Source organism: Crocuta crocuta, unplaced genomic scaffold (genome assembly GCF_008692635.1).
Source record: "Crocuta crocuta isolate KB4526 unplaced genomic scaffold, BGI_CrCroc_1.0 scaffold247, whole genome shotgun sequence".
NCBI lineage: Eukaryota > Metazoa > Chordata > Mammalia > Carnivora > Hyaenidae > Crocuta > Crocuta crocuta.
The window spans coordinates 4,946,172-5,018,260 of NW_027531910.1; positions in this window are offsets into that span (position 1 = coordinate 4,946,172).

Here is a 72,089-nt window from a genome sequence, read left to right on the forward strand (position 1 = left end):
TATTTTACTTATGTTCAATTGCTTTGAAATGAATTGATTCTAAGTCTTTATACAAAGTTTCAATATTTTGATCTAGATGCTTCAATATTCCATTGGGGGAGAAATGTTGGACTAAATCTATTAACATGATCTAACTGGAAGTCAAAGCAATGTATTAACTGTTTAATTTCTTTTAAAAAGTTCTACTTTACTTTCTGATTGTTAAGAGTAATTCACTCATTCACAAATATATTCTTTTGAAATTAGAGTATTTGAAGTCCTCTTACTATATGATATTTTTTGATATTTTTATCCATTAATAGAAACCATGATGATGGAATCAAAATATAAAAAAAGATGAAACAAAAAATGTACTTTCTAGTCTCTTTAAAATTTTTTTAAGAAACAAAGCAAATGAATAAAGAAAGAAGAGACCAACAAACACCAGACTCTCAAATACTGACAACAGACTGGTAGTTACCAGAAGGGAGGTAGGTTGGGGGATGGTAGGAAGAAAGGGGATGAAGGACACCAGGATAAGTACTGAGTAATGCACAGAATTGTTGAATCACTATATTGTACACCTAAAACTAACATAATACTGTGTGTTAATTATGCCTCAGTTAAAAAATATTTAAAATAAACTCATTCTCTCTCCAAATAATCAATTTTGAAGTGTTTTATAATTTTGATGTGTCATATTATATCCTTTAGAGCTATTTAAGCTTTTTTGCCAGTGAAATTTGCAAACAATGAACTATTTCCCCTAATGAAAATTTTAGAAAACTTTAAGCTACGTATAAACCACGACAGCAAAAGTACTTTGAGAATAATTCCTTGGATTGCATTTTCCAGGGAACGTTCTGCCTTGGGGGGTGTTTCCTAGACCAGCCATGACAGAGGAGTTTTGCCCATTAGTTCTGCTCCAATTCATATACACACAGATGGAGGGAACTGAAAATAAAGAATCGCTCATCAAAGTCTCCATCTCAGTGCTATCATTTGTTATGATAATTTCTAGAATGTATTAGCACCTAAGTAATTGATTATCTGTACATGGCCTTCAATGGTGAAAAACATATTTGGAATATGTTTATTAGTTCCAAACAACTAATTTGGAATCAGTTTGTCTTACCCAGAACCACCCTCCCCCATCCCCAAGGACAGAGACTTCAAATCTGGTGTGCAAGTAACTTCATAATAATAATAGGCAGCAGGATGGGGCAGTGGAGAGGGAGCAAAGCAAAGGAGGCACAACCAATCAAGAATGTATCACTCCATCGGACACAGTTACAGGCACTGGTGTGTATTCTCACCTGCACCTTCTGAGGAACCTTAAGAAATGCATGTATGAACCATCCACACAAAGGACAATAAAACGAAGCATCATCACACGTTTCTGACTCTCATTGATCATGACACTCTCTTGGACATCAATATTCCTATGCCCCAAGTTGTACATGAGTGGATGCCAATTGTTTTCTTCAGCCGGTCCTATGAGGCAGCAAACATCTCAGAAGCTCTAATAAGATCGAGAAGTGTGAGCATACAAGCCTACAGCAATATGCTGTTGGGTTGCACATATTAGAAACTGGTTGAAGCCTGTACCTAGTTAAACACCCCTGCAGTGGCTGAAGATGTGGCTGAGAACACTGAAGTGATATATGAGAAGGGTCTGCTACAATCCTTAAATAACTCAATTTCTTTCTTACCTTTAGCCAGGAGCCTCTTGAATCAAAGACACCAATTGCAAAAAGGATGACAGTGTGCTAGCATTTATGTCATAGTAACTACATCATTTATGCATAAAGATGTGGCAAATAATAAATCTCAATTAAGTCTAAAGGTATATATTAGTATCATATGGCTTCCATAATAATATAATTTGATGTGAATGAAAGAGAAGCTGGTACACTAAAGCATAAAGGCTGAGACATAGTGTGACACCCTCATCAAAGTTACATCCCTTCTGCCTATTCCCTATTTTGCAGACTTATTCACATTCTAATATTCTGTTTAAAATTAAAAAATCAATTAACTTGATGCTCATGTAACTGGTTTTCTATTCTCATATAACTTGTTTTTCTTCTACACATTTTGAGATGGTTGTTGCTTGTTTGTGCTAGAGTAAAAGAGCAAGAGAGAAAGAAAGAAAGTGTGCATACTTAAAAAAAAGAGAGAGAAAGAGAAGGTGAGAGAGAAAAATTGCAAGTTCTTGCTTGGGATTCTTTTTTTTTTAAGTGTTAAATGTGAAATAGCACTATGAAACACTTTACAGTCCATTCAGTTTCTTTTGGAAAATAATAGTTGGATTGAAATGAACACTTTAGAAGATATTTCATTTCTTGGCATTTAAAATCAATATCTTTCTCACTGTCATGAATATTTTTTTGGAGAAGCCTTGGCAGCTATTTTTGTTCATTGTAATTGTGGCTCTACTGTAGGTGAAGATGGAACACCTTTCTCTCATTATTAAGAGCTTAGTAGCCCCGAGCTAAAGGCTGTGATTCTTCATGTCATCACTATGGTGGCAAATAAGAATTCCCATTTAGTTTCTAGTAACCTCATTTGTCAAGAAGACTGTATTTCAAGTTCACGTAGATTTAAGGCAAACAAAAACTAGACAGGTAAATGCCTCTTTGGTCACAATTTCATTCATCAATTACAGAAGAATTAAACTAATAGGATATTAATTTTGCAGACTACTAACCTATTTCAAATTTTAATAAGATGTGTGAAGTTAATTTAATTTTCAAATTGACTCTCCATTAGTGATAGTTTCAATGTGGTGCTAATATAAAAGAGCACTTAGGTGAACTGCATTCCAAACTGGGGAGATTTTAAATAAACTCCTTAAACTTTACTGTAAACATGAAATTGAAGATATGTTACCAGAATGTTCTGCATGGCACTTGAAAAAGATATTTTTTTAAGAAAAAGCTTTGAAACTGTTCTCAAGTCTTTCTTTAAGCTTTAAATTTTAGCCTGAGTTGATCAAGAATAATAATAATTTTTTTAAAAAGTCATGTTTTGAGAAACTTTAAATCTATCTCAACCTTGAAATGATAAGCCATTCAAGTCAAATGACTAAACCCCCCAGAGGCGGAAAGGTGCACACTGGATCCCTCAGTGCCTCAAAGTCTCTTTTACTTTGTGTTTACTTTTCTGAATCTGGAACTTTTTCAGTTATTTCCCATTATTTTGCTTACCAACTAAAAATGCTGGATGTAGGCTTCACATTTAGTCTCTAATGCCATTAAAAATTCAGCAAAACCATGAACGGGCTAATGATGCAACCAACCAAGTTAACTCATGTTATCAGGACAGCTCTCACCAGATCTCCATTGTCTTGCTTTGATTCCCATTCCAATTGCAAAAACAGTAATTGCTATCCTTTGAAGATCATAAGAATTTATTTTTATTTTTTATAGAAAGAGAGAGGCAGCACATGAGTGAGCATGAGCTGGGGAGAGAGGCAGAGGGAGAGGGAGAGAAAAATCCTAAGCAGGCTCTATGCTCAGTGTGGAGCCTGATACGGGCTTGATCCCAGGATCCTGGGATCATGACCTGAGCCAAAATCAAGAGTTGGGCTCTCAATCGCCTAAGCCATCTAGGGGCCTCAAAGACTATAAGAATTTACAGACAAGCCATCATAAACATCATTTCTTTATGTCATTTCAACATACAGAAGTTTCATATTTTCTCAGAACCTCTCAGATTCAACTTCTATTACCTAACTTTACATCAATATTCAATTGATTTTCCCAAGTTTCTTATCGGTTTTTTTCATCAACCAGTTGATCTAAATTATACTTCAAACATGTGTCTATTTGTGTGAAGATATGCAATGGGCAAAAGAAAGAAAAAAATCAAAATTTTATAACTTCTCTACTATGTATTTTATTATCTATTTTAAACACTATGTTTTATTGCCCACATATCTGAGGAAATTTGCAAATATATATTCTCTTCTACCATTTTTGGATACATAAAAATTCTACAGCTAGTAAAATCTTATGTTACTTTCCAACTATTAATATTACGTTTACATAGAATCAAAAGACTAGAACCAACCACAGTAGAATTTATAGCTTAAAATCTTGTGTCTTGCAAAACACCCTTAATCTAGCTATGAATTAACATCTGTACATCATTTGCTGGCATGGAAACAATGTCCATGGTCCACTCTCAAATTTCAGCATATATAAAAGTACCTGGACCTTACTTCTGGGGTGACATCCAGCGACCACCATTTTTATTAGACACCTGGGGGATTAAACAACACTTGGGAGAACTATTATTTTCATTATATTTACATTGCACCCTATCTTCTCTGAATAAGTTTGCCTTTGTTCCATCTTTATTGGAACAGTTGGAATAATTGACAGATATGATTATATATGTTTAAAGTATATATGTGATGATTTAATATACATAAACATTGTAAAATGATTAGCAAGATCAAGTTAATTAACACATTCATCACCTCATGTAGATAATTCTTGTGTGTGTGTGTGTGTGTGTGTGTGTGTGTGTGTTAAGAATGCTTAAGATCTGCTTTCAGCAAATTTCAAGTATATATTACCATATTAACTATAGTTATTGTGTCATATATTAGATCCTCAGAACTTATTCATCTTATAACTGCAAGTTGTACCCTTTGAACTACATCTTCCCATTTCCCATTCCCCTTGTCCCTGGTAATACCACCCTGCTCTGTTTCTGTAACATCACCTTATTTTTTCAGATTGAATATATATACCGTATTTTCCTTATGCATTCATCCATCCACAGATACTTAGTTATTGGGAATTATGCTGCTAAGATCAATGTAGTGTAGATAGCTCTTTGAGATATTAATTCTATGATCCTGTTGATTCATAAGTAATAAAAATGAACAACAGGAAAATACTGCAATTAGCTTGAATATAAAATTGGATGCAGTTCCATAAACTAGAACCTTATTCATAGAGCAATTTTTTTCTTCTGGGGTTAAAGCTAGAATATGCTTATAATTTTAACATTTTGTCTTTTTTTTTCAAGTTTATTTATTTTTAAGGAGAGAGAGAGAGAGAACACAGGCAGGGGAGGGGCAGAGAGAGAAAGGGATAGAGAGAACTCCAAGCAGGCTATGCATCAGTGCAGAGTGTGATGTGGGGCTTGAACTCCTGAACCACGAGATAATGGCCAAAACTGAGTCAGATGCTTAACTGACTGAGCCGCTCAGGTGCCCCAACATTTTTTCTTTAATTATCAATTATTGTATTTCAAAACTTAAATCTACCGGCAAATCTAATGTAAATCTGGACTCCATGGATTAAAAGAACAGTATCCAGAATAATAGAAATGATAATTTCTTGCTTTCTACAAATGCTGACTTCACCTGGTACATTGCCGTCAGTTCTAGACACTGAGCTTTAAGAACAGTGACAAATTTATACACAACCAGAGAAAAGCAACAGTGAGGTTGAAGAACATCAACAGGCATAATTAGCAATTTTGGCTCTTAAATAAGCCAGCCTGATTTTGCTCTCAGAGTGGTTTTTCCATTAATAATGTGAATCAAAAATAGATGTCATGAACAATCCATTCCAATCTGGAAGTGTGGTGTTTTAACTCATTTTAACTGTTCTATAGTTTCTAAGCTTTTATCGTTGTTTTGAATTTGGTTTTCCAAGTTTCATTGATCTGAGGCAAAATCAATTATTTAACAATGAGGAATGTTTGAGGGAAACTGGGTTTTTTTAATCTTCGAGAAGAACAGGAATTCATTTATTCAACATTATATGTCAGGATTCAGAGTTATATACAACAAGCCCTCTCAGGCCAGCTCAGAGTCTCAAAAGGATATTAGGAATACCACAGAATTTCATCGGCACCAGGGAGTTGGGCTGAATGTTGCCTGAGGACAATAACCATGAGTTAGGTCTCTGTAGCATGGTCTTCTCTCCCTGCTGTTGGCAATGACTTCGACACAAAAGGCACTTGAGACCTGATGACCCAGCTCAGGACAGTTCCCCTCACCAAACTCCACACGGCTGCTGCTTGGATCACTCACTGCCTGAGAGGTCTTTAAAATACATTTGTATGTAAAGGCTGGGTCACATGACTGTGCTTAGCTGCAGAAGGGCCTGGTGAAGCGGGCACTCTGGCTTTTACTTGGTTGAGGAAGTAAGGTCATAATGTAGGATTTTCCCTAGCATTAGAAGGACAATCAGAAGTTGATAGAAAGCTGAAATGTGAAAGAGTCCTTATAAAAGTATATTTATTGAATAGTAAGTATGTGCCAGGATTTTCCCTTGACTCTGGTGTATGGAGAGAAATACTTTTATATACAGTAATTCTTAGAATAAGGCTAAAGGTTAAAAGTTACAAGGAAATAATCTCATCTCAATACCAGTACATACATGTCTAATATGTTACTTGAGTTAAAAGAAACCTCATGCTATAAAAATCTCATTAAATTTTTTAAAATTGAAAACAAAGCAGGAAAGCGACTAGAAAAATGTGGACTTAGAAATAAGTTATTTTCATTCAGAAATTTTAGTAATCAAGATGTTTAGCAATAAGTGCATTTTGCTATTGCAAGCTAAATGTAATAGTTTATAAAAATAGTAACATAAAATTTAAAGTTTCTAACTATCACTAAGCAAGTACTGAACTGTCCATGAAATCAAACTGAGAATCAATGAGCTTCTGATCATCAAAATAAATGCAGCACAATTTGTAAGCCTTTATATTAAAAGAGAAATACAAAACTAGCTAAGTGGACAGCTACTCAGAAAAAGCAGATGTTAATTCCTATTCTAATCACACAAACACTTTTTGCATATGCACAAAAACTCAATTTCAATTGCAGTTATATATAGATATAAAACAGTAAGTGTCATGTTGCAAATTATAGCCCCTCATTAACTGATCAAGCAATATAAGGAGTGACTGAGACCCAAGGTTAAAAAGTAATATAGCTAAGGATTTTTCACCACTTACTATGGGATAGTTAATGTTCTCAGTGTCTTCTCTATACTTACTCATTTACTCCTGCAAGAAAAACTCCAGAAGTATTATTGTTGTCACAACTTTATAGATGAGAATAAAAAGATAGAGAAAGGTAAAATAATTTCCTATGATAGCTAGCAATTGGCAGAACCAGAATTTGACCCAAAAACCTGGGCTCCCCAGTCCGGTCTTGTTTTCCTCACTGTGCTCTCCTGTCTCCGAGTAACAGATGACAGGATCCAGCCTTCCCCAAAAGTATGCCATGACACTTTAATAGGTCATGAGTGAATATGTCATGCGAGCCTGAGATTCTCCCCTGGGCCTTGATGACTACACACTGTCAGAGGAAAAGGAGATAAAGACTCCTTCTGTCTAACAGGGGAGTATGATTTAAAAACGGAACTAACTCACTGTGCACTCTGATAGCCACCGCACAGCTGTCAAACACAAATTGACAATATCTTTGAATTACACTAGATTCAGGAACAAGTTCTTATGGACACCTACAAGCATTTTAAGTTGTGAAGTAAAATTTCTTCACCCCCCCCCCAAGAATTTAATAAACTCTATTACACACCCAGAGGTATGTGTGAGTGCTGACTCCTTGTGAACACTTAGGGAAGGGCTGAGGACCAATGAATGCAGAGGAAATAACCCATGTAGGACGAACTTTAGAAAGTAACCCAATGCAGCAAAGACTTTCTCTCTTTCATACAGAGAGAGAGCTAGAAAGCTGGAAACCCACCTCTGCTCCCTGCACCCCTCCATGCCACAACCCTTCTCTAAGTCCCTAGAGAGTTTGGGAGGGATGAAAATCTGCTCTTGTTCTAAGATAGTGTTCTCAAAGGACAGAATACCTTACTTGAGTTCCAGGTTATACTTCTAATTAAATTTTATTCTACAATGGAATGAAGGGCCTTGAAAGGTACAGTGCTTCCTGTTTTTGAAAGAGAACTCAAGAGAATTCAAAATATACGTGACATGCTAAAGAACTTCATCCATCCAATCTCCAAAGCTCTGAAACTCTATGAATAATGGGGAAAATTTTTGTGTGCCTTGGTGTCATTTAAAGCAAATATAAAAATGTGTTTTAAACCAATGAAAAGAATTCAAATTCCAGCAAGAACTGATGATAATGCCATTCCATTCAGAAAAACTTCATACATTGTAAAGTTCTTTGTTTGACAGTCATGAAGGGCTTCAAAAAATATCTTCCTTATTAATGTTCATCATGGGTCTTAGATCCCAGTGATGGCATTGTAAAGCAGCATAAACATAACCTAAACATAACATTGCATTCCCTCTTTTAATACAAAAAAATTATAATTATTTCAACTCCAGTGTAAAGTATAAATGGTGAGTATTTCTCAAAGAAAAAGGCCTTTTGTGTGATAGAAACAACTTGTTTAGATTAAAAACAAAGCTATAAATGTGAGAGGAAATTATGTTTCTAAAAACATAACCCCTTAAACACTAATTGTGAGAGAATACAATAAAGGAAAGAAATAAATAATAAAATAATTTTAATTACTTGTTAATTAAAGTGGATTTTTGACAATGTTCATGAGAAGTAGGTGTCCTGCAGATACTTAACCCAAAAAAATGCTGTCAAGAAGCTTTTTATTTGGGGGTCTAAAAGTAATCACAAACAAAAGGCAACATACACACACACACACAGAGCATCTGTAAATACATTTATCGCAAGCATATGTTCCAACCAGAGGCATTTTTGTAATGATTTTATATATATATGTAATATATATTATATGTGTGTATATTATATGTGTAATATATATAATATATTACTTGTATAAGTATATATAAAATAAATTCAGGAACTTATTTTGAGACAAAACTGAAAATGTAAATTGGAGAATGTGAATTTTTTTTGTTTATTTATCAGAGACAGTGTGAGTGGGGGAAGGACAGAGAGAAAGAATATCAAGCAGCTTTCCAGCTGACAGCTCAGAGCCTGATGTGGGGCTTGAACTCACAAAACCGCGAGATCATGATGTGAGCTGAAACCACAAATTAGATGCTTAGCCAACTGAGCCACCCAGACACCCTTAAAATGTGAAATTTTTAGTTTTCAAGATACATGTCCTTCTGTTTTTAATAATATGGTAGGCTAATCTTTAAAAGTTTTCCAATATAAAACACCTAAGTGCCCCTAGGTGGTTCAGTCAGTTAAACTTCCAACTTGATTACTGCTCAGGTCATGGTCTCATGGTTCATGGGACTGAGCCCTACATGGGGCCCCAGGCTGACAGCTTTGGAGCCTGCCTGAGATTCTCTCTCTCCCTTTTTCTCTGTCCCTCCCCTGTTCATGCACTCTCTCTCCTTCATAATGAATAAATATACTTTTAAAGTAATGAAAATAAAACACCTAAAAATGTAGAAGATGAAAAATCAGATATCCTTTGGATATTTACCAAGATTAAGCAATTTGAGTGAAATCCCTAGATCTAAAGTTAAGAAAAGAGATGAAAACCAGAACAGTAAGACGATGTTGATGCCTAGGGCTGATTAAAGATATGAGGGCCAGGAAAAAAAATTAGGAGTTGGAATTAGCACACACTGCACATGAAACTAGGACTCGTAAAATACTACACCATGTTGTAAAAGGGTGAACTTGAAAAATAGTCCAATCACAAAAGAAGGGAGCTAAAACTGACCTGTACCTTGAGGGAGTTAGGGTGGGGCTGGAAAAGAGGGACCTCCTCATAATCAAGAATTACCAGTGTAGGGTTTCAGGTTTAAATATGTACTACATGGAAGATCAGGGAAGCTCTAACCCAAGAAATTGTCTTAAAGTTGACCTGGACTGTTAGCATCCCAGGGCATGAAGCAAAAGCAAATACACATTCTCTCTGCATATACCTTCAACCCAAGGCCTGCAGTATTGCTACAAATAGTACCCACTGAAATTGAAAAATGCACAATAAAACACTTCGACGTAAATGAGTCAAAAGAAACAACAAATATCAAAAAGAGACATCTCCCAAATAAAAGGTTGGCTACAGAATATAAAATATATATTTAAATGCAAAATATTAACATACAAATATTTTCTCTGTCTAAAATATTCAATGAGGGGATCCTAGGTAGCTCAGATGGTTAAGCACCTCTTGTTTTTTGGCTCAGTTCATGATCTCATGGTTTCGTGAGTTCATGCCCTACATCAAGTTTTGTGCTGATAGTGCAAAGCTTGCTTGGGATTCTCTCTTTTTCTCTGCCCCTCCTCTACTTGTGCTGTCTCTCCCTCAAAAAAAAAAAAAAAAACCAACTTAAAAATAATAAAATAAAATATTCAAGGAAATAAAAGACAGTTTAGAAAATATGAAATAAAGTACTACCAAAATAAGAGAGGGAGCCAAATATAATACCTAACAATAAATTAAAATCAAAGAAATTATAAACTCAGTGGACAAGTTAAGTAGCAAATTACATATACATTAAATTTTAAATATGTCACTCAGATAAAAAGGGTTGGTAAATACAAAAGAGATGTTAAAAAATATTGAATATAAAATGAGAATATATAACAAATTAAGTCCCAGCAAAAAGACTAGATAGGATGAATAGAAATATGCAAAGAGATAGTGTCTGGCATAATAAACTTTTCAAACATGGGGACAGACATAACTTCTCTAATTCAAGACAGATGGCCAACAGACAAATGAAAAGATGCACAAGATCACTGATCATCAGAGAAATACAAATCAAAACTACACTGATATATTGCCTCACACACATTCTTACAAGAATGGCTAAAGTCAGCAATCCAAGAAAAAAACAACAGGTGTTGGAGAGGATGTAGAGAAAGGGGAACCTTCTTGCACTGTTTGTGGGAATGCAAACTGGTGCAGCCACTCTGGAAAACAGTATGAAGATTCCTCAAAAAGTTAAAAATAGAACCACCCTACAATCTAGCAATTGTACTACCAGGTATTTATCCAAAGAAAACAAAAATACTAATTCAAAGGGATACATGTACCCTGATGTTTACAACGATAGTGTCTACAATAGCCTAATTATGGAAGTAGTCCAAGTGTCTATTGGCTGAATGGATAAAGAAAAGGTGGTACACACACACACACACACACACACACACACACACACACACAGGAATATTACTCGGCCATAAAAAAAGAATTAAAACTTTCTATTTGCAACAACATAGACACAGCTAGAGAGTATTATGCTAAGGGAAATAAATCATTCAGATAAAGACAAATTCCATAGAATTTCACCTGTATATGGAATTTAGGAAACAAAACAAACTAGTAAAGGGAAAAGGAAGAGAGAGGGAGGCAAACCAAGAACAGACTCCTAACTATAAGAACAAACTAATGAGTGAGAGGATGGGTTAAATAGATGATGGGGCTTAAGGGGCACTTGCTGAGATGAGCATTGGGTATTGCATGAAAGTGTTGAATCATTATATTGTACACCTGAAACTAATGTCACCCTGTATGTTAAGTAACTGAAATTTAAATAAAAACTTTAAAAAAGAAGAAGAAATCTCAAGATGAATAAACTGTATATCCACACCAGATATATTATAGAGAGGCTGTAAATTTCAAACATAAAGACAAACATTAAAATCAGTCAGAGATGAAAAACGAAATAAAAAACAAAAAAAAAACAACAAAAAACTGAGAGGCTACAAAAAAAAAATAATTAGACCAACAGCAAGAGCATTCATGGAAATAAGAAAATATATAATGGTAGGGTGCTTGAATAGCTCAGTCAGTTAAGCATCTGACTCTTGATTTCAGCATTTCAGCTCAGGTCAGATTCTCATAGCTCGTAAGTTCTAGCCCCACGTCCATGCTTGGGGTTCTCTCTCTCCCTCTCTGCCCCTCCCCTGATCACTTTCTCTCTCTCAAAATAAAAAAAAGAACTTAAAAAATTAAAAGAAAAAAGAAAAAGAAAGAAGATGGAAAAAGGGGAAAAAAAGGAAAGAAAATGTACAGTGGTATCTGGACTCTTCAATGAGCTGAGAGAAAATAACTTCAGCATAGGATTGTATAGCCAGATAAACTCATCCAGGAGTAAGGCAAAAATTATATAAAATCCAACAAAACCTGAGACAGTTCACCTTTAATGCTTAGTCAGTAGAAATCTTCTAAAATGTATTTTAGATAAACAAACACAAAACAGTGGAAGAGTTGAGATACAAAAGACATTGTTATGGAACAAAGAAATTGGCAAATATGTGGGTAAGTCTGAGAATATAATTATATTAGAACAACTAATTTCAGAATTTAAAAAACTAAAAAGTTTCTAAAACACTAGAAAAATAACTACAGTAGGAGGTGATACTTTTAAATCATTTTAATATCTTTGGGTTTTTCAGGAAAGTGATAGAGACACTGACTTTATGCCTTGTTAAAGGTATGCATACTACATTTTAAAGCAGTTCACTAGAAGATGAAAAAGCAAATGTCTAACTTTCAGGTCAAATGAAGGAATATAAAGGAGTAAGAATAATAAGTACCAATCCAAGAGAGGAACCAAAAAACTAAACATAGAAAACTCAAGACAAATAGAAACTACATAATAGTATGGTTGAAAAAAATACAAATGTACCAGTAATACATGAAATATAAATGAACTATACTTGTCAGTTAAAATAAAGATTAGAATATTTCTATACAAACAACCAAATTAAAAAATGGGCAAAAGGCTTGAATGGACCTTTTTTTCTATAAGACATACAGATGGCCAGTAGGTACATGAAAAGATATTCCACATCACTAATCATCAGGGAAATGCAAATCAAAACCACAATAAGATTTCACCTCACACCGATCAGACTGGCTACTTTAAAATGACCAAAATAATGGCAAAGATGTGAAAAAAAGGTGGTGGTGGGGGGAACTCTCATACACTTTTGGTGGGAATGTAAATTGGTGCAGACATAGAAAACAGTATGGAGATTTCTCAAAAGACAAAAACAAGAACAAAACCAAAAAAACACAATCAAAACTTACCATAGAACTGCCATAGAATACAAGTCCACTTCAAGGCATTTATCCAAAGAAAACAAAAACACCAACTGAAAGAGAAATATGCACTCCCACGTTCATTGCAGAATCATTTATAACAGCCAAGATATGAAAGTGTCTACTGATATTGATGAATGGTTAAAGAAATGTGTTCTATACATAGAGTGGAATACGCTCATTCATGAAAAGAATAAAACCTCTCCAGTTGTGACATCAGGGATAGACCTAGAGGGTATTATGTTAAGTGAAATAAGTCAGGCAGAGAAAGATAAATACCATAGACTCCATTTCTATGTGGAATCTAATAAAACAAAACAAATGAACAAAAACCCAAAACAGAAATAGACTCACAGCCACAGGAAACAAAGTGTTGATCACCAGGTAGGGGATGGTTAGGGTGGCAGGCAAAATGGCGAAGAAGGATTAAGATTTACAAACTTCCAGTTATAAAATAAAACAGAGATGTAATGTACAACATAGGAAATATAGTCAATAATATTATAATAACTTTGCATGGTGCCAGACGAAAATTATTGTAATAATGTATAAAAGTACTGACTCACTATGATATACACCTGAAACTAATAGAATAGTATACATCATTACACTTCAATTAAAAAAAGAAAAGATTGGAAACATTAGAAAATCCCTGCTATGCACTGTTCACAAGAGACATATAGGAAGTAGGAAATCTAAAGTTTGAAGTAGAAGTGAAACCTGATCACATTAGTACAAGTAAGAAAAATTACAGAACAGGCTTTCATGTTCAGACATGCAAAATCAATTCTAAATGGATTGTAGATCTACTTGTGACAGATAAAAAATATGTACTCATGATCTTAGAGTAGAAAATATTTCATAAAGAAGACTTAAGAAAGCATTACCAATAAAATAAATAATATATATATTGGGTTTTAATGTAATTAAGAATTTCTGTTTATCAAGAGAGATCCTCAAAAGAGTGAAAAAGAAAGCCCAAATTAGAAGATACTTGCAATTCCTATATCCAACAAAAGACTTTCCTACAAATTGGAGCAAAAGAAAATTTGATTAAAAATGGCAAAAGATTGGGGCACCTGGGTGGCTCAGTTGGTTAAGCGTCCGACTTCTGCTCAGGTCATGATCTCACGGTTCATGAGTTTGAGCCCCACGTCAGGCTCTGTGCTGACTGTTGGTTCAGAGCCTGGAGCCTGCTTCAGATTCTGTGTCTCCCTCTCTCTCTGACCTTCCCCTGCTCACACTGTGTCTCTCTCAGAAATGAATTTTTTTTTTAATTTTTAAAAAGTTTTTAAAAAATGGCAAAAGATTTGGAAGAGTGTGTCCCCAAAGAATGTCCACACTTCAACAAACACAATTTGTCAATATCACTACTCATTTAGGGAATGGCAAGTTTAATCACAAAACTATACCTCTTGATACCCACTAGAATGGCTTGAAAAAATGTAAATTGTAAAGTGTTATTACGGGGCTCCTGGATGGCTCAGTCAGTTAAGCATCTGACTTAAGCTCAGGTCATGATCTCACAGTTCATGGGTTCAAGCCTGGCATTTGGCTCTGTGCTGACAGCTAGCTCAGAGCCTGGAGCTGGCTTTCGATCCTGTGTCTACCTCTCTCTCTGCCCCTCCCCTGCTCATGCTCTGTCTCTCTCTCACTCAAAAATAAAATAAACATTATAAAAAAGAAAAATGTTATGACAATGTGTAGCAAAAGGAGCTATCATATACTGCTGATGAGAGAATAAACTGGTATAATCATTTGAGAAAACCCTCAGTATTTACTGACCATTACACATACTCTTATTATTACCTAGTAGTTTGATTCTTAGGTATAAATCTAAGAGCAAAGCATTCATTTGTACATCAAAAGCATGTACCGATAATGTTGATGAAAGCATTATTTTAATAACATAAAGCAAGGAACAAGTTAATTCCATCAACAGTAGAACTGACAAATAAAATATGTGGGTTTACCCAGTGGAATACTATACAATACTGAAAAAGGTAGTTACTGCCACATACAACATCATGGATCAATCACACAAATATTATACTGAGTTAAAGAAGCAAAATATTTTTAAAAATATACTATATTTTCCAATTACATGTTAAAAACAACTAAAGCTCATCTGTAGTGACAAAGTAAAAATACGGATTGCCTTTAGAGAGAGTTATGGCTACGAAGAGATATGAAGCATCTGGGTGCTGACACTCTTCCATATCTTGATCTGGATAGATGTTATTAAAGTGTTTTCACTTTTCAAAGGCCTATTAATCTGTACATTTATGATATGTGCCTTTTAACGTATATTTAAAATACAATTTTAAAAATACTTATTTTACTCTCTCTTACTTTCCACCACCCTTTGATTTTCTACTGGTGTCTCCCATTGGCTGAGTCTATTGGAAAGCTAAACAAAAGGAATAAATTGATACAGTCAGTAGAGGTCCAGCCTGCCAGAGTATGGAGCAGGGCCAGGAATATATCTGAAGTGGCCAAAAAAGAATAACCAGTTCAGAGGCAGTTCCAAAAATGCAAAGTGGAGCTTTGTTTATAACAATGAAAACCTGGAAATAGAATTAATGTCCATGATCAAGTAAATGAATAAATTACATCTGAAAAAAGCATATAAAGATATATCATATACCACTGAAATCAAAGCTTTATGAATTGGAAATAATGCACAGCCAAAATATAAGCACAAGAGGGAATGTCAAAAAGAAAATATAGTATGGCATAGATTTTTACATGTTTAAAATGTATAAGACTATTGTTTATTGTTTGGGAGTACTTTCATATAGTAGTGGAAATAGACAAATACTTAGGAATAATAAATATCAAATTTAGGATAGCTATCTTTTTATGGGGAAGTGTAGAATGTGGGCATAGAGGGCCTTAAACTATATTTGGAATATTTTATGTCTAAAGCTACATTAGAGGCACATCGATGTGTTTCTGATCACTTCTTGCATCTTCATGAATATCTAAAATATTTCATAAAAAAGGCAATAAAAAATTCACCATCACAAAAGCTCCATCCTCATAATTATGGACTCAGAGCATATGCATTTTATATGGCATTATTACAATTGGGAATAAAAAAAACTTAGCCGTTCACATATGGTTAATTCTGACATCATTCAAGGAACACTGAAAGGATGTTCATGCTTGAGTTTTTTACTCCAGGTCTAGGGGCCAGTTTGGATCCCTTTTTTGTGAGCAAATATGTGCAGCTATGGAAGTTACTTGGGGATAACGGGCAGTATGAGGTTTTAAAACAGGGAAGAGCTAAAGGGTCAACACAGACATTTAACGCTCAACATTGGCCTCATTAGCCTAATACTCTCAGAAACAGAACTCACTTTAATAAATATATAGGAATATATTTAATACATATAAAAATAGATATATATCTTTCTATTGTGTGACATTTATATCTATTTATACAGATGTGAAAGATATGTACTATCAAATGACTATACTAATTAATATTCCTTGGAAGTTTTTTAATCTATTTGCTTTCTTTATGAGGGAGACTTTTAGGTCTTCTTGTTTGCTAATTATTTACACTTTAGAATTTACTTCCTTAGTTCATATCCTTGAAATAATACCTAATAGCTGTCCTTTATTTTGCAAGCATAACAAAGACTATATGTCATATAATCCCGGAGGCTTTCTGATGAGTGCTGCATAAGTTGAGGTCCATTTAACAAATATGATCTCATGCACTGTCAGCATATGTGTACTCACTATAATTAAAATGCAATAACAAGAAATGCATGGCAAATGAGTTTTAAACCTCTACCGACATATGAAATAACTTCTCCTTCCCAGGGTCAATTGAACCATATTTCTCACTTATTTTGCCCTTTATCTCCACATAGATCTATAATACTAAGGGAGAAAAAAATTTCCTTTCTCATTACAGAGCAACACTATAATAATCTGATTGCTCAAGCTAAGTACTTTAAAATATTACTATTCCTTCCGTTTATTATACTAGAGAATATCTGCAGCCTTTTTATCCAAACTGCACCATAATATTGTCAAATACAACCAATGGTGGCTAAGCGAATCATAGGATGGCAATTCTTGAGTTAATATTCTTATACAATAAGAATAATTTCAGAAATGCTACGACAATTTCTGTCAAAATGAAAGAATTCACTGTCTCATGACATGAGAATGAAAGAATTCACATGTCTCATGACCTAAAAATAAAAAGTGAAAAATTCAGGATCTAAATGTTCAGCTTCAAAATTTAAAAGGAACAGCCTAAATTTAAATATTTTTCTTTTATTAATACCAAAGAGATTGATATACTTTTTAAATAGTAGGCTATTTCCTTTCTTCTTTCTTTCTTTCTTTCTTTTTCTTTCTTTCTTTCTTTCTTTCTTTCTTTCTTTCTTTCTTTCTTTCTTTCTTTCTTTCTGAGAGACAGGGAGAGACAGAGAGAGAGAGACAGAGAGAGAAAGCACACAAGCAGAGGAAGGGGGTGGAGGGAGAGAGAAAGAGAATCCCAAGCAGGCTCCATTCTCAGCAAAGAGCCCAATGCGGGACTCAATCCCATGACCCTGGGAGCATGACCTGCGATGAAATCAAGAGTTGGACCTTAACCAATTGAGTCAGCCAGGTGTCGCCAAAGAGGTTGATATTTTGAGGTTGGCATTTGCTCAATCTAGAACACATGGATGTAAGTAGATTTTCATCCCTCCTGTTGCTATTTACCTAGCATGTACAAATAGTCCCTCCTCCATAAACACCTACTACAGCTAAAGCATTCCACCGTCTAGAATAACCCGAAGATTGAATTTATTTAGATAACACTATTTTTTTCTAGAAGTGAAAAGCACTTACACTTATATAGAGCTCCCTATAAATTTTTCATTCAAATACTTGATATCATATAGATGCATCTTTGGTTTGGATGGATAAAAGAAATAATTTCCCTTTCCTTCTTTAAAATGTTTTAACACTTTATTTATTTTTGAGAGAGACAGAGACAGAGTATGAGCAGGGGAGGGGCAGAGAGAGAGGAAAACACAGAATCCGAAGCAGGCTCCAGGCTCTGAGCTGTCAGCATAAGACCCTACCAGGTGCTCAAACTCGTGGTCCAGAAGATTATGACCTGAGCTGAAGTCAGACGCTTAACCGACAGAGCCACCCAGGGAATCTCCCATTTTGTTCCCTTAGAGAGGTAACAGGATAGCTCAAAATTTTTGTTGTTGTTATTGGATCTTATATGTTATTTACTTACACTATAAAGAAACTTCTTCTGACCTTTTAATTTTCAGTTTTATAGTCTATTTCACACATTAAAAAAAAAGAATAAAAAAATTCAGTGAATATATTCTATCAAATTGAGATCAATAGATTAGGTAAATGCCACCAATAAATAGTTTTGTAAGAATAGTTTCAAGTAAAAGGACAGAGAAAGACAGTAGTTTCTTTATTCTTCTCCCTTGTCAATTAACTATTCTTCACCTACTAGTATATTATACATTAATAATTTTAAAGAGCCTGGTACTTTTTCACACCTAGTAGGAATACAATAACTGGTTGATGAATTAAATTAAAAGGTAATGAAGCTTTCAAATTTTTCAATTTATTGTAGAAGAAATGATTAGCGACAAGGAAACAGCTTCATCTACTTGTTAAACTTTTCTCACATGTAATCATTTCTTTCTTTCTTTTGGCTTTGTAATTGAAATTTTTGAAAGGAAAAATTATGTTCTTTAATTGGAAAATTTAAAGGAAACAATTAAGTCAATTGGGAATATTTAATATTTTTTATAATCTATCATTTCTTACCTGATTGTGTCTTGTTTGTCTTTTTATGTCTTTTCTGACAAGATTCACTTAGGTACTTTGATTTTAGGATCATAGAGTGCAGTTAAGGTGTCTTATTTCTCTATGTAAACATTGTACCAGCCAATATTACATCCAATACATAGTAGTACCTTATTTAAAATGATTCACACATTTCCCCCATGTTCAAAGCACCATGCTAAAGGCATAGTGAGACATGTTCTTGCTGTTTACAAAGAATTTATAATACAATAAGAGACACAAAATTCTAATGAATTGGTACATGCTCTAATAATATTTTTTTAAATTTTTAATGTTTATTTTTGAGAGAGAAAGAGAGACAGAGCATGAACAGGGGAGAGGCAGAGAGAGAGGGAGACACAGACTCCAAAGAAGGCTCCAGACTCTGAGCTATCAGCGCAGAGCCAGATGTGGGGTGAGCTGAACTCATACGCTTAACCGACTGAGCCACCCATGTTCCTCTATTTTGAGCTGTCTTCTATGAAATCTCAAAGGGTGTTAATTAACTAAGGTAGGGTATAGAAGGCTTCCAGAGCAGGGCATATATGAGCTACATATTTTTTAATGTATTATTATTTTGTTAAACTAATTTATTTTTTTAAATTTATATCCAAGTTAGCTAGCATATAGTGCAAAAATGATTTCAGGAGTAGATTCCTTAATGCCCCTTACCCATTTAGCCCATCCCCCCTCCCACAACTCTTCAGTAACCCTCTGTTTGTACTACATGGGCTGGATCTTAAGGAACAAGTGGGAAGGAGCGATTTCATTCAAATGGTGAAGTTTCCAAAGTCCAGTCATTACAGATCACATCTTACCATATGCTAGTATCTGTGCTGATAGTTTTTTCATATTTTTCTTCATGTGACTCAAGTTTTATTAAATTTTAAATACATCTACTTAAAAATACTTAGGACTTTCATAAGTAAAACAAACAAATAAACAAAACCATATCATCTGCCACAAAGAGAAAGTGAGGTTGAAAATACATATATGCTGAAACAGATAATAATTGTCATACTTGATTTAGCTACTGTTGTTAACAAAGACACTGAGTAGTCAGGTGTCGTCCAGGTTGGCATTCCTGCTTTTAAAAGGAGTTTAAGATAAGGTACTGAGACAAAAATAGAGACTTCTCTGAAGAGATAACAAAAGGATGCTGCTATGATCTGATGTGGGTACCTCCAAAACTGGTATGGTAAAGCTCTAACCCCCTAATATGATGATATTTGAAGAACAGGGACTTCGGGAGGTAATTAGGTTTAGATGAGGTCCTGAGGGTAATGCCCTTATAATGGGACTAGTACTTTTATTAAGAAGGGACACAAGAGAGCTCGTTTCTTCTCTGTCTTTCTGCCAGGAGAGGACACACAGAGAAGGCAGCCATCTGCAAGCCAGGAAGAGTATTCTCACCCAAACCCAACTATGCTGGCACCTTGATCTTGAACTTCCAGTCTCCAGAATTATGAGAAAACACATTTCTGTTATTTGAACCATTCAGTCTATGGTACTTTGTTGTGGCAGCCCCAAAAGGACTAAGATGGATGCTAAGGCAATTGAAAAGGGAAAGATTTTCCAAGTTGTGCCATAATTTGCTTCAATGCTATGTCTATGCACGTAACTATCTACCTGCCATGTCTACTTATGATAACTAGAATGTGTCCCCCACTTTTGGAAACTCAATAAGAAAACCCATGGTGGGAAAAAAAAACCCACAAACCTATCAACCTGTCATGAAAACAGACAGAGAGATGTGAAAAACATCCCAAAGAACCACAAGTGGTCTAATGTTGCAACAAGGAGCCTTTTCAAGGTTGAATTTAAGGTCCAGTATAGACGATGCAGGAAAAATGTAGTGATATGAGTGCTGGAGAATTTTTCCTGGCTTAAATTATTTATTTTATATAACTATATTAGTTTTCCATTGCTGCATGACAAATCACCTCAAACTGAGCAGATTAAAACAATATACATCTCAGTGTCTGTGGGGCAGGAGTATGACATGAAGATGTCATTTGGGCTGCATTCTCACCTGGAAATGACACAGGAAAGGAATTTGCTCCCACGTTTACTCAGGTTGTTGAAAGAATTTGAGTTTTGGTGGCTGTAGGACTAAGGGTTTCAGCTTCTTGGATATCAGCTGGAAGCTTCTCTCAGCTTCTAGAGGCCACTTACATTCTTACAGGCCATTGTAATTATAAAGGGAAATTTAAAATACCTCCTACCCCTTGAAAATCTACAAATAGCTAAGGGCTATGTTTTGGATGGCTTTTTTTTTTTTTTTTTATTTAATTTATTTATTTCTAGGAGAGAGAGAGAGAGACAGCATGAGCAGGGGAGGGCCAGAGAGAGAGGGAGTCACAGACTGAAACAGGCTCCAGGCTCTGAGCTGGCAGTCAGCACAGAGCCCGACGCGGGGCTCGAACCCACGAACCGCGAGATCACGACCTAAGCGAAAGTCGGACGCTTAACCGACTAAGCCACCCAGGCGCCCCTGGATGGCTTTGATTGTAGCATCCACTCATACGAATTCATCATTTGAGCAATGACAGTGGGCAGAACCCCACTGTCAGCTGGGTGTAGGACAGTGAATGTATAGCAATAAGAAGGAACTGACCCTGGAGACCATTTAGAAAATAACTGTAATGATATAGGAAGGAATGATGATGAAGCATGAGCTATGCAGGGGAATGGGGGAAAAAAAAAAACAAGCAGGGTAACAGTGAGGGGCTTGGAAGGAGAAAGAAATCAAAGATGACACCGAGCCAATCAGCAATTACTTGTGGACTCGAAAAGGCAATGTACAAATAGGAAGTTTGAGAATGGAGTTTGAGTTGTGTGGATGAAATTGACAGCAAGCAATGTTGAAGAAGTGTAATTTAGGAATGAGGAAGGAGAAGGAAGTGCTAAGTCATTTTAAACATCTTATATTTTAAAAGACATACTAATGGTCATAATGTATTAATAAGGATCTGAATGAGTAAGAAAAGTGAAAAAATTGATAAAAATGATATTGCTATTATGTATCTCAAAGAGAAGGAAGATTTTGTGATATTGAAGATTTTCAGCTTCTTTCATTTTTTAATAAAATAGAATTCCTAGTCAGATCACAGACAGAGACAAATTGGTGATCAGAAATTAAGCAATAGCAGTATTTCACAAATGTGAACAGAAATTTATTAAATTGTGACATTTATCTGCTCACTACTCTGATAACATAGATCTATTCTATTTTTAATCTTGAATAATTTAAAAAATTACTCTACATTAAATATTTAACCTATTCAAAATTATCCTGTCCTAAATATATCAATTAAATGCATACATTATATGCAAGATCACTTTTATTAAACCAAATTAAATATTGAACCAAATTTAATAATTAAACTGGATTTCATATTAGATCAATTTAACACACAGTGTAAAAAGTTCAATTTGTGCAAGAATGAAAGGGTAACAGAAATAAATACTGGATAGGTTTTAAAAAAAAGAAATGACTATAAATTTAGTTAATAAAGTATCCAACATGTAAAATTTTAAGGTAATATTTATGTGGCAAATGCACATATATGTGTGCATATCACTATGCTGATGCATGTAAAGATAAAAAAAAATTGTTACCAAAGTCAACCGTTATTCTAGAGATATATGTCAAGATATTCATGACTTCCTAGATTTTTAGGGCACCACCAAAGCATATATTTTCCTCCCTTGCATATAGTCACGTAGAATTGGAAACCTTAAGTGAACTCCTGAACCCCTAAGGAGAGCTACCACGTTCGTAATAAAAGATGAGGTGAGATAGTGTCTGAACAGTTAACTAGCCTAACATTCCAAGTTTATCCATTCTTTGAAAACATATTTATTGAATCCTTGATTGTGCTGGGCATTGTTCTAGGCGCTGAGGATATAGAATTGAATAAAACAGAAAAAAATCTCTGCTCCTATTGAGTTTCATTCTAGTGGTGGTGGTGGTGGCGGTGGTGCTGGGGGAGGGGGGAGGGGGGTAAAGGGTGAAGAACTAAACAAATGAACATATAATGTGCCAGCAATAAGTAGAAGAATAAAGTAGGGCAAGAAGCATAGAGATTGACAGGGAAGGGGACGGTATTTTATTTGGGATGGTAAAGAAAGATCTATCCAGGAAGGTGATATCTGAGCATAACGTGATGAGGAAGTTAAAGGTTTCTGACCAGGAAGAAGAGCTTTTAAATCTCAAGGCTGAAAGACAGTGAGTGATTCCTCATATTTTTACCACAGACTTTCAGAGCTGCTTGCAAGCTGGCCCAAAGAGGAATTTAAATCTGAATAGTCAAAAAGTTTTAAAGATCATAAACATCCAAAAAAAGGTCTTAATCTTAGAACCTCATGCAACTGTCAATTTAGAAGTAAGTTTTTACACCCACAGATACCTAACCCCCAAAGAAATTCAATTTAAATAAAATTTAAATCAAGTCTAGACTCCAGTCACTGATATACAAGATCATTGCTATCTTCTCTTTAACTTAAAGCAAACCACAACCAGCATCACATAACCTTTCTAAAACACCATAGTACTATTTTCTGCCTTTGCAAGGAGCACACGACCAACATGATTGAAACTTCTTTGATGTTTGAAAAGCTTGCAGTATTCCGTAGTTCTCACTCTGAACATTCATTCTCACCTGGCTGCACCTACAGAAGTAAAAGGTGTAGGAAGTCACACTGAATTTATAGTAAAAGATATCAGTTGGAACTTTGTTTGGGCCCCAAACTCTAAAATAAAGCTGCTTTTTAAACAAAAATCAATTTCAATAAATCCTCTGAATTTTATTATTGGGGTCTATGATTACCCTGCTTCTAGTGAATTGACTTCATTATATAACAATTATTTGATTTTACGATATCCATTTCTTTCCATTTTGAACTTTAGAGATTAGGAAAGAAATAAAGCCAATGCAATTCAGCTTAAAAAGTAGGAAATTGGGGTGGTTCAATATTTTATACATATTCTATTTTCCACTTCATTGTCCTAGCTCTGCAAACACACACTGCCTCTATTCTCATGGAATAAGTAGAACAGGGAAAGTTAAAAATCTCTCTGTTAAGAGCTTATCATCTGTGAAACTTGCTTCCTCCAAAGATCCCTCCTTCTCATTGCTCTCACATTTACTCTAGCAAAACATCTCTATAATGTCTATTTGGCAGCTTTTTGTTTGTCCCTTACTAAAATAGTGAGGAAACAAGTTTATTCCTGTCAAATAAAAATCACTTGCCTTGTCCACTTATTGCTCTTACTCTAAGTTTCTTAAGGTCTCAGAACAAAGTATTGTCTTTTTCTTGATCTACCATACTTTAACACAGTGTCTGGTGTGCAACAGCTACCCCCAAAATTGAATGCAATTGTACTATACTGAGATACCCAGAAGCACATACTACCTCTAGCTCTTAAATCCCCTTGCTTGCTCTGACGTGATTTTGGCCAAGCTTCATTCAGTAACATTTGTCTTACTATATACCCTAGCATTCACTATTTTATCTCAACAAATAAATTTTAATGAAAGTAGTAAACCATGTCCTAAATCTAAATATACATTAGTTATTGCTCTCCAAACTGTCTTTGATTTTTTAACTTCCTTTGATTTAGCTTTCCAGGGATGAAATGCATACCTATTTATAACCTATACTCAGGCTCTCCACTATGCTCTCTTGATTAAGCTCCATTTTTAGGAAAATAAAGAGATAATTTGAATTACATTTAAGTGATTTTCCAGAATAATAATTCTTGATTCCAACTTACTCCCAAATTAAAAAATAAAAAAACAATTTCATTCAGAATTAAATTGCACTGTTCCTAATCATTGTCATGTATTTATTTTTTAAAAAATGGCTTCCATGTGTTCTTTCTTCCATTATATTCCTGTAATATGCAAGACAATATTATGCACATAAGTACTCAAACACACAAGAGAGATTTACTCGTGTGATTCTGAAGTTGAAATAATTAGCTCTCCCTTGGAGTTTTTAAAAGAACTATTAATTCCTCTATTTACTGATAGTTCCAGAATATTCTAGTACTATTTAGCAGTGACCAACATTTTTAATGCAAAAGTCTTATTTTAGAGTTTGGTATGTTCTGATTCTAACAGAAATCATTGGCTAGAAGAGAAGTGAAGCAAGTTAGGATACACATGGAGACTAGGGCTGGTCTTTGTTATTATTTTCTTCTATTTTTATGCCTTAATTTACAAGAAAGTTTGTCTCAGAACCATGATTTCCCTTAAAAATGGAAAAATGACTTTTGGAACATCGAGTAGACAGAACCCTGATTCAATAATTAGGCATTATTAAAATCATCTGCTAAGATGACTTTTAAAAGCAGGTATAATTTAATCTTCTACCTATATTCACACACCACTGTTTATGTCATGTTTCTACATCCCTTTGCATTATCCTAGATAACTTCATTCACTTAAGGAATTCGCCATGCTGAGAACAGATCTCCAGTAGCTGTTGGTCCATGAAGAATGAAAAAGTACCTAGAGCACCCCTGACCCAACTCAGCATGGATGCCAAGTGACCAGCATCTCAAAGCAGAGCTACATATGGTGACCCTCAGTCTAGGACTAAGAAATATGAATTCCTATTGCTATACATCATGGAATTTTTTTAATTATGCAGAATTATTGCAGTAATAGCAGACTAACATGGATAGTGTGTCCACATTAAGAGAACAAAAGGGGAATGTTTCCCAGAAAAAAAAAAATAGTTAATGTAGGATACAATAATATAAGGGTAGTCATTCTTTTTAATAATGAAAACTATGGCATTGTACTTTAGGTTCCACTGCCTGGTCTCTGTGAATAATCCCCCGAAAAAGAGACTAAGACCGTCTTGACTGAAATATCCATGCGAACATAAAGACATGGGTTATAGGTTTATTAATCAAAAAACACATAAGAATAATTGTGCTTCATTCCTCAGCATCAATAATTATGGTTTGTTTATAAGGCTGTTAGAAAATACAAATTAAGACGCACGCTTGCCTGGAAGAATCTTTGAAAACTTTGTCTTGTAATACAATTAATGTCTAGGAATCAAGCAGTGCCCCCATCCTAACCTAAGTATAAAATTTTGCTTTTTCAAAACTTGTATAACTTCCAAGATTATAACAACTTTCCCAATCTCCTGTGACCATTTGAGTCTTTCTTCCATACAAAACCTTGGCATACTGAGAGGAGTAAACAGAGGGAAGATTATGAAGAAAACTCAAAAGTCTACCTCTTCTTCTAGAGATTGCCTGACTGCTCTTTTGTAACTGAGAGAGAAAGGTAGATTTTTTTTTTTTTCTGAGAGAATTTGCTCTATTTGTTTCTGAAAACCGACTGCAATCATACATACAGGAAGGTCCCTGGATTCTGTGAAACAACATTATATCCTTAAAATAGATTTCCCTTTTTGCTTACAAAGTACTGAAAATATTTTTAATTGTATTCCTGCTTCTTAAAACTAATTAATGGAGAAATTACTTTCCGGGTGGGAACTGCAATTGATAAGACCTAAAATACGAAACTGGCTGATGTAACATTACATAGGAAGCATCCAGAATTGGGCCTTGTCACTCTCCTGAGTGTGAACGTACTTACTATTTAAACTATCCTCTTCAGTTTAAGGAAACAAAGTATATATGCTCTAGAAAATTTAGTAGAAAAATGACAAAATAGTAGAGTATATTTGCATTTTCTACAAAAATGGTTTCAAAGCCAGTCCTTATAAAAACTGAAATGGAATAAAAGGAGAACAGCATATATTTCTAAGAAAAAAGCTATTCTGCCACAGTCAAAGATCTAAGCACTGATGAAGTTTAAATGATATTTAACTAATGAAAAGCCTTGTCGAAACCCAGCAGTCTCCTATTCTAGGTGTGTGCCCTAAAGCCAGTGCCCTAGGGTGTGCCCTAAAGCCAGAGCAATAATTCAAAAGCAATGCAGGCATATTACCTAAAATGTATCCCCAAAGTAACAAAGTTACAAGCAAGGGCACTGCTCAAATGTAGATTATGAAGAAGTGTCTCGCACTCTGTTTCCACCAACCTATGCTCCGAAACAGGAGCCATCAATCAAAGGTCAACTTTGATATGGAGGATTCATAGACCTATTTCTAAGAACTAGGTTATTCAGATGTTGTGCAATCTTGACTGTGGGCTTGAAGACAATGACTCCACTTGCTAACCAAGATGCCACTATTAAACTTAGGATCAGCCAAGTATGGCTTGGGGATAAACCTCATGCTCACTGCATAGAATAGTGATTGATTAGAAAGCAAGGCAATGTTCACACCCTATGATTTCCAGTAACAGTGACTATATCACATAAAAAGTGCATGAAATCCTAACTCAAAGTCTTCTCAGGATTGACCTTCAGAAACATGGAAGAAAGAAAATCCTCCCAGAATTGGAGTAGCCAGCTTGACTGATGTAATTGCCACCAAATGCAGAGAGTTTGGTTACAAGCAAAACTCTTTTGATAGTCTTTGCACCACTTTTCCACGTGCAAGAGGCCAACTAAGGAAAGACAGCTTTGTACATAGCTCCAAGGGTTCAGAGTTGTAGAAAACTCCCTAAAGAGTCTGGGTGGCTCAGGCGATTAAGCATGGAACTCTTGATCTCAGCTCAGGTCTTGATCTCAGGGTCATGAGTTTACCCTGGACACCATGCTGGGCATGGATTCTACTTAAAAAAAAAAGGAAAAGAAAGGTAAGAAATACAAAGTATTATAAAGATCAGCAATAGGTGATATAGAATGGAGACAGGCAGTATACTGATAAAATTGCAATTGAAATAATATAAAAGGGCAAAGTAACTTAAGGGACTGTGTGATATGGGGAAGAGCAGAGGGCCCATAGCAGAGCCTCTGGGACTTCCATTAGCAAAGTCAAGTCAGAGCCAAAAGGAGAGATAGAAATAAAAGAGCAGGGTGAGAGTAATTACACAGCAGAACAAAGGGATAATCCTCTCACTTACAGGAGAGGCAAGCAGGGCTGGTTTGTTTCTATAGATAATTATTCCCAGTCAGTCCTAAGATCCAAATTCTTCCACTCAGGGACTTACTCTAAAAGTGAAAAACTAAAAATTTCACTAAGCCAAAACTCTCGTGATGTCTTCTTCTATTTCCTCTCTCAGGAATACACAGTTTTAAGGGAATAAATGTACCCTGAGCAAAGGGAGATGGGGAAAAAGTGGTCATACCTTGTGTAATCCTTGCTGATTGCAGAACATTGGGCCAGTTCTGTGTGTCACAGAATTACAGTGATTCTGGTAGGAAATTTTCACAGCCTCATAAGAACTTAATAGTAATCAAAGAGGTTTTCCTTCTTCTGTTAAAAAAGAAAAGGTAGGGGGCTAAGAAATCAGGGGAAATTGTTCACCTGAGTGTCAGAGGGGACCAGTTTCCCATTAGCAAGCTAGTCCTGCTGGACCAGTTCATTAACCACAAATGCTTTGTTCCTTGGCGGAATGTTTTTCAGCTCTGATGAGCTTAGCTTTGAGTGCCTCCCCGGAGGAGGGAAGACTTAGTGTTGGGAACACAGCAGGCTAAGCCTATGTGTTCTAAGGAGAGTGTACAGTTGCTAATAAAGTGTTTGGATTTTTCTTTTCTTCTTTTCAGGTGCAGAAAGCTCTGGGGACCCTGATGGGCTGCTTGAATATTTTGATCTGCCTAAATCTATGCAGTTTTGTGCATCTAAAAATAGGTCTTCAAGAGAAAGCATTACTTGATGTGTATTCAGGGGATGTAGAAGGAAAAGGAGGGCATTTTATCAAATAAGTTAAAAGTAAGTGTATCTGCAATCACCTTATGCCCCAAAGATACAGAGTCAGAGGGTCTAAAATCATTGAATGAGACCTCAATAGTCTAACCTCCCATTCATTCATAGTCAAGCTCTCAGGAGGTAGCCTCCTCTGGAATGTATATAGAATTGATAAAGGAGGGCCCACTTTGCAAGACTGCCTGTGCAGTTTTAGCCATTCCTAATTATTCCATCATCTAACCGCTCGTCTCAATTCTGCCCTCTGGGGCCCATTAATCCAAGTTTAATTCCACACCCATATGGTTCATCGAATTTTGGAAGACACCGTGTCCTCCTTCAACTTGTTTTCAGACTAAATAATCCTAGCTCTTTTGGCACTTTTTATTTGAAATGCTATACTCTATGGTTTCAAGTCTTAGAAACACACTGCTAGCATATTGTTAGGATGGTTTGGTTACAGGTGACAAATCCAATGAAACAAGTGCAGCAAAGAGGGAAATGTATTATACACTGGGGTGTTTCATGAAATCCACCAATTTTGAATTAATTATCCTCTGGATATTAAACAGTAAAGATTCCTATCTTAAAGTTTATTATTTTGAGATAGAGAGAGAGAGACAGAGAGACAGAGACAGAGAGCACATGAGCAGGGGAAGGGCAGAAGGAGAGGGAGAGAGCGAACCCCAAGCAGGCTCTGCACTGCCATCAACACGGATAGCTGGGCTTGATCTTAAGAACCATGAGTTCATGACCTGAGCCAAAACCAAGAGTCGGGTGCTTAACTGACTGAGCCACCCAGGCACCCCTAAAGACTCTTTTTAAATTAATACATAACCTCAGTAATTTCTGACCAGATTAAAGTATTTTATTGATTAACTCCTCTTTTCTAACCAGTACATGTCTACTAACGTAATGGTTCTCATTGCAGGCAGTGCAGGTAGAGAACATGTTTATAGTTAGAGGCATTCTCTCACTGACTGAGTGGACTAAAGGCATTAGTGGGTGGGGACTATGAGTGTTAAATCTCTTCCCAAGCAGATGTTCTCTATGATAAAAAAAAAAAAAAAAAAAATTCTGTCTGCACAAAATGCCCCATGGTCATTTCATAGTCAAAGTTTTAGGAAGCTATAGCACAATTTCACATGAAATTTTACCAACTCAAATTTCTCTGTATCCTAAATTTTGCGATGTAATTTTTGAATCTAAATGCAGGCTTCATATTTATTTTAATTTAATTCGCTTTTTATTGTTTATCACGTCCTCCAAACTATTATTTATTATTATTACTTTTTTAAAAACTCTGAATAAGTTAATCGGAGAGGTACTGTAAAGTAGTGCAAATATTATAGGCTGTAAATCAGACAGACATGGGTTTAAGTATTGACTCTATCAGTTTTAAGATGAAAGATGATAGACAAATTAATTCACCTCTCAAATAATGCCTCCACTAAGTGAAGATGTAATAGTTAGCTCATCAGTTGGTTATGAAAATAAAATAAGAGAACCAAGGAAAAATTTGTCCCTTGCCTAGTGGCAGTTATCATGATAATTATTACATGTTACAAGTTTGTTACAATTTGTTACAAATATTCACAAATTTGATGAAAATGCCATGTATTGACTCACCACATATAGATACAAAGGTAATCATGTACCTGTACCCTGTCCACTGGAGGCCTCCATTTAGAATGATTTTATTCCATTAATCACCATCCCCAGAAGACATCCTTAACATAAAAGGCTGTAGTTATGTTGTCAATTATTTTTAGTATCTTAAGTCATAAATTTCCCATTGTGTATGTTTCCTGAGCTTCAGTTCCATCTAAATCACCATTTGCAGTCTTAAGAGAATCCCCTTACTACAGAAGAAGCAAAATCTGTTTCAAGTAATCTAGGATTCACTATTTTTTCCAATGGAAAGCTAATTAGCAGAGTAAAGTTGTAAGTTTTTTTTAATCATTCTGTTCCAGCATACATTTTTAAATATTCACAGAAATCCTAAAATTTGGGCATAATTATAAACACTTCAAATGCAATCTTCAAATGCAATCATTTACATTCCCACATCAAAGTTTATTGACTAGGCAATTATCTGTGGATCCAAATAAATGATTAAATTCTCCCAAGCCCTAAGGCAACATAGATCATTGCTGCAGCACATGGTTCTCCTTTAGCTTAGGATCTAAATGAAATAGACATATGTTCATTTTTTTTTTTTTTGAGGAAAAAGAGACCTGTAAATGTTGCTCAGATTTAAGGAAAAATAAAACAAAAACATTTAAAGATCCAAGTGTATCTCTGTGTCCTGACTTGGCATCTTTGAATCAATGAGAGAGCTTAATTTAGAAAAGCCATATGAGCAGTAGCCTCACGACAGGTTTTCTCTACCCTCCTATGGATAAAAATGCTGGGCATGTACCAATTATCACATCTTTTAGGAATGCCCTATTTGGGTCATACAGGAATATGTGCTATTTCTCATGTCCTGAGAACACAGTATTATAGCAACGTTCCATGGAAACAAAGCTCATTAGTTTAGTTGGGGGTATGACCCAGAGCAGAGAGGAGAATATGGGAACAGGCTTTTCTGTTGCATTACATGCTGATGCACATGCATGATGTCCTCTTAAGGAGGCCCTGGAAGCAGCCTCACCCCTGCAACTAGGAAAATACATGCCCATGAGTGATAGATGCCCTCAGGTAATTCTGTCATCAGCTCCTCCCAGGATAGTGTCACTCTCATTTATATTTTGCAGGAATGCATCAAACAATATATACTGAAAAACTCCCACGTGTTTGACTCCTGGGAAGGGACAGGGCTACAAAATCTAGAGTTAAGATTGCCCACAGGTTAGTGAGAAATGAAAGATTTCAGGGTCTTCCATAATAAAAAGCATATATACTACCTCTTAGCCGCATCAGTTTATTCTTCCTGACATGTATCTTATGTTTTAAATATAGAAAAATTTGTAAAGTGCACTATGGTATTGGAGCTGAAAGGGATGTTTTAAAAGTTAACTTAGCTGTCATTCACTTCTGCCAAATCCATATTCAACTAATAATCACTGAGGGCCTATGTCTAAGTATTCTTGCTCCATTTAATTCTTCCCACACATCTACGATACAGATTGTTTTAATCTCCCCTTAATAGATAAAACAGAAAACAAAAAAACTGTTAAGGTCAGCAAAGGAAAGTACCTTCTCAAGATCACATGGTAGTATTTCTAGACAAATAATTTTGATAGTGACATACAAAATGATATTAAATATGTACATGCACACATGTTTTTATAAATGTACATGTATAAATTAAAAATATTTTCAATTGTTGCTTTAAAACAGTTTTAAAATGTTATATATATACAACCTAAAATTCTGTGTGTTTGCTTAGAACATATTGAGTAATTAGAGCAGAAGGTGGTTGCATATAACATTTTAAAAAGTTTTCAGTGTATTTTCACATGTATGGTCATATCAAGCACTAGTAAAAATAATACTAGTAGTAGCAATTATTATTATTTTTTATTTTTTAATGTTTATTTATTTTTGAGAGAAAGAGAAAGACTGGAAGAGGTGCAGAGAGAGAGGGAGATACAGAATCCGCAGCAAGCTCCAGGCTCTGAGCCATCAGCACAGAGCTGGATGGGGCTCAAACTCACAAACTGTGAGATTATGAGCTGAGGTGAAGTCAGATGCTTAACCGACTAAGCCACTCAGGTGCCCCAGTAATTACTACTTTTTATCGTCAATAATTTTGCTAGGCACTTGGGCATATATAAGTTAGTCAAACAGATTTTTTTTAAGTTAATTCATTTACATTGAAAGAGAGGGAGAGAGAGAGAATGCGAGTGTGGGAGGAGCAGAGAGAAAGGGAGAGAATCCCAAGCAGGGTCTGCACTGTCAGCAGGGAGCCTGATGCGGTGCTTGAACCCACGAACCATGACATCATGACCTTAGCTGAAACCAAGAGTCAGATGGCTAACCAACTGAGCCACCCAGATGCCCCCAAAGCTGAGTTTATTTTTACATTTGGCAGATGAGGAAACTAAGAACCCAAGAACTAAAATAACTTGGCCCAAACCATAGCGCAGGTAAGCAGCAGGACTAGCCAGGGCTCAAACCCCAATTTTCTGGCTGGAAAGCACATGTGCACTGAATATAAGTGTAAGTAGTAAATATTACAGAATTTATATCCTTGATCACCCTTCTCAGCTAGCATGAAATGTAGCAGAAATTTTTATACGCCTGAAAAATAACTAATACCACCGAAATACTGTCCAAAATGTTTCCAACTCAACAGTGGCATGGGTTCTATTAACTGTTATTTCTGCTGCCACGTAGACTTTAGTTCTGAGCTTTCTGTTCAGGACCAGGAAGAGTCATGTTCTCAGTCAGGTTAACTGTCTGCATGTGAAACCTGCCCAGACCGTGTGTTCCCACACACCACCTCTATGTAAGATTGGGAAGTAAATGCATTTTTGTTCATTGTTTGTTTTATGATGTTAAATCACAAATTATTGCACAAGCAACTGGAAGTATAACATGTCATTAGTTTAGATTTAGAAAACTTCAATATATAAATATCAGAATATAGTCACTATCTAAGGAAGCTGGGTTGTATTTACATTATATCGGCTAACAAAAACATTATGTGTTCCAGTGCTTGGAGCCATATTTGGCCTCCCCAGTTTTTTCAGTCGAATTGGATAACTCCCCAACAAGGTCAAATAACTGGTTTGATCATGGCATAATCACACCAAAATTAAAATGTTGATTAACCAAACATCTATTATATGCAAAGCCACAAGCAGTAGACTCATAATCTCCACTGAGCTATTTTCACAGACAGGTTATTTAAACGAAGATTTCAGAGGAGCAATCCAACATCAAAGAAGAAAACAAATTGAAATAACATTTCAAGAAGTACCTGGCCTCTCCTGGCACGCAAATTGAGCAGAGTAGAGTAGCTGCACTGACCATGCCTTCTGTAATCTGTGGTCGGCTTGGAACTGCATCTGTATTTTGATGGGACAAATTCAGAGGGAAGGAAGACAGAGTAAGTGCAAGCTTGGCTTTTCTTTTCTAATAACCTTTGCTCTGCTCCAGGATTTCTGACTTCTATGGGGTTGGTAGGGTTTTATATTTTACAGAGTGAGATCATTAAAAAAAATACTGTTATGCATGCAGGCAATTAAGATTAAAGTCAACTTCCCCTTCACACTCCCTAGTAATATGCTTCTGTATCCAAAAGATAAGAACTTGAGAAATGGTTCACTGGGACAGGCCAACGGCCTGGAGTCAGGGACTCCACTGCTGGCAGCAATGGCAAAGGGTTTTATAAAGGATTGCATGGCTGCCCTCCATGACATTAGCCAGAAGAAGCAGGAGGTGTATATTAAGAACACCTGATGACCTTCACTAATCTGTTATGAGTATGACACCTAAGGATTTATCTAAAATCTTGTGAACTTTTACATTTATTTGGCCTCAGATGCCTTTGTTGTGTTAGGCAGCCTTAGACAAGGCATCGAACATCCCTTGTTTCCGGCCACTCTTTTACCTGAACTGAACTTGGCAAACCCTTTCACTCCTCACAGCCTCAGCTTGTTTATCTGTAAGGAAGCAACAATAACTGCCCTGCGTATCTAATCAAACGTCCGACAGTTACCCCAAACAAGTGAGAAAATTAATTATGTAAGTCCCATGATCCCAATGGAATAGGAACATTCCACCTGCCTTCCTGAACCCAGAGGCTGGTCCTGAGACTGGCTGCAGACTACTAGGAAGAGATTATTGGTATTTAAATTCGAAGTTCTCCCTACACTGTCCTTCTTGCAGGTCAGTGAGCAAAACAAGAGCAGCCTCATATTTGTTCTTTGAATACACAATTCTTCCTTTATTTCACCAAAGGAAGTACCCTATCATCCTCGCCTGTCATTTCTAAAATCAAAACTAATTCGTTGAAAAGCAATATCTAAGGTACGCTGTTCACAGGCTGCTCTTCCGATGACAAGTAAGTTTGACATTATTTTATATATCTATATATACCGCAGTTTTCTTAAAACAGAACTCAATGTATTTTTTTTAATATTCACGAACTGTTCCACCTCCCCTGTGTTTATTTACCTCTGAACAAATTCCAGCATTTGGGTAAACAATAACTGCTTCTTCCAGAAACCATGTCATTTTTCTACACAGAGGAAATAAGACCTTTACTGTAAAAAAGAACTCCAAGGAAGGCACAAATCAGCATGTGAGAAAGAAGAATAAAGAGTTGCAAAAGTATCACCCTCAAAGAAGGATGAGCGATTTGATCAAATTCCAAAAGATTCACAGTGACTGAAGCCATTAAACAAATTTTCCAAAGTTCAAATATATTGAACCATTCAGTGTGTCTTTGCCTTCTTCAAAGCAGTCCCCAATTTGTAATTTTCTATCAGTTATCTACACTTTACCATTTCTGACATGCACCGACCTTTCCATATTAATATGTTCTTTACTAGATTTACAATTTTGCTAATACAGCTGTCAGGAGAGGGTTGTTGAAGATGCAAGGATGGGAGAGGTCAGCAGTTTTGGTAACACCCTTTTTAGTAAGAGCTTGCAGGAATTTATAAAGATGGTACAGAACTATAGCCAACTCTCCCAGATAATTTAAACTGCAATATGCAGGAAGAGACAGTGGCACATTGCACGTAACATATCCGAAGCTCAAAGAACAGATTCAGGGAAAAAGGAAAACTGACAAATTCCAGGAAAGTAAAGCCTTTTCTCCCTCAACGAGCTAGTTCATATTGAAAAAATAACTAGAAATGCCCTCTGTCCACCTGTACCTTTACCAAGACACTTACTCTTTCACAAGTACAGTACTTTGTTCCAACTGATGTACTCTTAATTTCACTGTGCTAATGATCTTTCACCTCCACTGTTACTGAAACATTTATGAAGAAAACTCAGGAAGGTAAAAGTGGTATTTTTCTAAAGCCTGCACGGTAACTAACATGTTTTAAGTTTCATGCTATTATGAATTATGATGGGCCGACAGCCCATATCTGAGACAGTGATATTCAAAACATGCTAACCGCTTTTTCTCATCTTGTAATCTTTAGCCAAGTAGCGTTTAGGGCCATCATTTTTGTTTCTTCATTCGTTTGAAGACCAAGTCACAAGAACAACCTTATTTGTTTTTAATTGTGCTGCCCAGTCTCTAAAATATCTGTAATTGTCATACATTTGAATCAAATTTATTAACAGACACATGGGTATAATAGAGAAATCACTCCAGCTGGTGAAGCCCTAAGCTAAACCCACCATAATTTGATCATTTGCAAATCATTGTCACTTGAATGTTTTCTTGGTACAGCTTAATTATGACTCAACTCAGTCCAGAGTACAATGCACTTCCTGGGAAAAGAAGAAATTGAGAGCTCTCAATACAAATAGGGTGAGCTTTGTTATTCATGTAGATCTCTCCTGCACAACCAAACATCTGCTAATAAATTTGTTTCCAGTCTCCATGATAGCTTTTACCTTCATCATTCAAACCTGGCATAAAATTTATGTCAACTGAGAATTCATGTTATTTACTCACTGCTAACTATTGCAATCTCATTAAAATTTGAGCCCATAATACCCTCTGGAAAATTAGAAATGTTTATAAAAATAAGTGCACAAATAAGAGAGAGAGACATTTTGCCTTTTTTTTCCCCAGAAGCTCTTTGACAGGTGGTCACCTTGAAATTATGCTGTGATAATACAGCCGATTTTTTAAAAATGATCTTGATATAGAAGGTAATCAAGAGCTCCTGGGAGCCACCTCTGCATTTTTCCAAGCAATCTTTTCTGCAGTTTAAATGTATTCATACAAATCTTAAATGACATATAAAGCAATTTTTCCCTTCAAACTATGTAGATCAGTCATAGCCTTATAATTAAATGTCACAGAATGGCAAATAATTATCTTACTTAAATGGTTAATATAGGAAAAATCCATCAACTATCCGTCCTGAATATGTAAACATAGTACTTGTTGCTCTATTGATATAATTAAACTTAAAAGCAGATTTTATTTATGTGGCCCCATCTGCCACTGGCAAATCACGTTTGAGGATTGGTATTTGACTAAAGGTCACAAAGTGCACATGACTTTAACTCCACTTTAACCCACCCCATTTAGATGAGTATTCAAATATAAAAACCTCAAGTCTCTACATGCCAGAAAGAGTATCAGGGTCAACTCTTTTCGCGTGAAAGATGGAGTCTCTTTATGATTAGTAAGAGCTTCCTTGCCTCGGCCTTTCTTTTTCTTCTAAATGTTTCTTACTACCTTGGCAGATTCTTGGAATTTACTCTGCTAACAGAGGCCTTGTTCACCTCTTCCAAGGGATATGGAATAAGCTAATCTTAAAGCTCACGCCTGGCACATAAACAACAACAACAACAAAATTATACAGCTTCTATCTTCCAGAATTTTACTTAGTTCTGCAAAGGCCCACTGAAAAATCCAGTAATTGTGATACAGTGTGGTACCGCTCTGTCAAATCCATCCCTCGGCATCCTCTCCCCCTTTATTATACTGGAGACCATCATTATTCAATTCTCCAGTTTAGGATTATTGCTTCAGTCCCCAAGAGCATACACTTTTAGGAAGGAATGAGGAGTTTGAGAATAGGTCTGTGAAGTTTCACTCATATCCATTTCTCCTCTGACAGGGCCTAGAGCCCTTTCACAAATTTGATGGTCAGGTCATGCCAGGGGCATCCAGTGTAAATGCAGGGCAGATATAGCAATTGGACAACAGCTCCATGGTGGAAGGGATATGGTAAAAAATTCTCATACCAGTCTGTTCCACTGGTCTTGATGCTGCTGTATCCATTGGAGCAAAGAGCAGTGAATGAAAGCCACAAGAAAACAAAAACATTACTCAGAAAAAGCAAAGACCATACTCTCCTGTTGAAGAGTTTGTACCAATCTACAGGGGAAGAGAGGTAGGAAGTTAAAACCTGAACTACATTTTTACAAACATGCATGATGTAAGTGTTACAGATATATTAAACAAGCAAGACTCCTGGGTATAAAACAATTTTTGTGGTGTGTGAGTGTGTGTTTTTTTTCTCTCGACAACTCTAAAATGTGTTTAGTGGGAAAAGCTTTTTCCCTAACCCTGGATGAAAACTCCCATGGTCTTGTAACTTTTTGAACCGATCTTGGGCAACAAAAAAGTCCCATGATTTAATCATGATGCAATAACAATGCAGTTATCCAAAATATTTAGTCTTAAAATTAACCAAAATTCCAACCTTAGTTTGAAGTTAAATCTTTTCCCTTACCCTATCTGAACCTCTACCAAGCAGTAGGTCAGGGAAGAGGGTTTTGGTCCTCTTTTCCTGCCTTATGTATCAACCCCTTTTCTCATCTTATCCATCAGGGTGACTGCTCACATTCCATCAGGTATGAATGGGGAGGAAGGAAAGGGAAACGCAGAAAAATTCTTGATGAGTATTTTGGTAAGTGGAACTTGTGCTCCCCAGACCTGGCATATATTTAACACTGACTGCATGTCGGTGGCTGATTTTATAGGTGTTTTGTTTTGTTTTGTTTTGTTTTGAGATCTCTTACCTGAAGTTCCTTTGATACAGTTAAGGCAGGCTCTTCAATTTGTCTATAGAACTCTGCAGAATTTTCTCTTTTGGCTAAGGTTTCTTTGTTCCTATAGGCAACACTCCTGGACAAGACTAAGAAAAACCCCACAGTATTTCTCTGTGTGCCTCTCTCCTACTGTGTGTTATGTGCCTGCCTGCATGCATGCATGTGTGCAACTGTGTGTGTGTGGCATGGCCCATATTGTACACAGAAATCATACATGTACTATTACTTTAAGCAAACCCAGGGAGTGAACGCCATGTTCTCTGCACAACTGTAAACTTTACCATTACTCCTGACTCAAGGACAACTAATCAGGTCACATTTCCCAAGTGGGAGTCAAACCCTGATCCACTGGGATGGCCACATTTTAGGAGATACATGTAAGTTCTAGGAATTTCTGGTAAAGTCTTCTCATGAGACTTGAGGTGAGTGGAAGTCACAGCGCAGCTCTTGCCAAACAAATACTCCTCACGTCCTTTTCCTTACTCTCCAAAATCCCAATCCTTTCATATCCTTGTTTTAGATATCTGGTTCTGTGTCAGAGTCCCTAAGACTACCTTTGGGCTCCATGATTCACTCAAAAGACCCATGGGATTCTGAAAAGTTGCTTTAATCATGGTTACAGTGTATTTCAATCAAAGGATACAAATCCAAATCAGCCAAGTAAAAGAGCATAGACAAAGACCAGGAGAAACCTAGTACAAGCCTTCAAGTGTCCTCCCCCACCCCAGTAAAGTTGCGTGGGGACACAATTCTCCCAGCAATGAAGTATGACAACACATGGGAAGTATTATCAATCAGAAAGTTCACTCAACCCTTGGCATCCAGGGATTTTACTGAGGATAAGTCACATAGGCAGGCAGCAGCAGCATTACTGACTTTAGCTACTCAGTCTTCAGCCTCAAAAGGTCAAACTGATACAGTGTGGCCCAGAGACTGAAATGAACAAACAGGCATTCACCAAAGTCATTTTGTTCACATGAACTATCTGGTCAAACAGATGCAGGATGGCCCAAAGCCAGAGGCATGCTAAGACACTCTGACCAAGTGGGACATTCTAAGAGCTCAGAGATCCCAGAGCAGGTTTGTCCTCCTGAAGACAGACTTTTATTTGTAAGTGCAGGGTTTGAATAACTCAAGCTTGAATTTAGCAACAAGGAAGTCAGAAGTAATCCTCAGAAAACTAGATATTTGGGGGATATAGAGATAGCACTAAGGTAGGCAGGTAGAGAGGCAGATAACGATTAATTATATTTAAGAAAGAACAGTGAGATAATTAAATTATAATTATTTAATAATATTTAAATGATAAATAATATTTTTTAAAATAACAACCTCTCCTTCAGTGTGACTCTAAACAAATGAATTAGACAGTAGTTAGAAAGGAAAAGGAATATCTTTTAGAGAAGAGGGAGAACAATGAAGAAAATAAGAGAGAACTGCTGAAGCAATATGCCTGAGTAGACAAGAGGAATGGATTCTAGTACCCAAGTGGAAGAGATGACCTTAGCTAGAAGTAATGACAGTTCATCTAGTGATTGATTTGGGTTCCCCTAAAGCCAGAGACAAGAATTTCATGCAGGCATTTTAGTTGTTGGAAATCCTAGGAAGCACAAGTAAGGAATTAAGAACACTGAAACAAGGAAGGTTTTTAAAAATCCAATAAAGAGTGTGCTATTAGCCCAGTTACCAATTTGAGAAAATAGAGCTCTGTCTCTCTAGGGACCTTCTAGAAATTCATGGAAAATGGACATCAAAATAGTCCCAGTGAAGGACAGAAGAGCTGGGACGTGCTATACTCTATTGGTTGAGGCTTACCCCTCTGAGAATGAACTCTTCTGTATATGTATACCATCAATTGAAGGAAGTAGTGACACAGAGGGGCTAGAAATTTTAAGCTGAGGAAGAAAGGGATATGAAGAGCAATTAAAAAGTAGCATTACTGGATAAAATTATTATAAGAAATCGGAAACAAAGGACCTACGTATGAGAGAGTGGGTGTTTGCATAAGATTATGGGCATGTCGCCGTTGCCAGTAATGAAAAGGACTAAGGTAGTTCCTTAGAATTGGAGGCTAAGGCAGGCAGGGTGGCCAGACCATTAAAGTAGAGGTCAAACTGAGAATCCAGTGTATTGAATGATTATCCATGTTAATGATGAAATCTCAAATTTCATCCAAGTCACATTGGAAAGATATGAGCCAAGAACTAAAATCCTTTTTTTTAATGTGTATTTATTTTGAGAGAGGCATAGAGGGAGACAGGCTCTGAAATGGGCTCTGTGGTGACAGCAGAGAGCCCAAAGTGGGGCTCGAACTCAAACTGTGAGATCATGACCTGAGCTAAAGTCAGACATTTAACTGACTGAACCATCCAGGTGCCCCAGGAAATAAAATCTTTAAATAAATTAAAGGAGTACCCCGGGGGTTGGTAGATGCCAATAGCGAAAAGGGTAGTATGCAATGATATACTCAAAGTCTTAAACATTGATTAGAATTACATGAGCATGGTGGTAATAGAAAACATGTTAACATTTGTAATGGTTTTATTATTGTTTTTAAATTATCTACAATAAATACCTTAATTTCCTGAATCTCAAGAAGACTGCACACCCACTTACCTTGGTCCATTTCAGAATGTGTGCAGTTCACATTGGCGATATGAGATGTTTTAAAGTTTAGTGATCCTAAGAGTAGGGAGATTTTCCAGAAGCAGCAGTAAGGACTGAAAAATATACTTTTATGACCCTTAAGCACAATGGGAAGAGGCATATAGAAGAGATCATTTGAGAAGGCTTCACAAAAGGCAGTATTCTAGGAGCCACTCAGGAAGAAGAGTTGAAGTACTAATTACTGACTGTTCCTTCAAGAGAGCACATTGGGTTATATTAGGGATTGGAAGATTTGGAAGGGTTGCACAGGACTCAGTGTCTCCAGGGGTTAGACAGGTGTTCACATGGAAGAAGACTGTGAAAAGAATGTTCAGGGAGATAGTTGAAGATTTAGGGGATTTCGCTAATTACTGACTGACTTCCAGAACATGCAGTAAGGTTGTTTCAGGAGCCAGTGAGGGAGAGTTTGGAATTACTTGAGGGACTGTCAAGACTCAATCTAGAATTAAATCTGAAAGACACGGAACTATGAAAACACGAAAGAAATCTAAAACCATTAAAAAAGTAGAATCAGTAGCTTAAAATCTGCCCACAAAACAACAGTAATAAATCAGATCCAGAAGGTTTTAGAGGTCAGGTCAGCCAATACTTTCAAGGAACAAACATCATTCCAAAGAGGCAATAAAGAAGAAAGTCCCTCCCCAAAGTCTACATGAATACTGTACCAGAAAGAAAAATGTCACAAATCTCACTTCCCAAACTAGATGGAAAAAACCCTATAATAAAATCAGTAAACTGCGTCTATCAATTATTTTTTAAATCACAAGCCAGCAGAGTTTATCAAAGGAATGCAAGAAAGGTTAATGACATGAGACTTATTCACCATGTTAATAAAGGAGAAAAATAAAAAGCTTGTAATCATCTCAATGGATGCCCAACATTTTGATAAAATTCAACATCCTTTTATGATTAAAAAATAGCAAACTAGGAATAGAATGGAAATTCTTTAATCTGAAAAAGGTTATCAAAAGCCTACAGCAACTTTTATTCTTAATGCTACATCATTACATGAATAACAAGTGTGAGGATAAGCACAACTCTTTGGATGCAATCACCAAATGATTTAGTTTTGTTTTATAATCATCTCTTGCCCGTGTACTCTTTCATGTGAGTTTTAGACTCAGTTTTTTGAATTTAGATTTTTAAAATCACATTACAAATGGAATTGCATTGAATATAATTATTTATTTAAAACTTTTATCTTTAGGGTACCTGGGTGGCTCAGTCGGTTAAGCATCTGACTCTTGGTTTCAGCTCAGGTCATGATCTCACAGTTTGTGGGTTCAAGCACCTCATGGGGCTCTGTGCTGTTAGCACAGGATTCTCTCTCTCTTTGCTTCTCCCCCACTCACTTGAGCTCACTTTGTCTCCTCTCAAATAAGTAATAAACATTTTAAAATATATTTTACAAATAAAATAAATAAAAATTGTTATCTTTACAAAATTTACCATGCCTAAATATGAATAGGAACAATCTCCACTTTTTCTAGATCTTCTGTTAGGTACTATGAAAAAGTGAGATTTAAAAAATATTTTTAATGTTTATCATTTTTGAGAGAGAGAGAGAATGTGTGTGTGTGGGTGAGTGGGCAAGGGGTAGAGAGAGAGGGAGACCCAGAAGCCGAAGAAGGTTTCAGTCTCTGAGCTGTCCAGCACAGAGCCAGACGTGGCTAGGGCTCAAACTCATGAACTGCAAGATCATGACCTGAGCCAAAGTCAGATGCTTAACCGACTGAGCCACCCAGGCACCCCTGAAAAAGTTATATTTTAAAGTTTTAAAGCAACACTTACTATATTTATTCTTATGTATGGCACTTAATTGGTTTTGTTGTTATTGTAAATGAAATGTTTTTCAAACTTCCATTTTTAATATATTGTTACTGGATAGTAAAAAAAATTGATTTTCTTTAATACTCCTTTGTTTCCAGAAAAGTTTCTACGCTCTATTAATTTAAATGGTTGTCTACAGGTTGTCTAAAATTTTTGTCTGGACAATCATAATATCTGTGTACAAGGAGGGTTTTCTTTCCTCCTTCTCAATCCATTTGGTTCTTTCTTTTCCTGATCTTACTACATACATTTGGTAAGTGTAGAGTAGAAGCTGTTCTAGTGGCCAGTCTTTTGTTGCTGTTTGTCATAGCTATTTGTCATTCTTTTAGCCTACTAGCACCCTTCCTATGAAAGGAATGGGAGACAAAGACCACCCTTAAAAATGAAAGCTAAAAATGAGAGTGTTTCCTTTTCTGGTCCTCTGCAGGACAGCAGGGTGGTCCACATGGGTTAGGTCCCTCAATTGGACGTAATGTGGGCCAACGTGGGGTGTTCTTTTTGTGGCCCTGGCAGTGATAATAATAGCTCCAAAATCAAATTTGCAGTGTAGAGGTGATAATGGAGCAGGTAGTAGGGGCTCCACTGTAACACCCAGCTCCTGGGGCATGTAGTGAACTAGAAGCATTGGCACTTAACCATTGTAGTGCTGCACTGTGGTGGCAGGTGCTGCTCCCTGTGGCCTGGCCAGTAGCCTGAGACTCAGGATGACCCAATAATTTTGTTCGTTTGGTAATAATCTTTTTAAAAAACTCATATTCACTACTAAGGAGAGCTAAGAACCCTGAATAAGAATTAAATTTTAAGGAAATGCTTTGGACATGACATGATGTTGAATACAAGTATTCATATGTTATGGAAATTCCCTTTAATTCTAAATTTGATAACAAGTTTTTTGTAAAATCACCAATGGCTGATGAGTTTTATAATTTTTTGTTTCCCTTTGAATGCCTATGTTATTTTCTCCTTCATATATTACTATGGTGAATTGAAGGAAGAGGGTTCTAATATTAAACTATCTTTGCATTTCTGGGAAAATCTTCCATGGATATGATGCTTCATTTTAGTTTGTCTTGCCTTTAAGTTTAGTTATTTAGTACATTGCAGACTCAGTTTACCGTTGATGTACTTAGAATGTTTCTAATTGATTGATAAGGGGGATTGATCTTTAACCTTTTGTCTTATCCTCATCTAGGATCAGTTTCAAAATTATATTGCCTTATAAAACTACCTGGAGACATTCTCCATTATCTCTGTTCTGTCAAATAATTCATGTAGGAAATAAAAATATATCTTTCTTATCAGTAGATTTACAACTAACCTATAAAATTATCTTTTCTTAAGACAGAATTTTCCCCAATTTCTTTGACAATGATTATATTCATTTATTCACTTTCTTTCTTTCTCTTCCTTAAGACCTTATTTTTTAGAGCAGTTTAAGTTTTGCAGCTATATTAAGAAGGTACACCGATTTCCCGTATAGCTTGCCCATCCCCTGACCTGCATAGCCTCCTCCATTATCAACATCCCCCACCAGAGTTTTGTTACAGGTGATAAACCTACACTGACACATTATTATCACCCAAAGTCCATCCAATACCTTAGACATTACAGTTCACTGTTGGTGTTGTGCATTCTATAGGTTTGGGCAAATGTATAATGGTGTGTATCTACTGTTATTGTCTCATACAGAGTATGTTTACTACCCTAAAGATCCCCTGTTCTCTACCTATTCATCCCTTGTCTCTCAACTCTTGGCAACCATTGTTGTTGCTGTTGTTTTTACTGTCTCCATAGTTTTGCCTTTTCCAAGATGCCATATAATTGGAATCATAGAGTATGTAGCCTTTCAAGATTTACTTCCTTCACTCAATAATACATCCATCTCATTCCATGGCTTTTTCACTCATTTATTTTTGCTACTGAATGATATTCCGTTGTTTGGAATTCTATAGTTTATTTATTCATTCACTTACATCACTTAGTTGCTTCAATGCTTCAGCAATTATGAATAAAGTTGCTATAAACATCTATGTGCTCGCTTTTGGGTAGGCATAAGTTTCAATTTCTTTGCGAAAATACCATGGAGTGTGATCTCTGGATCACAGGATAAATATAATTTAGTTTAATAGGAAACTTCCAAACTGCCTTCTGAAGTGGCTGTACCATTTCACATTCTCACTAGCAATGAATGGAAATCAGCATTTAATGTCAGTGTTCCAGATTTTGGCCATTCTAATAGGGGTGTAGTGATAGCCCCTTGTTTTAATTTGCATTTCCCTGATGGCATACAATATGGAGCATCTTTTCAGATGCTTATTTGCTATCTGTATATTTTCTTTGGTGAGGTGTCCTTCGGGTCTTTGGCCCATTTTTAAATCAGGTTGTTTTCTTATTGTTCAGTTTTAATTGTTCTTTGTATATGTTAGATAACAATCCCTTATCAGATGTGTCCTTTGCAAATATTTCCTCCTAGTCTGTGACTTGTCTTCTGTTCTCTGTTTTGGGGCTCATTTTCTTTTATAATTCATAAAATTTTCTAGTTGCACATAAAAGCATTCAAAGTTCTCTCTACCATTAAAAAAACACTACTATAACTTCAACATCTTGATAACATATACCACATGATTGCCTATTTTTACTACATTTCCAAAGAAATAGCTTTTGTCTTATATTCCTTTTCAAGTTTTCCTTTATATCTTTTTAAATTTATTTGTGATCTTATTTTTATTACTTTATTATATGTTTATTTTAGCTAACTGATTCATTTGCTGCTATTATTTTCATAAGTTGACACTTGATCATTAATTTACCATTTTTTCCTATAATATATTCATTCAAAATTATCTTCAGACTTTTATTCTAGGTATTGAGAAATTGGCAAACCATTAGAATGATGGTCTTCTAGCATCAATTTTCTTCTCTTTATCTTGACTTTTTTTTTTTTAAATGTTTACATTCTGCAGTTGCATTGTGATATGAACATATGTGGATTCCTTTCTACTTATTCATTTCACATTTTCTTCCTATGAGAATGCAAAATTCAAAGAAAATATTTTTTTTCTTTTGGAAACTCCTTTTTAAAAAAAAAATTTAATGTTTTATTTATTTCTGAAAGAGAGAGACAGCGTAAGCAGGGGAGGGTTAGAGAGAGAGGGAAATACTGAATCTGAAACAGGCTCCAGGCTCTGATCTAACTGTCAGCACAGAGCCCGACACGGGGCTGGAACCCACGAACAGGGAGATCATGACCTGAGCTGAAGTCTGACGCTTAACTGACTGAGCCACCTAGGCACCCGATCAAAGTTCTTTTTAAAAATATGTTGTAAAATTTTTATTTAGTCTTACATATTTTTAAAAATTGCTTCCTAGACTCTCATCTTTTTAAAACTGTTTATTCTAGGGGCACCTGGGTGGCTTAGTCAGTTAAGCGTCCGACTTTCGCTTAGGTCATGATCTCGCGGTTCGTGGGTTCGAGTCCCGCGTCGGGCTCTGTGCTGACTGCCAGCTCAGAGCCTGGAGCCTGTTTCAGTCTGTGACTCCCTCTCTCTCTGACCCTCCCCTGCTCACGCTGTCTCTCTCTCTCTCTCTCTCTCTCCTAGAAATAAAGAAAATATTTAAAAATAAATAAATAAAATAAAAATTAAAAAAAAAATAAACTGTTTATTCCATTTATTTTGAGGGAGGGAGAGAGAATCCCTAACAGGCCTCATGCTATCTGCACAAAGCCCAACATGGGACTTGACCTCACAAACTGTGAGATCATGACCTGACTCAAAATGAAGAGTCAGATGCTTAATGGACTGCATGATCCAGGCGCCCTCCAAATTTTTATCTTTTTCTACTGTGTACAGAGTAACTGTGTCAGATCTATATATTAATCCACTAATTCTTTGGCTTTCCTCAATCTACTGCAAAAACTACCCAGTGAGTTCTCAATTTCAGTAGCAATTTTTGTGTGTGCATGTGTTTGATATTTATGTTTATTTAAAATTACCATAGTGTGTGTCTGGTTGATTGTTTTGACTTGGTGTTACTCTTTGTTATTAGGGCTTCAATACTTTCTCTTAGGAATAGTTTAAAACATACTTCTTGTAATTTCTATTAGATCCTGTGCTCAACTATTTCAAGCTCCTAGAGTGAATATTCCAATTAATCATATCTTCTCACTCACATGGTGAACTATTTTCTCTTCTGTTTTGCAACTTTAGTTTTAAATTCCTGTTAAGATAGAGTTGTCTTCCTAATGTGAGAACTTCGTGAGGCCTATATTGATGAAACATTTATCTAGAAGGTTTGCTTTTATGCACCATCACAGAGTATTACTAGATCAAGACCAACTTTATTGTAATTTCTAAGCTTGTAGTTCAATGTACCTCCACATTGCCACAAAAAATTGATATTGTTTAAAAAACACGATAGGTACAATTTCAGACACATATTTCTCAGAAATTTATTATCACTTCATGCATGACAGAGAAAAGATTATTTTCTCAAGCATTCCTTGATATAATGATCCTTCCAGAAACCCTCACGAATGAAGGACCCTCGGTTTTATTGTCCAACATGCAAAGCCTTGAAGCTTCTTTTCTGTTTTTATGTGATGATGTTATGTACTCCTTGTTATGATACAGTATTCGGTATCAGAACTATGATATCTGGATAACAAAACTATGATAGCTAACTATAGTAGCTGGATAATGAAAGAGAAAGAGAAAGAAAAAGAAGGAGGGAGGAAAAGAGAAGAAAGTGAGAGAAGAAGAGAGAAGACAAAGATGTTTGAAAACTGGAAAGCAAAAGAGGCAGGTATAAAGGGCCAAGATACTGAAGAAAAGGAAAAAGCTCTGAGATAATCTTACATTCGAGGTCACTTTAAGACATTTGACATTTGAAGTGCAGGAATGTAAGGCAATATAAATGTGCAGTTTAGAACTTATGAGAGCATCACTAGATTGGAGAAACAAATATAAAATCTGGTACTACGACAATCTCTAGGGCTTGTTAAATGCACAATGCCATGGAAAAGGCAATCACAATCATACAGAAACAAATCTAATGTTTAGCTCACAATTTCCATGTAAGGTATTTGATGATTCCTAAACTATGAGTATTTAAGGCAAAGCCCTGAAAAATCAAGCAAAAAAGTAGCTGCCAAGAGACTATAAAAGAAAAGCAGAATTTTCAATAATTTCATGACAATGGAGAAACCAAAATTTGAGTTTGAGTCTGTTCAGAAGGAGTGGCCATAGTAAATATCAGAAGCTTTCAGTGGAGACTTCTGAAATGGACAAATTAAAGTGATCTGCTCACATTTTGTTTGCTTTCCAGAAGAAGACTGAACTATACAGGAAAGCACAGAACATCATCCAGAGCCTCTACAATTTTGCAAGCTTACTGTCCAGTAATCACTACGAAGCAGCCATGTATGTTAGGAAATAGAAGAAAATTACCATAAGATAAGAGGAGGGGAAAAAAAGACTTTAAAACATATCCATTGGCCATCCAGATATCTCATTTATCAGACAGCAAATTTAATGAAGGAAGATATGGAGAATTTGGCCAGAACACTAGAATCTACAAAAAATCAATCAAGGGGAAAATTAAAAACTGAAACATATTTAACTGAGATTAACGCTTAACTGGATTAATTTAATGACAGATTAGATATAGAGGAATGGAAGATTTGTAAACTAAAAGGAAAATGATGAGTAAATAATGATGTGAAGCCAACTTTGGCATTCTTTATCATTAACGCATAACATAAATCTTTAATTTGGATAATATGTTTTTAACTTTTTGAATATTTTATTTAGAGAGCATTTGGAGGTTCAACCAAAATGCCCAAGTGGATCATCCCATGAGTTAAGTCACATAGATCAGCAGATGTGGTTGAGATTAAAGGGATTTTACAACAGATGGAAACAAAGGCAGAAGGTGTGTATCAGTTATGTCCTTGGGACCAAATGTAGCAATGGAGGTTGTTGCTTATCTTATTAACTCTGCCCTTTTAAGGATCCTCAGAATTGTAATCAACAAGAATCTTAGAGAAACTGCAACAAGATAAAGTTAGTTAACGTGAGAAGTAAGTGCATCTGAATAATGCAATATTTAGACTATGGAAGTTACTATTGATGATTTTCTCCCATGCACTTGGATTCCTTTAACCAGATTGATAAGCCCAATATCTACCTTCTGTGAGTATCAATGCCAGCTGGTCATATCTGCAAATTTCTCTGGAGGCTTATTGCCTCACCAGAGATGCCTGGAAGTTACACCTACCTTCACCCATGTAAATCATAGCCAATACCTGATTGCTGTAAAGAGACACAGAAGCCTTACAAAAGCTCCACTCTCCCACCTCAAGATATATGTGAAGGGATTGATAAACTCTGTCTTTTTATTTATTCTCCAAAACTTCATACATGGTTGGTCTCATGCTGGAGTTCACCCGAAGCCCATCTTAGTTTAACTCTTTTAATTCCCTGTTCCATTTCCTCTTCTCTAAAAGTTTCTCCTTCTAAATCACTTGCTCAAGAATACCAGTTTCATAATATGTCTCTAGGGTATCCCAATTAAGATACTGGCAAAACTGGGGCACCGGGGTGGCTCAGTATATTGAGCATCTGACTTTGGCTCAGGTCATAATCTTGCAGTTCGTGAGTTCAAGCCCTGCTTCAGGATCTGCGCTGTCAGTGCAGAACCCACTTCACTTCAGATCCTCTGTCTCCCTCTCTCTTTGCCCCTCCCTTGCTTTCTCTCTCTCTCTCTCTCTCTCTTTCAAAAATAAATAAACATTAAGAAAAACTTATACTGGCAAACTGATTAGAGAAAAATAGAGATGGCAGAAACTAACAATATCATAAATAAAAAAGAGTATATTACTCAATTCTAGCAATGATTATAAAAATAGTGAGAGAATATTATGAGCATCTTTATGTCAATATATTTGAAAGCTTAGATGAGATGGACTTGTTCTTTGAAAAAACTAAGAAAACAGGTACAAGAAGAATAGAAAATATGAATACTCGTATGCCCATGAAGAAATTGAATTTTTCATTGCAAGATTTCTCACAAAGTAAGCCTCATAGCTAAATGAGGATCTCATAGTTATGAACTTCATAGGTGAACTTGTTCAAACATCTAAGGAAGATCAATACCAATCTTAGAAAAATAGTACCAGAAAACAGAAAGATGAAAATATTTTCTCATTATCAAAATGTGGTAAAGACCTAATGAGAATGTATAGTAAAAGTTTCATAAACATAAATACAAAATCCTAAACAAAATAATAACAAATTGTGGGTAGATATATATAAAACTGATAATACAGCACTAGGAAGATTATTTTCATCAGGAATGTAATGTTACTCTAAAATTTATAAGTTAATCAATGTAATGTATCCTAGTAACCAAAGGTGAAAAATTATACAACTATCCAAAAGGTACAGAAGAAGCAAAAAAAGTATTCATTATAAAATTATTAATAAACTAAAGATAGAATGTTTCTCAGTCTGATATGTCAGCTATTAAAACAACATATAAATAACAAAGACCACACTTAATGGTGAAATATTAAAAGATGTCCCTATTCTATTATGGATTAAGAGAATGAGTACTCTCACTTCTATGCAGCACTACACTGGAGGTTCTACGCAGTCCATTTAGGGATGAAAAGTAAATAAGGGCACTTGGGTGCCTCAGCTGGTTGCATCCAACTCTTGATTTTGGTTTGAGTCATGATCTCATGGTTCATGAGTTCAAGCTTTGTGTCACTCTTTGCACTAACAGCACAGAACCTGCTTAGAATTGTCTCCCTATCTCACCCCTCCCCTGCTCACTCTTTATCTCCCCTTCTGTCAAAATAAAAAAATAAACACTTAAAAAAGGAAATAAACAATTTATAAATTGCAAAAGTAGAAACAAAAACCAACATTCTCAAATTGCATGTGTATGTACAGTGTTAAATATTCACATATACACTACTAGAATTTCTAAGTGATTTTAGCAAGCACTGGATAAAACCAATATACAGATTTTGATTTCATCTATATATATTAGCTACAGACTATTAGAAAAGGAGACATTTTGGGGCGCCTGGGTGGCTTAGTCGGTTAAGCGTCCAACTTTCGCTCAGGTCATGATCTCGCGGTTCGTGGGTTCGAGCCCCGCGTCAGGCTCTGTGCTGACTGCCAGCTCAGAGCCTGGAGCCTGTTTCAGTCTGTGACTCCCTCTCTCTCTGACCCTCCCCTGCTCGCGCTGTCTCTCTCTCTCTCTCCTAGAAATAAATAAAAATTAAAAAAAAATTTAAAAAAAAAGAAGACATTTTAAAAGTTACTCTTTCTAATTAGTATACAAAAAATAAATGTTTTAATTTTTGTTGTTTTAATTATTTTAATTTTTTAAATGTTTATTTTTGAGAGAGCATGCAAGTTAGAGGGGGAGGGGCAAAGAGAGATGGAAATAGAGTCTAAAGCAGGCTCCAGGTTCTGTCTGAGCTGTCAGCACAGAACCCAACACAGGGTTGGAACTCACTAAGTGTGAGATTATGACCTGAGCCAGAGCCAGATGCTTAACCTACTGAGCCACCCAGGCACCCCATATATAAATCTTAATGTAATATATACAAAATCTTGAGACAGAAAAAAGAAAATAATAATGATAGAAATTGAGGAAGAACTAAATAAATGCTTAAAAGATCATACTTTAGAGGTACCTGGTTGGCTCAGTTGGATAAGTGTCTGACTCTTAGTTTCAGCTCACGTCATGATCTCACAGTTTGTGAAATAAAGCCCCACATCAGGCTCCATGCTGACAGCAGGGAGTCTGCTTAGGATTCTCTCTCCCCGTCTCTCTCTGCCCCTCCCCTGCTCTCTCTCTCCCTCTCAAAGTAAATAAACTTAAAAAGAGCAATAATACTTTAAAGTACTTAATATTTAACTCTGCAATAGATTTAATTCCAAATTCAATATTAAAATTCATATCTATAAAGAATTATGCTGTACAAATTACAATAGTGTGGAATTCACACAAAAGTAGATATATAGAAAGTTGTAAACTTAGAAATAAACAACTCCATAGTTGCCTGGAGTAAGGGATAATCTTTTCAATAAATAAAACAATAAATAGTTCAGGAATAATGGACTATCCACATAAATATTAAATAAATGACTATATATTATATTGACCTTTTCATCTATATCACTTTTTCTTGTTTGATCTCAGGGTCTACTTTTATCAACTGTTCTTTTCTCTTGTTTAAGGATCAAATGTCATTGCTGTTTTCATATGTCTAGTAAGTCTCTGTTGTATTTTGGACATTATGAATACTACATTCTTCAGAATCTGGATTAAGTTGTCTTCCTTTAAAGGGTGATATGTTTTGATGGACAGTTAATTGGTTAATAACTTGGCCTTCTAGAAGTTTGACTTTAAAACTTTGTTATGCTGGATCTACATCAGGGTTTCTGAACTTGGTACTGTTAATACATTAGACCAAATAACTTTTTGTTATAATGAACTGTCCTGTATATTTTAAGATGTTGATCAGTGTTCATGATTCTACCCACCTCATGCCAATAGTACTTACCTCTAATTGTGACAACCAAAAATGTCTCTATACATTGACACATGTCCCCCAATAGACAAAATTTCCCACAGTTGAGAACTATTGCTCTAGTGTAGCCCTTACCTTGAGGCTATAGTAGCTCTATTTCTAAAACACAGGCTTTTTGAAGTATCTTTGTAATGCCCTGTGTTTTTGATGCACCTCCACTGTGCTTAGCTATAACTCCAACTTCTCACAGCATTCCTCCACCTCTCTGAGAGCTCTTCTTTCCAAAACCTCATAGAATCTGTATATGTGTGGCCTAGTGTTTAGCCAAACACTCAAGAAGATGCTTCTTCTCTGCATGACTGCCTTCACTTGGGTACATTTTCTCACAAATTTCAGTCTCCTAAGCATGGTCCCTACTATATGTTTGGGCTCATCTTCTCTGTGTCACAATGTGAAAGTAACCTCCACAAAAAATACAAGGTAATTACAGAGTTCATCTTGTTTGTTTCTTACTTTCAAGAATCAGAGCTCTGAGTCATCTATTGTCTAATTTCTGAAAACTGATATTTCTTGTATTTTGTTCAGTTTTAGGGTTTATTACAGCAATATAAATCCCATATTTGATATTTCATCAGGACTAGAACCAGAAGTCTCTGATTATCATTATAGAAAAGAAAAAAATTGAATCTTGACCTCTACCATACAGCATTCATAAAAATTAATTACTAATGAATTTTAAATATAAATATAAAAGGTGGAGCACCTGGGTGGCTCAGTTGATTGAGCATCCAACTCTTGATTTTGGCTCAGGTCGTGATCCCAGGGTCATGGGATCAGTCCTCATGTTGGGCTCTGCCTTGAGTGTGGATCCTACTTGAGGTTCTCTCTCTCTTCCTCTGCCCCTCTCTGTCACTTGCACATACACTCTCTCTCTAAAATAAAAATTAAAAAAATACTTTATAAATATAAAAGATAAAATAATAATGCTAGAAGAAACATTGGAGTGGCAAAGATTTCTTAAACAAAACACAAAATTATGGCCATAAAGTTAAATTTCATAAACTTAACTTCATCAAAATTAAGAAGTAAGTGCAAACTAAAAAGTAGGAAAAGACTTCTCTCTCTCTTTCTGTGTGTACGTATATACATATGTATATATGTATGTATATATGTATATATATGTATGTATGTGTATGTATATATGCACACACATACATACATATGTATCATAAAAGACTTAATGGTAAAAAATATATACAAACATATACAAATATATGAAAAATAGAGCATACCCATTTTAAGAAGTAAACAAAATACTTAAAAAGGCATTTCATTTAAAAAAAAATCATCTGAATGGTTCATAAGCATATGGAAAGGTGCTCAATCTAATCATATATTTGGAAAAAAGGCAAATTAAAATATAATGAAATATGACCATATACCTATTAAAGTAAGTAAAATGAAAAAAAAAAAACCCACCTAATTTGAAAAGGATAATGAACAACCAGAATGCTTATATTTTATGTGGAGATACAGGATTTTAATAGTAAATTAATTGGTTCATTCATCCAAGAAAATGCTACATAGTGAGAAAAAAATCACAACTTAGATATTCAACAACATGCATAAATTTCACAAGAAAATAGGCACAATATACTTCATTGATTTAAAGTTGAAAAAACAGGCAAAATATGTATGTAATAATAAAAGAAAGTATGATTTTTGAAGTACTTGTCATGTGAAAAGAAATAAAAAGTAGAAGAGACCATGAGGAATGTGTCTGGAGTGCTGTAATACTTTACAACTTGATCTGGACAGTCTAAATATATTAGCTTCGTAAAAACTTACCAAACCTTACAGAAACAAATTATGCACTTTACAGTAAGTACCTCACACTTTAATAACAAACATAAAAGCAAATAAAGAAACAAGAACAAAGATCCACTGGTCAGATAACTTTCTACATCTTCTGGCCACCATCTCATTCATTATGTCCCTGCCTCTCAACTCCCACTTTGAAATTAACATTTAGAAATATCCCTTCATTTCTGGCTAGATAACCCATGGATTATGTATACTGTATATTACCTCGGATTTTTTAATATTTATTAGCGGAATGTTTTATCCTTGCCTAGTAGTTCATTATTTCAGAAACATACTGCTTGTGAGTATATCAATTGATTTAATCTGTCTCAAATATACTTGGCAGTTGCATCAAAAGTCTTACAAATGTTCATCTCGTTCATTTTTTTATATCTCCTTTCACGATCCCACTTCTAAGAATTTCAGACTGAGAAATTATTTGTCTAAATAAACACATCATGGAAACAAAACAAATTACAGCTAGCTACAGCCTTATTATCAAAACAAAAACAAATCCTGAAAACAGCTTAAGTGTCCAACAATGGAAGATTGGTTACATAAATTATAACATACTCTTGAAGTCAATAACTAGATAGATAGTAAAATAATGATGTTAAGCAATGTTCAGTGACGTAATTTTTTCTAATACATTGTTGCGAGGATAGAGGGCACTGGGTATCATGTATTCTATAGTTCCACTTCATAAAAAATAGAAATAAATAATGAAAGATATGCACATAATGCTGAACAGTAGTACTTCTGGGTGGTGTGCACTTGAGGAATCTCCTTATTTTTTTATGTTGCATATTTATGCTTTGTAATTTTTTTTACAATGAGTTAGATGCAAATAATCTTATAAAAAAGGGCTATGTGCTAGTGTGTTGATTTACTTCTAAGGCAATATTTTCTAAATATAAATATATTAAGAACTAGAATCCTAGGGAACCTTATGTAATATCTTAATATCATGCCTATAAAATTTGGTAAATGTGGCTTCTTCCCTCTTTTTACAGAAGAAATATGTGGAAGAATACAAGGTATTTCATAGTCCACAGTATTGTGTTAATGCAAATGAAAGTTTCTGACTATTCTTATTGTTTGCAATTTAAACACACAATTTCACTATGATTTCATGCTGTGTGTTTCCATTGTTTTAGATTTTACCATTGTTTTGAAAACCTGTAAATTAAGAATTAACTAACAATTAGTTTTGCTTAGTCTCTGCATATTAGTATATAATGTTTTCTCCTAAATTTTGTGTATGTGAGAAACATGTAAAGCATAAACCAAAGTGTATCCATTTCAGCAAAGCCATGAAATGATCAAAAGGAATGAATTAGTCAAGAGAGGTAAAAAGTAGGGTGCCTGGGTGGCTCAGTCGGTTAAGCATCTGACTTCATCTCAGGTTATGATCTCACGGTTAGTGGGTTCAAGCCCCACATTGGGCTCTGTGCTGACAACACAGAGCCTGGACCTGTTTTGGATTCTGTATCTCCCATTCTCTCTCCGACCCTCCCCTGCTCACACTGTCTCTTCCCTCTCTCAGAAATAAATAAATAAATAAATAAATAAATAAATAAATAAATAAATAAAAACATTAAAAATTTNAGAAGAAATGTACAAGGCTGGATATTTATTGAATAATTTCTTAAATTATCTTTTATGTGAAAATGCTATGAGGTTACAGTGGGAAGAAGGATAATCCTTTATATTATTTGAAGGATACATATTTTTTAAAAGTCTACTTATTTATGTACAATTATGGCTCCAGGTCCAATTATTTTAGTGAATTATATATATATGTATATATACATATAGTATATGTATATATATATATATTTTAATTCCTAAAGTACCTTTCCTTTCAAGAAATGTAAAAAACATCTGTTGCTTTAAGTCCAGTGTATGCAGCTACCTGTTCAACACAGCAGGCTTTACTGTGATAGGCCCTTGCCATCCTACCAAACTACATATAAAGCCTGCCCTGAAGACCATTCTCTATATCACAGAACTAGAAGATATTTAAAGCATCTTCCAACCCTGAGAATCTACAGCCTTTGGAAAAGTGGAATATATTTTTCATAAACATATAGATATCCCTTTTGGCCCGCATCTTGATACCAGTGTGCTGCCATATTCCATCTCCCTCTAGAAGGATGCACTGTTCGTTTTAATTTGTTTGTGTGTTCTCTACATCTGTGTTCTCCACACACTGGGCCACCCAAGGAGCAGAACAAACTAATAGCTTGCTGATGGGAATTCTTATGGAAATCCTAGCCTGGTAATAGTTTCCCTGAACTACAAGTTTCAATAAGCTTGACCATGAGCTCACAGGTGGCGCCAAAACTACAAAGATACCCATTTTTGAATACATAAATTTCATTATGTATGCACCAAAGTCACCCCACCCCTATACAACAACTTCCATATGCTTAATTTTTGATGATGCTTAAACTCTTTTTAAGTCATAATGTTGTGGACTTGTCCAAACATACAGAATTTCCAACTTCTTAGTCCCATGTTGTCATCCTAAATATAGCTATATAGAAAGAAATGAAATAAGACTGCACTAACAACATATCCAATAACCCCTTCTTACTGTTTTCAGCAGCACTGTTAAGGATATTCAAAGAAAATTAAAATATCTGGCAGCCCCTGGAAATATTAGTGAAAGGTTATTGTCAGGCCAAATTTTCAACAAACTTAAAGAGTGTTTTCTCTGAATGACTGGAATCCAGACATTGATTAGGCAATATCCTTCGAGTAGTTATCAAATTCATAAGGATAATAAAGAAGAATTTTAGTCAAGAAATCCAGAAAGCAATATTTTTCGTGTAACAAGCCCAGGTGAAAATACTCAATATCCTGAGAAAGAAATCATGATAATCCATTAGACCAGACTTTATTCAACCTCCATCCAGAATAGATAATCTCAAAAAGTGATAAATAACTGTATTTAATCTTATCTTTACTTAGAAAGCAAGAAAATGAAGGAATTTGTCATTTGTTTTCCTAACGCCTCAAACTGAGTTTGAGTTCAGTTTTAAAAGACACAGTTTAAAAGTTTATAGGTTTCCTAACAGCTTTTCTTTGGGGAGACATTCTTTCACCTAATAACAATTACTATTACATGCATATAGCAAATATTAAAGTCAGGCTAATCTCTGATTCTATAATTATGTTATATTTAATCAGATGTCCCTAAAATTTAAGAAAACTCAGGTCTTAATTCTAATTCACACCACTCCTATCTTCTGTATGTTGTGGAAGCATGTAAAGTAGTTAGTGTACGTGGACTTTTTAGCCCAGACCATCCAATTGAGTGATAGAAGTGCTCACCCCAAATACAAAAGAGCTAGAGTTAGAGGAGAGATTTACTTCATTGTGATTCATACAACACACACACAGGCATTAAAAAATTAGGAAGTATTCACAGATGACTTCCTAGGAGCAGATGTAGCACTTACATAATTCTTTCACGCACCGTGCAGCACCACAGACATTAGCCCGTAAATCTGATCGGCTTTTCAGTATTCCACGGCCTTTGTACTCCTAACAAACATACTTGACCTGGAGAAACGAGAGCGGTCCTTTTTATAGTTCACATTATTTTAACATCGTGGCAGTCAAAAGCTTCACGAGCAGGAGCTCGCACATTTTTGTGATTTATAATGTTGTCTTTGTATGTCAAGATTCCTTAGAGAAAAGCTGTGTTTAAGGGTTTATCCCCACATAGCTGGGGAAAAGAAAATAATTTGATGTTTGACACTAAATCATTTTATGCTCCCTTTTATCTGTAACTAGTGCTATTTTTTGTAGAAGATGCTATTGTTCCCAGTGTTTGGATAAAACAAATAATAACATTTTTAGTTTTTCTTTCTTTCCCCCTACCTTTTTCCCCCTATTGTCTCTTCAACACGAAAGCATTTCTATGCAGAGAACAATGGCTGAGAATTTAATGGCTTAAAAAACTCCAGACTCAACTGTTGTAGATGAGAAATTTTCCTCAGGCTACTTAGCGTCTGTGTGACTCGGTTTCTATCTTTCAATTTGGAATTATAATGCTTGGTCTTGTTTCGTTTACCAAAACATGCTATGGGCTAAATAGGGTTAAAATGTTTGGGAAATGTAGTTGCTGCATAAATCAAGATATGGTATTTTGGAATAATTATTATAGCATATCAACTTATCATTGACAGCTAATAAATCATTTAGCATGCTATAACAAAAACTACTAATTATGCTAAGTGAACAGCGTCCTGATATAATTCTGTACTTTATTCCTGGTAACTCATTTAACATGGAGAGTCTCTCTTTCTTACCACTCAGTGCTTTGCCAGCATTTTCTTTAATCTTATCAGATCTCTTTGATTTAATTGAGAAGTCATTCTAGAAGAATGTCATTTTTCTTGCATCTCTTCCACAAAGTAATATAATTAAGATTATGCAAAACAGAGAAGAGTCCCAGAGTGCCAGGCAAGAGTGAAGTCCTGTGAAATCCCAAAATTAGGAATTGCTGTAGTCAACATAAATAATTGACATTTGGATGACCTAATTAAAACAAATTACATCTCTGTAGGGGAAAGTTAGGATTTCAAACACAGGATATTCTTGAGAAATAATAGAGAAAATATCTGAGATAGTTGTGTTTTATATTCTCTATAAAAACCATGCAAAATGGGCTTTATTCTTGACAAAATAATATTCAATAGGTGGAAAAATTGTAGAACTTTGAAAATATATCAGAAACAGAAAAGTTATGACTATTGTTAAAGCAAAATAGCATAGCGGATAAGCGGTACAATTCTAGAGTCAGACAATCTCTCTGCCTCAGTTCCATTGTCTATAAAACAGGGACATTATGGGGCTTCTGTGATGATTCAATAATTTAACACATGTAAAGTATCTTGAAGAGTACCCAAAATATAGTAAGGTTTTGATAAATCTCCAGTTTGTGGTCATTTTCATTTTTATGTATTTCCAAGTACTCTAATGATAAAAAGAAAATTGGAAGAGTGTAAAACTAAAATAGACAACTTACTTTAATATGTTTTTCAGTTCACTTACTTTCAGAATTCTTAGAGAGAGAAAATTATGTTTTCTTCATATGAATATTATATTATTACAGCAAAAGTACTTTATCAATTCTTCTTCATTCACTACATCAATTTTTTGTTTACAAACTCCTTCAAATATTTGGAGGGGTGATCTCATTTGGGAAATGTTATCTGTTATTCTCTAACAGCTTTGAATGTTGCTTATTGTGTCAAATCACCTTTAATAAGGAAATAGAATTATAGTTGTTGACACCATAGGGAAAAAAGCACCTTCAAACTCTTTTTATAAGGAATTTGGCCCACTTACATTAATGGAACAATATCTACAGTGTCTTCTAACGAGGGAATGTTTTCAAAGCAAAGAACCTTCTGATGAAACTATGTTAAAATTTTCTCAAAATCCTATTTCAAATGTCCATACCAAAATCACTTTTGTGTGATATGTTACCTACAGAATGATGAATTAAAATGACTCTCTTTTGAAACCTTATCTGTGGAGTATTTTAAAAAATTTCTTTCTCTTGTTGAAACAGGTATGTTTTTTGGTAAAAATGTACCAAAGTCAACTACTCTATTGCAAAATGTAAGATGAAAAGCAGATTATCCTCAGCAAAGCAACAATCTCTACAGCATGGTGATTAAGAACAGTAATTGCAAGCCTGAGCTCAAAACCAGTGGTGATTATTAGCTGTGTTAACTTAGAAGAGTTAGGCAATGTTTCTAGTGCCTCAATTTCTACATCTGTAAAATAGGGGACATAATTGCATTTACCCAGTGAAATTTTTGTGGAGATTAATAAGATGACACATATTGAACACTGGAGACAGTTCATAGCACATAGGTGCTCAAAATTTTGCCTTGTCATTATAAGTATATGAATTTTCTGGTTAATACCAAAAGATGTTATAAATATTTTTATGGAATCACTCCAGCAATGCAACAAGTCACTAATTTTAGGGGTGTTGTCATTGAATAGCATTACCATTAACTACATTTGGAAGCACTGGCATAAAAACATTATTTTTTTAAACCTACCTACATTAACTATTTACAATAAATACATTATTAATAGAAGACTAAAGAAGGTGAGCAAGTACCCAGAACAAACAGATAATAAATATTATATCTTCAGGTCATATTTAAAGGCTAAAGTTGCTTTTTCATTGGACTGTGTTTATTGTTTTATTTTTAAAAAACAATTTTAATATTTATTTATTTTTGAGAGAGACAGAGCATGAGCAGGGGAGGGGCAAAGAGAGAGATGCAGAATTCAAAGCAGGCTCCAGGCTCTGAGCTCTCATCACAGAGCTTGCTGCGGGACTCAAACTCCTGAACTGCGAGGTCATGACCTGACCTGAAGTCTGACACTTAACCAACCAAGCCACCCAGGCGCCCCTGGACTGTGTTTATTGTTTTAAAAGTTACAGCCAAATGCATGGGGCCTGAACATAGGAAGTTTAGACTCCTGAAAGCCAAAGCCACTGTCCTATCAGAGCAGACAGCTTTAATTCTTTAGCCATTATTGAGCAACTCCCCCTAAGAACGTTGCTATACTTGTAAATAGTAATAGCTACCATTCTGTTAGCAACTATTAAACATTAAACACTATTCTAAGTGCTACAAACATTATTTATAATTCTCTAAACAATCCTCTGCAATGATGAAGAAAAATCATAAAAAGTCAGACGTAAAGAGAAAATGTAATTAATTTTTGATAATTATTTGGGTGAACTCTCACCACCTGGTTAGCATGAAAAACTAAGTAAGTGCTCAATTTAAATGTAATTTAATCTTATCATATAAACAGCTGCTGCAGGGCCTGGTTTCTATCTGGGATAAAGTTCTCAATCTTTCAGAGATCCCCTCTCCTCCTGTCTTTTCTCTTATATGAGGTACCAGAAAAGGAGTGTGTAGGGGTGACTTGACCTTGCAATTTGAGAGTGTAGAAGAATGCCATGACCTTGTGCTAGTCACTGGGTCTACCTTACTTATGATCAATTGATTTCTGAGACAATGCTTCCTGTCCATTTTGTTGACTACTGAAGCTTCGAACTCTGGCTAGGGCATGCACGGTCCTTTATTTGAGAATGAACAACACTCCTGGACTAACTTGAACTCCCTTCAGCTCTCCTGATTACAGGCTCATTGGCCTCCACTTACCCCCATGCCCCTTGGTCCACCTAACCTTACTGTAGATTGAATTTTAGGCATCTGGCAAAATCATGGGCTTTCCAACCAGCATGTACCCCTCACATGAAATGAGAGGCTGGGGAATGCCAACCAGATCCTCTCCCATCTTGATCATAATATATTACATTTTTAACTAGATTAGGTTGCCTACGATGTTACGGGTTCCTTCTAGAATTCCAAGGGAAGAACAGGGAAAGGGATCTTTCCATGAGAGATATATCCCTCAATTTGTCTAACGCATGTCCTCTCAAGCCCAAAGAAAGGAGACTAAGATTTCATTGATTTTTTCCTATCCTCTTATGGTCTCTTTCCCCTCCTTCTTCTCCTTCTTTCCATAATCCTTCAGGAATGAGAACTTCTAGTTTACCTTTCCCATATCACATACTTTTTACACTACAGAACAGCAAACATTATGGCCATTAAAAGCAGAACAGCCATTTTCTCTACACTTTGGTAGAACATTCTGACCTAGGTCTCCTCCAGGTTTGGTCAATGGGTTGGGAGTAAGTGAAGGGAAGTTGCTGCTAAAGGAATCTGGGAAATCTCTTGCTGTAAAGCCTGGGGCTCAAGCATATTGTTGTGTTCAGGGCTAAAACCCTAACCAGTCTCCTGGCTAAAATAAAATGTGTAAAAAGTAAAATTAATTTCTGAAAAATAGTGATCCCATTTTACACTTGTATTTTATGAAGCCCAGAAAACTGAGGCCCAAAACAGCTAAATAATTTGCATGGGTCAAGCCCCCACTCCAAACTGCACCCCGATGCCTCACTTGCCTTCATTAAGAAGAAGTTGACACCTTGGCTGAGCGCTTAGCTCTCTTCCTTTTTCAGAAATCTATACCCCACAGCCTTTGCACTACATATTTTCCTGTAAAACTTGGCCAACACTTCTCCTGATGATCTGAAGAACACTCGTTATGATTTTCAATAAATGTGATGTAAAATGTATTCTTAAAATCATTAGTGGCATTGTATGTCCATTGTCTCCAAGGAAGTTTGAAAGTACAATTAGACACGGAGTCAAATTAAAATTGTACCTAATGCTATAATGTCTAAGGACAAAAACTTATCCCAGGAAACATAGAAAATAACTCTTTAAAATAACTCCTGCAATTCAGGGGTGCCTGGGTGGCTCAGTAGGTTAAGTGTGTGTCTCTTGATTTTGACTCAGGTCATTATCTCCTGGTTGTGAGATCAAGTCCCACATCAGGCTCTGCGTTGACAGTGTGGAGCCTGCTTGGGATTCTCTCTCCCTACATCTCTGCCCCTCCTTCCCTCTCTCCTTTTCTCTCTCAAAATAAATAAATAAAACATTTTTAAAAATAAATAAAATAGTTCTTGCAGCTTAAATTCATTCGTTAACATACATTTACCCAGTACCCATTTTGTCCCAGTCATAGATTAGGCACTAGATTGCTGATCTGAATAAAACTAACTTCCTCATGGAGGGAAGCCTATATATGCTCCAAAAGGACCCCAATCCATGGGAAGGAGACAGATATTAACAGATTAACAAATAAATATATAGTATTTCAAGGGGTGGTAAGTGCTATGGGAAAAATAAATGGGAGCAATAGGGTATGTGTTGTATATATAGTGCCAGCAAAGACCTTTTTATAAAATGACATTTAAGCAAAGGCATGGAAAAAGCAAGAGATTAGAATGCAAGGTCTTCTAGGGTAAGACCATTTTAGCCACAGAGAATAACAAGGGCACATTCCTGAATGGAGAGTATGTTAGGTATGTTCAAGGAAGGAGGTAGGCTCCACTGTGGCTGGGCCAATGGGCACTAGAGGAAGAATACTGGCAGATGAAGGCAGAGTAATGGGAAATAGATGATGTAAGGTCATCAGACACTTCGTCTTTCATTATGTGAAAGGTGCCATGCCACCGGAAGCTTCTGAGAGGAGTGTCATCATCTAAGCTGTCAGGTGGAGACAAGACCATGGGCGAGCAGCAGTGAAAGCAGGAAATGCTCTCAGGAGACAATCACCACACCCAAGATAATAGTGATGACACCATGTGGCTAAGGCAAACCCCAACTTATTTAAGGGAGAATCATAGAGGAGAGAGAAGAACCTATTAAGAGGTATTTTGTGTGGGCAATTATTGCTTGCTAAACAAATGGATACACACTTTTTAAAAATAGGCTTGCTTTCTTCCCCTCTAGAAAATAGTTTTTATTTAATACAGTATACAGATTAAGATCTCAGGCCACCAACCCCGCTGAAGAGTTGATCACTTCCTATCTATGTCCTATATCACTTCCTATCTATGTCACCTTGGAAAAGGTATTCTGTTTTCTCTGGAACCTGGTTTTCTGATCTGCAAATCTGCCATAGTAATGAATAGAGTTTTTGAAAGGATTAAATGTGACAGTGCATATAAAGTCATATAGAAAATGTTTGATGAATTTTAGCTGTTACTGCTACTCCCTTATTTTTGGAAATTTGGAAAACTTGGCACTATAAAGAAAATGAAAATGACCACCAAAAATGCCACCCAGAACAACATCTTATGACTCTATCAATATATTAGCTTGACCTGAATGGGAACAAAGTTAATAATTTTTTTACGGCTTTCAAAGTCACGTTGGTAATAGAGTTTTTTCAATCAATTTCTGTGCATCTATTGATTAATTAATTGCATTAATTGATTAATTACTATTGATTGATTAATTACATGCAGAAACACAAAAACATATGTAGAGTAATTGGGAAGAAAGGGATAGATTTACAACAGCCAGAGACTTTTTGCCTTGCTCCAAAAGAGTAGTAAAAAAGCATATTTAAAGTGAATGGAGATGAAATGTAGACACAGCCTAGTCTAAATAAAATACAAAAATGAATTCTTCTCAAGGTGCTATTCATTCAAATAGAGGATTTGAAATTCGATCAAATGCCAATGCAAAGGCATATAATGCTTGAATGACATTAATTAGTTGAATATTGAACCCAGGAGCAAGTGAGACTCACCCACTGAATATGTACATAAGATTTTCCTATCAAGGAGAACCACAGAAAAATATCTGAACCGGCTTCCTCCTCTTATTTACATTCTGGTTCTTATTAGCATTTTCCTAAGAAAGAATCTCATGCAAATACAAGCCTACCAATTTAATAGCAAACTGGTAATAAAAGCGAGCACTTTCTTTTGTGAGTGAATGCCTTTAAAATGCATCTGAGCCATGAAAGTATTTAAGAGAATATGATTTTAACTAGACTGTGTTTTAAGATGTCAACTAAAAAGGAGGATTTCAAATATCCCCTTATATTCTTAATTCTAGAGAACTTAATAGTTTCTGGCTTAACACCACTCTGAGAAATACTAAATTCACATTTCTTAAGCTTTCACCAATTCTTTTATCAGCTTTATCTGTTTTCAACATTTTTTTAATTTTCCTGTTTATGTAATTTGGAATCATGGAATTGCATTCTATTTCATCTTTTTTCCCCAAAATGAATATTATGATTCTGACCAAGAGGGCAATCTAACAGCTTTGACAACACAAGCCTATTATGCTTTTCAAACTAAAACCATTCAAATAAATTTATCTTGGCCACTTAAATTTAACAGTGTAGAAGTGGTTTCAATATTTCTGGATATAATATTTTTTTCCTACAGTAACTATTTATTTACTTTGAAAGTTCAATGACAGTTGTTCACAATAAATTATACTATTATTGCTGCTTTCTTACAGATGTTGTGCTCTATCACTTAACAAACTCATCCTTTTTTGAGCTTCACAAATCCTTCACAGACAAGTCAGCAGAAGGCTAGCAAAGAATCAGTATAGCAGTGTGAGCAGGGAAATAAACTGGCAATTCAAAGATCATGATCTTTAATACCTTTTTGACTATTAACTTATCATCTGACCTCCTGCTAGTCACTTACCCTCGTACAGCCTCCTCTCTCAAGTTTATAAAAATGGTAATGACAACATTGTGGTTACCACCCAAAGGGATTGAGTAGGAAAAAAACTGGTACAGCGGCTATAAAATGCCTTGCAGGCCATAAAATGCGACCTAAATGCTTGATAATAATACAGTTACAGAGCCCCATGGTTTAATATAACACTAGCTTTTCTGCTAAACAAAGTACTAGCAGAAGCAACTAAGGTCAAATAGGAAAGTACACAAAGCTCTTGGTCATTATTAAAAGAATTTGTTTGTTTGAATTGATTTTATGGACTGATGGATAGGTGATCAAATGCATAGAGCAATCCAATCATCACAGAGCACTCTAAAAAAGTCCAATCAAGCGGGCAGAAATCAGAACCTGGAAGGCATTCATTCACAATCCCATGGGTGTATTCTCTGTTAAATGAGTTTGTGTGTGTGTTTGTGTGTGCGTGTGTGTCTGTGTGTGTGTGTGTTTTGTGTGATAGCTCTGTCTTATGGTAAACAACCAGAAGTAGAAGAAATTTTTTTGACATATTTTAACCACCCTAATTGAATATGTACATTATGCCATTTTCCCTTTGAAATTCTCATGACATTTACTTAAAACTAACATCATTTATTTCAAAGAATCATTCCCAAATTATGAAATTACAGGGGATTTAATGATTTAATCACAACTAGATATTGCCTGACATAATTTAGGTAACATCTATAAATATCTTATTCATTTTCCAGTTTCTCTTTTTTTTGTTCCTCAGAAGAGAAATAAGAATAAAAGATCTTGTCACTTCTCATGGAAGGCCTTTGATCTTGATCCCAGGATCACTTGCTAAATTCCTATTTAATACTTAAAAAAATATATATGAAGTGCCTGGCTGGCTCAGGAGGTAGAGCATACAACTGTCGATGCTGGGGTCGTGAGTTCAAGACCCATGTTGGGCATAGAGCTTACTAAATAAATAAATAAATAAATAAATAAATAAATAAATAAATAAATAAAAGCATAAGCCACCTGACTATTAATAAGTCCTAATTCAGGAGAGGAAAGGTATTAATTCAACTACCATATAAATAAAATTTAATATGGAGGAACCTGGGTGTCTCAGTCAACTGAGAGTCCAACTGTAGGTCAGATCACGATCTCCCAGTTTGTGAGTTTGAGCCTTACATCGGGCTTGTTGCTGTTACCTCAGAACCCACTTCAGATTCTCTGTCTTCAGTCTCTGATACCCCCCGGCTAGCACTCTCTCCCTCTCCCAAAAATAAATAAACATTTTAGGGGCGCCTGGGTGGCTTAGTCGGTTAAGCGTCCGACCTTCGCTTAGGTCATGATCTCGCGCTTCGTGGGTTCAAGCTCCGCGTCGGGCTCTGTGCTGACTGCCGGCTCAGAGCCTGGAGCCTGTTTCAGAGTCTGTGGCTCCCTCTGTCTCTGACCCTCCCCTGCTCACGCTGTCTCTCTCTCACTCTCTCCTAGAAATAAATAAAACATTTAAAAATAAATAAATAAATAAACATTTAAAAAAAAGAAAATTTAATATATATTATATAGTGTTTATTAAGTAATTAGACTATTTTTACTACAGTTGCTGGGCCTTCACTAGATTAAGATACAACTCCATCTTTTGACTTATTAGCTATGTATTCCTGAACAATCACTAAACTTTCTAATCCATCAGTTTCTATATTTATTGGACAAAGATTCACTGAGACATGCTACATGCTACCCATTCTCCTGTGCACTAGAGATTCAGTGAACAATTGAATAAAAGTCTCTGCCCTCATAAAGCTTGTATTCAAGTGTACATAGCAAATGATACCTGCCTTGCCCATCTCAAAGTGTCATGAAAATGTAAATATGATAATTTATGTGAAAATGTTCCTTAATTTATTAAGTACCACAGTGATATATCATTTCCAAGATTACAATAATTATTACTAATATTACCAAGTGTTAGATACAAGGTCATTATTTGAAAGATACATAGGATATTTCTGGCATGCGTGGAGGTAGGGGAAGAAAATAAGGCATTTAGAAATGGAATGAGCCCAAGGACGGATCTTGTAGCATTCCCAGGTTTTCCTCAGAGCAACTAATAGTTTTCTGTTTTTCTGGTGTGTAAAATGCAAGGAATCTGAAGTTGTGAGAAATTAATTTGAGAGAGTGAAATCAATAAGATGGTGGAATAGGAAGACCCAGCTCATATTCCCCCATTGAAACACCAATTTAACAACCATCAGTGGAAGAAGATACCTTTATCAGAGCTCCAGAGTCCAGCTGAGGGGTTCTGGAATTCCAAGACTACACAAAATCCAAGAACAGCCACAGTGAAGGAAAGAAGACTTGACTTTATCTGCATTAATCCTACCCCAAACCAGCATAACTCAGAGCTGAGAGACCTCCTTCGTCCATGACTTCTCCCACAGAGAAAAGGGAGAAAAAAATGAGCCTCTGAGCTTCCTCAGAATTTTGGGATGCTGCCTGAGGCCCATTTCAATCTCATCACCCAGAGCTCTGAGGGAATCTGTACGACTGACTCATCTTGGGGAAGCTAAGATAAGCGGTACGGGCTCAACAGAAATGGGTCTGTAAACAGCTGGCCATGACCCCACCAGCTCGCCCAAGGAGGCTTCTGCAGTTGGAGCACACCTCTGCAGCTCACACCCCCACAAATGATGCTTGTACCTGTGGATCTCAGCAGCTGGCAGAAATGTCAGCAGCCAGCACAACTCTGTGGGATTGGGAGAAAGCACACAGCCACGCAACTCCAAGTGCTTTTTAGGTGGGACGGGGGGTAGAGGAGTTTCCCCCTCTCATCTTGGCACCGCTGCACACGGCCCTAGGGCAAAGGGGCAGTTGACACTTGGCAAGCTCTGCAGGGTATTGAAAAGGTATGCAACTTAAGACATCTCTTTCAGGGGTTGCCCAAGTGGCTCAGTTGGTTAAGCATCTGACTTCGGATCATGTCATGAACTGCAGGTGGTGAGTTCAAGCCCTGCGTTGAGCTCTGTGCTGACAGCTCAGAGCCTGGAGCCCACTTCAAATTCTGTGTCTCCCTCTCTCTCTGCCCCTCCCCTGCTCATGCTCTATCTCTCTTTCTCTCTGAAAAATAAACATTAAAAATTTTTTTTAAATTTAAAAAATAGACATCCCCTTCGGGAGGGAGGGTGAAAAGCTCATTTCAGGGCATTGCCCAAGGGAAAGAGAGCATTAGGAATCACAGGACCTGGTATGACTCTGCAGGATTGAGAGTTGACACACAACCCTAAATTCCTGCCACACACACACAACATAAAGTGAGAGGAGTGGAGTCTATATATCTATAGAAATGGTGCTGAAAACTCCCCAAACTATCTAGCCAGACTGATTGCTGATGGTCTTTCTCTCCCAAAACCAGTCCATAAAGACATTTTCTTCAAGTGTGCAGGAAACAGTGTAAGGCTACAAAGAACAGAAAGAATCAAGGAAACGTTACACCCACCAAGGGAACAAAATAAAATTCCAACAACTGACCACACACAAAAAAATGGAGATCTATACATTGCCTGAAAAATAATCAAAATAATTGTCTTTAAGGAGCTACAGGAGACACAGATAGACAACTGAGTGAAATTTTTAAAATAATACATGAACAAAGTTAGAATTTTAATAAATGGATAGAAATTATTTTTAAAAGGACCAAATAAATTCTGTAGCAAAAAAAAATTGGCTAAACTGAAAAAGTCAATAGAAAATACCCACAACAGAGATGACCAAATAAAGGAAAGCATCAAAGAACTCAAAGATAATCATTTGAAATTATCCAATTAAAGGAATAAAGGCTTNTATTTAATAGAATAATATTTAATATATTATAATAATATAATAATATTAATATATTAATAATAAAAGGAGGGGTAAACAGTCTACAGGACTTATGAGATACCATCAAATGAATCAATACTCCACTTTCAATAATGGAAAGATGTATAGACAGAAAAATCAATGAGGAAAACAGCAAATTTGAAAAATATTATAGACCAAACAGACCTAACAGATGTATATGGAACATTCCAGCTCCAAACAGCAGAATACGCATTTTTCTCAAGTGTACAGAGAACATTCTCCAAGAAAGATCACATGTTAGGTCACAAAAGTAAAGTTTTAACAATTAAGATTGAAATCACCCAAGTATCTTTTTTCAACCACAATGGAAGAAACTAGAAACCAATAATGGAAAGAAAATGAGAAAATTCACAAGTACATGGAAATTAAACAATATGCCCTTTAAAAAGCCAAGTCAAAGAAGAAATCAATTCAATTGAAAATTGAATATTTTCAATTAGTTGAAAAACAGCTTAAGACAAAAATGAAAACCCAACATACCAAAACTTCTGGGTTGCAACAAAAGTAGAAGCAAGAATTTAGTTTTGGAAATTATGGGGTTGAGATGCCAGGCATCTGAGGAGACATGAGACCAAACCTCCGCTAAGAAATCAGGACTAAAAGCAGAAATGTGGGTGTCATCATCAATAAGATATTAAGTGAAACCTTAGGACTTAGTAGGACTGCCCAAGGCAAGCATGGAAATTATGAAGAGACTAATTTGAAAGGTGGAATGTGTGACATGGATGATTTTAGTCTCTCCTTATCCAGGACACTATATACTTCATGTTCCTCCCCTCTCAGTACAATTCTCCCTGCTTTGGAGAAGAGAAAGTGCTTAAGAGTATCCAAAAGGCTACTGAATGCTGGGGTTAAGGTGGTAAGAAAGGAAGGTGTCAACTCCCTTCTAAATTGTGTAGGCAATCATGCCTCTTCCTCTCTTTTCTCCTCTCCTTTTTCCCAGTCTGAAGTTGCAGAAAACAGCCATGAAATATTACTTACCAATCATTTCATGCTGGGCAGAACTGATTCTGTTCTGACAGTGGAAGAAGTGGAGAAATAAAGAAGAAGAATACAATAAAAGTATACAAATACAATCTATGCACACAATCTTGGGAGTGAAGCAACATTAATCATTGATTTATTCATTCCTCCTCTCATTTATTGAGAACCCACCTCATGCTAAGCACAGTACAGTGGAGAACCCAGGAAGAGATAAAACCCGATTCTGGCCCTTCAGGAATTTACATTTTAGAAGAGAGGCATTCATAGTAGACTGTTCTCCTAAATACTGCAGATGTGAAAGATAGGAGAATCTGAGGAGTTTGGTAATAGAAAGCCTAGAGGAAAAAACTGTGCTTTCAGATAATTTGGTCTGTATTTTTTCTCTAAACATAAAATATAAAATATGTCAAAATAATTCATTCAATGTGCACGAAAGAATTTCTGTTTAAACAGCATTAATGTCAAATACTGATTGGATGGTTGGTTGGAGGAAGTGACCTTCAAAGCTCTTCTCAGTTCCAATCAAATAAACTCTTAATCAAGTCCCCTATGACAAGATACTCAGCTCAATTCCAAGAAGTTAAATCTTTTCCTTCACTTTGAATGAAAAGTATACAGGTTTTCTTGTGGTATTATTGTGAACAAGTAATCTATAACAAATGACCGTTGCTGATTTATATATATATATATTTTTTAATTCAAACTTTAACTCCTTTATAGATGAATGCTTCCTCCAGCACCCTAGATTGCAGTTTCAAACTCTGCCTTTAAATAAAAGCATCTCTTCCCTTTCTGTCCTCTAGCATCTCTTGAAAAGAAATCAATTTAAAGTCTCATGATATTTAATTTCTCATTAATTTTGAATACCTTACTATAAGTGTATGTGTATGATATTCAAACTCACAGTATTCCACTGAACTTTTAATAAATCCTTTATACTACTCACACTTAAAAAACAATCACAAGCTTTAGAAATGTCTGCATAGTCATTTACATATCATTTCATCATTGTTTTCAATTTTCTGGGATTTTCTACCCTTTTCATCCTTATGTCCTTCTCCTTTCAACTCTTTATGAAGTTTTATCACCTGGAGATAAAGCAATTTATTTTCTCCCCACTTTGCTCTTTCCTATATTCACAAGTTTGCCAGATTCTAAAAATCCATAATAATGCGCCAAACATTCAAGCTGAGCATACTTTTGTGGTTCAGCAAAACTAAACATTTGCCAATTTCAAGATAGTTCAACAGACCCATTTTTTTCCATATGATTGGGGGAAAAGCAGGCTTCAGTGAAATATTTTACTTGAAAGAAAATGGAAGGATATAAAAATGTATCATAAATCCATGTATAATTATACAATAGACATACCCATTCAGGGCATAAATGTACCCTTTCTTAGGCCAAAACATCATTAAAGATAATGTAAAGCACAAAATACTGTCAGCCCTAGTACTTGCAATAATAGGAACGCAAATGAGAAAACAAAATTTAAAAACAAGCATAATTTTCAACTGCCATTGTTGAGATTGTTCATCAGAGCTCTGCATGCTGAAAGATCAGCCTCCACATCAAAAGAATACTGTAAACAAAGGCTAAATGTCAACTCTTAAACCATTTCTTTTTTATGTCATTCTTTTGCAGTGGTAAATTTTGTCACTCTAAAAGCAGATGATTCATTGCGGTTGTGAGGCCATTTTCATCTGAACAATCAACAGTAATAATGTGTTGTGAATAATACAGTTCAAAATTCTTCTGTTGTAAATTCTTGGCAAGATATTTTTGCCATGTCCCAGGCTTCAAAGGGATTGAACTGTAGTGCAGATTACACTGCTTTTCTATAAACTCTCTTCAGTGGTGGAGACTGAGCATCACCATACTTACTCTTTACAGATCAGCTCAAGACTCATTC